This window comes from Nicotiana sylvestris, chromosome 10, assembly GCF_000393655.2.
Source record: "Nicotiana sylvestris chromosome 10, ASM39365v2, whole genome shotgun sequence".
Lineage (NCBI taxonomy): Eukaryota > Viridiplantae > Streptophyta > Magnoliopsida > Solanales > Solanaceae > Nicotiana > Nicotiana sylvestris.
The window spans coordinates 50,950,958-51,023,046 of NC_091066.1; the positions used below are offsets into that span (position 1 = coordinate 50,950,958).

The 72,089-nt window shown below is 39.3% G+C and overlaps 2 protein-coding genes across 2 annotated transcripts; one reads left to right on the forward strand and one right to left on the reverse strand.

Moving 5' to 3' along the window:
* Positions 1 to 13,298: 13,298 nt before the first annotated feature.
* On the reverse strand, positions 13,299 to 17,706 carry LOC104230277 (low affinity sulfate transporter 3-like). The gene is made up of 12 exons (XM_009783045.2): positions 17,316 to 17,706; positions 17,034 to 17,082; positions 16,740 to 16,947; positions 16,310 to 16,487; positions 16,156 to 16,221; positions 15,840 to 16,070; positions 15,620 to 15,746; positions 15,242 to 15,528; positions 14,356 to 14,552; positions 14,183 to 14,265; positions 14,003 to 14,079; positions 13,299 to 13,636 (listed from the first exon to the last, which is right to left on the reverse strand). Exons 1-12 carry the CDS (start codon positions 17,646 to 17,648, stop codon positions 13,478 to 13,480), a joined length of 1,995 nt encoding a protein of 664 aa, XP_009781347.1. The 5' UTR covers positions 17,649 to 17,706; the 3' UTR covers positions 13,299 to 13,477.
* A 15,192-nt stretch (positions 17,707 to 32,898) lies between these two features.
* On the forward strand, positions 32,899 to 34,312 carry LOC138879322 (uncharacterized). Its single transcript, XM_070158928.1, has 4 exons — positions 32,899 to 32,952; positions 33,529 to 33,699; positions 33,770 to 33,895; positions 33,950 to 34,312. Exons 1-4 carry the CDS (start codon positions 32,899 to 32,901, stop codon positions 34,310 to 34,312), a joined length of 714 nt encoding a protein of 237 aa, XP_070015029.1.
* Positions 34,313 to 72,089: the final 37,777 nt, after the last annotated feature.

The following is a 72,089-nucleotide window of genomic DNA, read 5'->3' on the forward strand; positions in this document are numbered from 1 at the left end:
GTATTTTAAAATTATAAAATTGAAATTAGAAAGTAAGTGGCTACAAAAAATTATTTAATAAGAGTATAAGACCAATAGGCAATATAAGGAACAAACTCCGAAGGCTTTCATTTATATTTTTAATACTTCAAATTAATTTGCAAGTTCTTTTTTGATTTTTTTATTTTTGAACTTGCAAATTAAATATTTACAATAATTATAAAAAATAAGAAATAGTACATCACATGTTTTGCATCATTTCTGTAAGTTCTTCCATGTCAACATGAGGTTTTTGGTTTCTGGCATTGATTGACTCGGAACCATAAACCATTATATCTCCAATTTCTTGGTCCTCCTCTTCGTCTACCTCGTCAAGCCCTTGATTTCGTTGTTATGATCTTATCCAATCTCTGAAGCATACTAGAATTTCCAAAGCGTTGCTGCCCAATAAATGACGGGTATCTCCTAGCTACTGCCTTGCTTGGCTAAATGCGCTCTCTGATGCGACTGTTGAAATCGGCACATTTAGCACGTCTCGAGCCATGGCCGAAAGAACAGGAAATTGATTTGAGTTGCTCCTCCACCAACCTAGCGGTAGAAAATCCTTTGTGAGAGGCTCTGGTGACTTTTACAAGTAGAATTGTAGTTCATCAATATTTCTGCTACTGGTTTGTTGATGCTCTCCTATTGTAGACCAAATCAGATAATCTTGAACACAATCATCATCATCCATAGTTGTTCTAGATGTTGAAGGATTAGTTGAAGGAATATTTGCATCTGCAACCGAAGAAGCATCAACAATATTAGCATAATAATTATATAAAATTTGTAAATGTGTGTGTAGCTCAGAAATATAAGTGTCAATATCAGGAGTTTCAGTTGGTACAATATCTATATAAGTATATAAAGCTCTAATTAATTGGCGTCACTTTATCATTTTGACAGTAGGGTTCAAAATAGCACCAATTAGGTAAATATAGGGAATTGGGTAGAAATACTTTTTAAACTTATCTAGCATAGATTCAACAACAGTAGCATATCCTTCTTTCTGCTTCAAATTATGTAGTAAAAGAGAAATTTCAACAATATGAAGCAAACCATTTGAAATGGTAGGATAATAAGCTCCAGAAAACTCAAGTGTAGCCACATAAATTTTTTGTAAAAATTGTACAACATCATGAATGACTTCCCAAGTTCTAGATGTTAACAAACCGGTTAGGACCGGTACAATGAGAATTAGCAACTTCAGTTATAGGCATTCTATATTTATAACAACATCTTAAGAACAAATAAGTATAATTCTACCTAGTAACTATTTCTTCAGGCATGAGTCTTGGTTTTAGTCCATAGTGTGCACATTTTTCCTTAAATACATTTAATCTAGCACTTCTATTATTTCCTTGAATTACACCAACAACTCTCCTAACTAAAGTAATTTCATCTCTAAATAATTCAAGGCCACTCTTCACAATCAAGTTATAAATATGACATGCACATCTAACATGAAATATTTCAGGAAGTGGTGGGTGTAGATGCAATTTTAATATTGTAATAGCAACATTGTTGTTAGAAGCATTATCAAATAACATACACAAAACTTTTTCTGCAAGATTAAAAAATATAGCAACTTCATGTATAGTATTACTTATAAATGCACCAGTATGACTTTGATCTTCATCATATTTAAAAGCAATAATATTGTTTTGCATACAAAAATTATCATCTATCCAATGGCATATAATAGTCAAATAATCATTTCTATTCACAGCACGACCAATATCAGAAGTAAGAGAAACTTTACAAGGAAGACTTGTGAACAATTAACGTATATATGTCTGATATTATCCAAAAAGCCTAAAGATATCAGCTCTACAAGTACTTCTAGGAATACCTTTAAACATAGGGTTATAAATTCTTTGAATATAAGTAACAAGATACGGTGAAGAAGCAAAACTAAAAGGTAAACAACCTAAAACAATCATTTTAGCTAATTCTTCCCGATCTTTCTTAATATCGTATTTCCCAAATAACCCCTAGTACTTGGGTTAAGTTTTTGTTGCCCAAATGACTCATCTACTCCCCAATTAAGAGGGTTTTTCTCTTCCATATGCCTACGAAGTTGACCCGTTCCCCCTCCTTTACCGGGCTCATGTTTATAACTTTCACTACAAATTTTACATTTTACATAATTTTTTTGATCTTCTAGTCTTTCAAAAATCATCCAACACTTACTTCTTAATCGTCGATTCTTCTTAATAGGGAGAGGAGGCCTACTTATTGCACCCCTAACATTTTGAGTTTGACTAGCATTACCAGGTGTAGGTGGTGGTGTTTCAAGACTATCGGGTGATTGAATATCATCTTAATCATAATCTACACCAAAATGTTCTTGCATTCGCTCATAATCTACATTTAAATTTTCAGATGAACTTTCAGAAATATATATAAAGCTACTAGAAGAACCAACACCACCTCTTGTTCTTTTTAAAGTTTTCTTACTACCACCTCTACTAGTGCACACTTTTTTGGCCGCTCTAAGTAAATCCATTATATAAATTAAAGTAAGGAATTAAATTAATAATTCTAAATAATAAAATAAGTGTACACCAAATAAGAGAAAGAGATGGAACGAGTATACTGGAATTCCGGATGCCGCACTAATTTTGAATTTTTGATATCAAAATTCAAAAATCAAACTTCAATTGATAGACCGAAACTTGATAGTTGATACTTTATACTTGAGTACTTGATACCACACTTCACTTGAATACTTGATATTTGATAATAATAATTTTGTAATGACTAAACTAAATAATTGATGAAACTTGAAATAATAAATAATTGAGAATTTGAGATTTGAGAATTTAAGAACTATAATATCAAGAAAGAATTGAGACTTGAGAGAGAATTAGAGTAGTAAGAGAGTGAATTGTGAGAAAAAAATGAAGAAGAAGGGGGGCTATTTATAGATTTTAAAAGGTTAAAAATATAATTTTTCAATTATTAAGGGTGGGAGGGCTATATTTTTAATGGCGGAGGGGGGGGGGCAAAATGGCCATTTTTGCAAAATCTGGCCGTTCCCCAACGGTCATTTCTCAATTTGACCGTTAGGAACGGTCCAATAAATTTTAAAAAAAATTCCAACGGTAATCGAGTTGCAGCCCGTGTTCAACCCGTTAAGCAATGTCGGATTAAAGCGGGTTAGGTGCACCGTTAAGCTGACCGTGTACGTCCAAAACCTGGTCCCCCTACCAACCCATCCCAGCCCGCCTTAATTGCTACAGTACCGGGCTGAAGTGGGTCAGCCCGTCCCGATTAACAGGTATAGTTGGAACAAATGAGAATATTGCGAGAAATTAGAAAATGGATTTAAAATAATCCGGAAAAGAAAATGGATCGGACAGGACTGGATCAGGTAGCGGGTCATGGGTTATTCTGGATTGAATTTTTGTTAATTAATTAAATTTATTAATTAAATAATTGAAAGAAATTTTATGCAAAAATATTAATCAATCAATCTTTGACCAAATCCGAAGCCAAAACCGAGCCAAGCGAGCGACGACGGCGACGACGCGAGGCTTGCCTTCTTCTTAACTCTTTAAGAGCTAGAAGAAGAGCAATTGTATATATACCCATCAGAAGTCTTTTCTTCCTCCAATATGGGACAATGTCCCTTTGCCAAGGAGAGAAACTCAAATATTTCATTTTCCCTCCATTTCTCATTCACGCTCTTTAAGCTACACCAAGCTTAAAATTAAGCTACGCCAAGCTTAAAGCCCAACAATCCCCAACATGAATGGGGAATGGATATAAAATAGAGGAATGCACAGGCGTGTGTGTGTTTGTTTCATGCAAGAATTAATTGCATCTGGATAAGTAAGCTTTCCTTTGAACTTTCCGTAGTGAACTTATATCGGATATACTCGGTCAATCGGTAGATTTGATATCTTTGAACCGTCGGGCTTTGTTGTATACCTAGACAACATATGTCACACAATCAATCCTTAACCATTTATGGTTCTCGTGGTTGTGTTCGTTTCAGCCATAAACACCGCCTGGTTTCATGAGTGCTTAGAGAATGGGCCTTTACTTTCATTTCCCTTGAAGCGGCTTAACTTCACACTCACATAGGTGATTCCTAAACGTGTAATCCTAAGGATACACTATCTGGTTATATCCTGCCTGACTTAGCAAATCATTAAAAAAATTTAAGCTTTATTGACTCATCAAAAAGCCTTAATGCTTTACCTCAATTTTGAACATTGTCTTCATCACAAGAATGGGTTGAGTTATTTGATAATGTTGAATCATCATTCATACATTTGTTTGATTTCTTTGAACCTAGCTCTTGGGATCTCCAGTCTACTAGGTAGAGTTACCGCCATGATGACTTATCCTAGGCCTTAAACCTATTCCTTTTGATGATCTTTTAACTGCCTCTCTAGATAGGCCTTTTGTAAGTGGATCCGACACGTTATCTCTTGACTTTACTTAGTCAATCGTGATAACACCACTAGAGAGTAGTTGTCTAACAATATTGTGTCTCCGTCGTATATGACAAAATTTTCTGTTATACATAACGCTCCCAGCCTTGCCTATTGTCGCTTGACTATCACAATGTATACAAATAGGGTCCAAAGGTTTGGGCCAAAATGGAATATTTTCCAATAAATTCCAGAGCCATTCAGCTTCTTCACCGGCCTTATCTAAAGCTATGAATTCCGATTCCATTGTAGAACATGTGATGCACGTTTGTTTGGATGATTTCCAAGACACTGTTCCCCCCCAATTGCGAAAACATATCCACTCGTGAATTTAACTTCAGATGATCTGGTGATCCAATTTGCATCACTATATCCCTCGATCATGGAGGGATATTTGTTATAATGCAAAGTATAATTTTGGGTATGTTTTAGATACTCCAAAACTCGTTTCATTACCATCTAATGTATTTGATTGGGATTACTTGTAAACTGAATCAATTTGCTAATAGCACATGCTATATTTGGTCGTGTACAATTCATGATATACATCAAACTTCCCAATACTCTTGCATAGTCCAGTTGTGAGTCACTTTCACCTTCATTCTTTTGAAGTGCATAACTCACGTCAATTGGAGTCTTGGCAATTTTGAAATCAAAATACTTGAACTTGTCGAGTACCTTTTCAATATAGCGAGACTATGATAATACTAGACCTTGTGGAGCCTTGTGAATTCTGATTCCTAAGATCACATCAGCAACTCCTAAGTCTTTCATGTCGAATTTGCTAGCCAACATGCGCTTTGTAGCATTTATGTCTACCATACTTTTGCTCATTATCAACATGTCATCAACATATAAACACACAATGACTTCATGACCTGGAGTATTTTTAATGTAAACACATTTGTCACACTCGTTGATTTTAAATCCACTTGCCAACATTGTTTGGTCAAATTTGGCATGCCATTGTTTGGGTGCTTGTTTAAGTCCATAACGCGACTTAACAAGGTTGCACACTTTCTTTTCTTTACCGGGAACCACAAAACCCTCAGGTTGTTCCATGTAAATCTCTTCCTCCAATTCTCCATTTAAGAAAGCTATTTTAACATCCATTTGATGGATTTCAAGACCATACACGACCGCTAGTGTCACTAACACCCTAATAGATGTTATCTTGGTTATTGGCGAGTAAGTGTCAAAGTAATCAAGGCCTTCCTTTTGTCTATAACCTTTGACAACAAGTCTTGCCTTATATTTGTCAATAGTGCCATCAGTTTTATTTTTTCGTTTAAAGATCCATTTCGAACTTAAAGGCTTATTACCCGGAGGAAGATCAATCATCTCCCATGTATGGTTATCCAAAATTGATTGAATCTCACTATTGACTGCCTCTTTCCAAAATGCTGAATCAGAAGACGGCATAGATGCTTTAAAAGTTTGAGTCTCATTTTCAAGCAAGAATGTCACAAAATCTAGTCCAAAGGAAGTAGATGTTCTTTGACATTTGCTACGCCTTGGATCTTCTACACTTGGAGTATTTTCTTTTGGTTCTTCCCGAGGTTATTTAGGTCTTTCACTTAATGACTCGCATTTAGTTTTATACGGATTGATGCTTTTAAAGAATTCAGCATTATCTGATTCCATTACCGTATTAACATGAATCTAGGGATTATTGAATTTATGGACTAAAAATAGACATGCTTTACTATTTGTAGCATATCCAATAAAAAAGCAATCTACAGTTTTTGGTCCGATTTTAACCTTTTTAGGTAAAAGAACTTGTACCTTTGCTAGATACCCACACTTTGAAATATTTCAAGTTGGATTTTCTTCCTTTTCATTTTTCTTATGGAATAGATTGCGTTTTGCTGTGGGGTACTCTGTTGTGTATTCGGTTAGCTGTAAGGATAGCTTCCCCCACAAACTCTGCGGTAATCTGAAACTTATTAATAAAGAATTCATCATTTCCTTTAATGTTCGATTTTTTCCTTTCTGTAATTCCATTGGATTGAGGTGTATAAGGTGCAGTAGTTTGATGGATAATTCCATATTCCGAACATATTTCTGCAAACGGAGATTCATATTCTCCACCCCTATCACTTCTAATCATTTTGATCTTTTTATTCAATTGATTCTCCACTTCATTCTTGTATTGCTTAAATGCTTCAATTGCTTCATCCTTACTATTAAGCAAATAAACATAACAATATCAAGTGCAATCGTCAATAAAAGTAATAAAATACTTTTTCACACCTCGAGATAGTGTCGACTTCATATAGCAAATGTCAGTATGACTTTAGTCTAAAGGATTTGAATTCCTTTCAACAGACTTATAAGGATGTTTTACAAACTTAGATTCAACACATATTTGATATTTTGATTTATTACACTCGAATTTAGGCAATACTTCTAAATTAATTAACTTCCATAGAGTTTTATAATTGACATGTCCTAAATGAATATGCCATAAATTATTTGACTCCAATAAATAATAAGAAGCTGAAATTTTATTCATATTGTCAACAACCATTACATTGAGTTTGAAAAGGCCCTCCGTGAGGTAGCCTTTTCCAACATACTTTCATTCTTGCTTACAACAACTTTATCAGAAACAAATACATATTTGAATCCATTCTTCACAAGTAAAGAAGTAGAAACTAAATTTTTCCTAATTGTAGGAACATGAAGAACGTTGTTGAGTGTTAACACCTTGTCGGAAGTCATCTTCAGGAATATCTTCCCATAACCTTCAATCTTGGTTGTTGCATTATTTCCCATGGAAATCTCTTCTTCTGGACCAGTAGTAGAGTAAGTCGCAAATGCTTCTTTGACAGCAAAAATATGTTGAGTGGCCCCAGAGTCAATCCACCACTCTTTTGGATTTCCAACTAGGTTGCATTCTGAAAGCATTGCACAAAAATCATTAATGTCATCATTCTTCTCTACTATGTTGTCATGTCCCTTCTTCTTATCCTTTTTCGGGAGACGACAATCAGGGGCTTTGTGACCAAATCTTCCACAATTGTAGCAGATGCCCTTGAATTTCTTTTTGTTCTGCTCCTTAGTTTGTCTAGAATACCTCTTCCTCTTCTTACTTTTTGGAGCAGTCTCCTCAACGATATTAGCTCCCATGATCGTTGAATTTTCAGGAGACTTCTTCTCGGCTGTTTTGGTTGTCTTCCTCAATCTTGAGACGAATCACTAGATCTTCCAACTTCATTTCTTTATGCTTGCGCTTAAGATAGTTCTTGAAATCTCTCTACGAAGGAGGCAATTTTTCAATCATTGCAGCCACTTGAAATGCTTCATTCATGACCATACCTTCAGAAATAAGGTCGTGAAAATTAAGTTGAAGCTCCTGAATTTGGGTTCCAACAGTTTTGTTGTTTATCATTTTATAGCCTAGAAACTTGTCAACCACGAACTTCTTCAAGCATGCATCTTCAGTCTTGTACTTCTTCTCAAGTGCATCCCATAATTCTTTTGAAATATTCATCGCACTGTACACATTGTACAAGTTATCCTCTAAAGCGCTTAAGATATAACCTTTGTAAAGAAAATTTGTTTGTTTCCATGCCTCAACAATCATGAAATTCTCGTTGTTCGGCATGTCTGCAGCAGGCACTGGAGGCTCTTCAATAGTGAATTTCTACATACCAAGTGTGGTAAGCCAGAAGAACACCCTTTGCTGCCATCTGCTGAAGTTGGCTCCAAAAATTTCTCCAGTTTCTCGGCCGATGGAATAATAGTGCGGCTTGACGGGGCTATCGTCATTGCAGCAACAATCACAGAAGGATTTTCGTCATTAATTGCCATTTCTCACTGTTAACAATAGAATAGTTCAATTAATGGCAAAACCAGAATAGTAAACAATAATGTAATTAACAACAGTACGTATAATAAATAAAAACTGAAGTTTTTATATATTGTTTCACAGAAAACGATGAAGATTTTATGTTCTTCAAATCGTTTTCTCAATTTCAATACTGTGACGATGTTTTTATATCTTCAAATCAGAATAGTAAAATTTAGAAGGAGTAGAAAACCATACAGGTTTTAATCTCCACAAATAGAATACAGAATATAATAAATTAATTTCCTTAAGAAACACTAGTTTAACGAAATAAATTCTGAAAAACAGTATAGAAATAAATCGAGCCCGCTGAATGCACAATGTGTCCTTAAGGAAATTATTCCCCTCAAGTACCCGAGGTGTTAGAATATTATCCTCCCAAGATAGAACGATTTAACTCACCAACGTATTGGTACCAAAAACTCTGGTGAACAGCGAACCACTCAATGGTCGTAAAACACACTGAAAAATATTGTGCAGAAGAAGAAGAAGATAATCAGAAAATTTAGTAAGTAAAATTTTTGGGATTAAAGGCATATTTATAGACCATTTGGCACTGTTTCTGAAAAGGTTTGCAACCTTTTAAAACAACCATAGCTGTTGGAACATGTGGGAATATTGCAGAAAAACTAGAAAATGAATTTAAAATAATCCGAAAAAGAAAGCGTACCGTACTGGACCGAACCGGGTCGCGGGTCATGGGTTATTCCGGATTGAATTTTCGTTAATTAATTAAATGATTGAAAGGAATTTTATCCAAAAAGATTAATCAATCAATTGTTGACCAAATCCTAGCCGAGCGAGCGAGCGACGACGGCGTGAGGCTTGCCTTCTTCTTAACTCTTTAAGAGCTTGAAGAAGAGAAATTGTATATATACCCATCAAAAGTGTTTTCTTCCTCCAATATGGGACAATTTCCCTTTGCCAAGGAGGAAAACTCAAATAATTTATTTTTCCTCTTTTTTCCATTCACCCTCTTTAAGCTACACTAATGTATATGGTCAAAATCAGGTATGCCCGATTTCACGGGCTCGAGGGGTCACTTCAAGCCCGAGTTTAGGATGGATCGAGTTCAAGACCGATGGACTAAGTTTGGGCCTGACGACAGAATACGAGGCTCTAAGATCTAAGTGTTCGAGGAACGTCGAAGCCTAGTGTGACCGACCCCGAGATACTGCCGTTATGGGTTTGTAACAAAATGAGCAAAATTCTTGCCACGTCCCCAAGATCATGGCGTAAATTCCGGAATAGGTTTGTACGAGTTAGTACTAATCCGCACTAGGCGGTTAAACAACTGTCCCAATAAGATTCTTTACTGTAAATAGAAATGTACCTTATTTATGATTCCCCTATTATATAGAGGGGACCCCAATCATTTGTAACAATCATCAATCATTGACAAAGAATATACTTTCTTACTTTCTTGCTCATATTTTATCAGAATTGTTCTTTGACTTTGTTGTTCTTATTTTATTGTTCTTGACCTACCTCGAGGCCACCTTAGCTCGAGGTCGAGACTAGCTTGTACAATGGTTTACTTTCTTCTTTCATTTATACATTGATTTTTTGGTTATTAATTTGTATTGACCTAAATCACATATCTTTAAAATCATAAACAAGTTTAATTGTTACTCGTATTTTTGAGATAAACTGTTTGGCGCCCACCGTAGAGCTAAATATAATAGTGATTATATCGGTACTGATTCTAATAACACGCATTATTTTCACACTTGTTCTTGTCAGGAATTTTTTTCTCAGGTTAAAACATGTCAAACTCGCAAAACGCACCCGTACACATCAATTAGGGTCTTGGATTTCATGGGGAAAACAACAATGTAGGGGTCAGTGTACCACTGATTAACCCTGGGGAAGTGCCAAATGTGGAATCAGTCGATGTTAGTTCTCACATTGCTTTGAATACGGATTTAGGCGCAGACCCCAGAGAAAGTATACGCAGGGAAGCCCGATTTGGTGGCCAAGGAACACAGGGTATAGGAGATGGAGGAGTTAGCCTCAAAGTAATATTCGAGATGCTACAAGTTCAACATGTTGTGGTTTGCCTGCCTTGTCCCTTTTGGCAATTTCCTTTTCTCGAGATAGATTTTTGGCTCGGCCGTTGAGGAATTCCCGGAGATTGCCATTGTCGAGTAACCGGGCCACTTTCTCCCGGAGTTGATGGCAATCTTCGGTCCTTTGTCCGTGCGTGTTGTGAAATTCGCATACTAAATTGTAGTTTCTTTGCGAAAGATTTGATTGTACAGGTCTGGGCCATCTGGCGTCTCTGATTTTGCTGATGGCGAACACGATGTTCGATACATCGACATTGAAGTTGTATTCTGATAAGCGAGGCGCCTCTGTTGGCCCCGAGTTCCTATCAAATCCTGCTCTATTGATGAGTCCCCGAGGATTTTGTCCTCGGTCTATCCTTCGATGGTTGTGAGGCGGGTTGCGACTCAGAGCGTTCCTCCTGTCTTTGGTGTATGACTGATACCTTTCTTTGTTTGGCTTTGGTTCCTTCGTCGGAGGCTTGCTTGGGTATAATGAGCCCGAGGGAGCTCCCGGCTGGTCGTCTTCGGCCCTGATCTTCAACTGGTATCGGTTGTGGATGTCCGACCAGGTCACAGCAGGATACTCGATCAAATTCTGTTTTAACTATTTTAAAGCCACCGAGCTTCGTTCATTCAAACCTTGAGTGAAAGCATGCACTGCCCAGTCGTCAGAGACTGGTGGTAGCTCCATCCGTTCCATTTGGAAGAGAGATACGAGCTCTCGCACTATTTCGTTCTCTCTCTACTTGATTTTGAACACATCGGATTTCCTCATTGCTACTTTGATGGCACCAACATGTGCTTTTATGAAGGAGTCTGCTAGCATGAAAAATGAATCTATGGAGTTGGGAGCTAGGTTGTGATACCACATCATGGCCCCCTTCGAGAGTGTTTCCCCTAACTTCTTTAGTAAGACAGACTCGATCTTGTCATCCTTTATATCGTTGCCCTTCACTGCCCAAGTGTAGGCAGTAACGTGTTCATTAGGGTCTGAGGTCTCGTTGTACTTTGGGAGTTCTGGCATTCTGAACTTCTTTGGAATGGGGTTTCGGGGCCGCTTCCTCTGGGAACGGCCTTTGTATGAACTTCTTCGAATCCACGCCTTTCAGGACCGAGTGTGTGCCCAAAATTTGGTCGACCTTGGAGTTGTAGGTCTCGACCTTCTTATCGTTGGCTTCTATCATTTTCTCGCCCGATTTGATCCTTTTGGTGAATTCCTCGAGCATTTTTACGATGACAGGGTCGGATATCGACCCGTTGTTGCTCGATCTCTCCGGTACCTGTTCGGCTGGGAGAGCTGTCCCCGGCGCTACCGTGCTATGAGTCTTCTGGTGACTTTGCAGCTGAGCAATAGCTAGTCGTTGTGCCTGCAACATTTCAAAAATAACATGAAGGCTAACCTCACGTTCTTCCCTAGTTGGGGTTTTCTGAGCTTCTCGTGGATCTCCTTGACACATGCTCATGTCGGTATGCGAGCTTATATCGACCCGTTGGGCGTCGCGGAAGACCGCGTCCACGGGGGTTGGTTCTGGTGCATTCCCAGGGTTTTGGTGTAGCACACCAACACCCGGAATATCCACATCATTCTCTCTGTGGTCCTCGAGATTGTTGTTTTCGCCTCCATTCACTGAGTTAGACATATTGACCTGAAATTGAAGATCTTGGACAAGAAAAAGCATGAAAGATAACTTGCGTTATAGGACGAAACAAGCAAGAAAATAATCACTATTATTTTTAGCCCCACGGTTGGCGCCAAACTGTTTACCGTGAAAATGGTAATAACAATTAAATTTGTTGATGGGACTCTAAAAATACGTGATCTATTTTTATGCTAGTTTGTTAAGCAGTTGATGCTATGTATGTGAGACTTAGAAATGAAATGAGAGTTAAGGATAGGGCAATAATCTAACCGTTGGGCCAATTATCGGGGCCTCGAGCCTGTCGATTCGGGGCCTCGAGGCCGATTCCGGAGCTCGGCAGGGAGCTGTCGAGGGGGGTTAGAATACGGCTAATAGTTATAATAAAATTAACAGAGGCTCTTTATGGACAATGATAAGCAATAAATGATGAACAAATATGAAGATAATAAATGAAAGTAATAATATCAAGAGAATATGTTAGAGAACAAATAGAATGCTCTTGTATATTGCGTGTGGAGTTATTGAAGCAACAATGGTTACAAAGTGGCAAATACCCCCTTTATATAGGAGGAGAATCCCAACATAGTACAAAATACATTAATGACAAAGAAGTGGAGATGGAATAGCTAGAAGACATCCTGATTAAGGGCTAGGGTAGTCCTGTTAGTCCTAGCCACGTGCCTTGGGAACTCCCCATTTCTACCGCAGCTGAGGCCAACGTTGTTTCAAGATCGGGCATCGACGAACCTCGAGGGAAGAGGCTCGATCATAACCTTGTAGCCTCGAGACTTCGAGATGGTTTTCCGAAATGCCTCAAGAGATCGGGCTCTCCGATTTCACCGTATACAAAAGGGGTAAATGAATTATGTGCCAAAATAGAGTAAAAATTGGGTGTGAAAACTGACGTGGGTAAATTTTGCTATGATTAGATGGAATCTTGCAAATGGCAAGAAATGATTGGTTCTCTTTTCCCATTTTGAATTTCTTTCTTTTCTCTTTTTTTTCTTCTTTTTATTAAAGATAATTTAAAATCAAACCACTACACTAATATTTTAGACTAGAAAAGATAAGAAATAAGGAAAAATTATAAAATTACTAGTTTCATCACAATTAGAAAAAAACAACTTATTTTCTGTGATTTTTTCTGTTCTTTTGAAAAAATTAAAACTAAAACTAGTACTAAAATGTGAATCTTTTTGTGGGTTTCAATTTCATCAAATAAAACCAATTATAAATGAAGTAAAGGCTAAATATCAAGATTAAAAACAAAAAGAAATAATAAAATGCTAAAAGCTGTAAAAATTCTAGCTTGATAAAAAAATTAGGAGCTCACAGCTGGAATGATATGATCTTCCAAGATTGTATTTTATCAACTTTACAAATATCACGAAATGCACAAGGCTCCATATCTTTGCTCTTAATGCTTTGTAATTTGTATGCACATGAAACATGAAAATTGAAAAACATAAAATTTCAACAATTGATAGAGCTAGGATCAGCTATTTTGAGACTCAAGCAGGCATCTATAGCATCTCCAATAGTAAGGAAAATCCATCCTTTTCCTAGTTTCTCGAAACATTTTGCTGTCTTCATTTTGTTAATGACTCTTAACCTTGGGTTACCTATTGCTAACTGCAAAAAAGAAAGGAAAGAAAAACATCATGACCCTTAGTATAAACGGGTAATTGCACGTAATAAGTAGAATTAATAAACCTAAATTAATAAGGCACGTAACCTGTTACAAGATGTGGATTTAGGATTTGAATTTTATTGGTTCACAATAGTAATTCTACCACTTCCATTTCATTCACTAGGTTCAAAATCTATTATTTGTACATATTTAATGGTTTTTAAAAAATATATATACATAGTCTAAGCCACTTCCATAACTTGTTAATTGGATATGTCCCTGTCTTTTACAACTTGTTAAATTATAATGATAGTATAAGAATTTTTCTTTGTTTCAGTGTATATAAGATAAATCCTTGGTTGCCTTACTTGTATGGTTCGTGAAACCAGTTCTCTGTGCAGCTCTTCTAACACCGCTATTCCTGATGTATCCAAATTCATTACATCTGCGCGCAAACCAGTGAGTTCAAGATATTCTTAGTAGTTACAACAACTGAGGTAAAAAATAGAAAACAAGTATTTGGAAATTCTACTTGTGATGAAACTTACTGGACACATCTAGAACTAAAAAATGAACATTATCCTTAGTGTTTTCCTCACTATCATTTGCTTCTGTCACCAATTTCAGCATCCTGGAAATAAAAGAAGGTGAACCAGTAATTAGGCTTGAATTTTATTTCTTTCCTATTTCCTTAATTTCCACCTCCAATAATTATCTATACCTTTCTCTTATGGAAGTAGCATTTGCAAAACAAAGTGAACCAGAGTTGATTCGGATGATCAAGATGCCTGAAGTTGTAGTAGCTCCTGGATATTGAGTAATATCGCAGAAGGTGTCTGTCGTCCCAGGAAGTCTTCCTTGTACTTCTGTACTTGCTCGAATGGTATCGAGTATTATTCTAGCAAATGAGATGCTAACCTGCAATAGTATCAAATACTGTAGACAGTACTAACAAATACTACTTTCAATGAAGTGTTTGTGCTTTAATTTTCTAAGGATAATGTTTTTACTCTTTCAGTTTCTAGTTTACTTGTCTAGTTGATTCATAAAAGATACTCCATTTCATCTCAATATGAATTCGGATTCTTACATAACTGTGGATATGAAAACTGGAAAAAATATTAGTCTCTCCTAAATCAAGAAACCTTATTTAGTCAAAACTTCCCATGGTTCAAATGATATTTGGGCAAAGATAGATTTTTGCTTCTGACCTACATAGTATGAGATAAGTAGTACATGAATCTGACTACCTCATGCACAAAGCATATGCAATGTTGTAATCTTTAGTTACAAGTTGCAAAGAAAAAGACAGATGACCAGAGAGTTGACATGAGTCTTCTATTTTAAAAGGACAAGAGCCAATGATAGAGCCAAAATTCCATTATAGCACGGAACCCACAAATGACTCACAGGCTTGGCATTTCATGTGGTTTTATGTAATTATGTGAGTCACAAGATGTTTGCTTGAGGGGACAAGCTAAGTACATAATTTTTCTTTAATGCAAGTTGTATTCTTCTATGCTTATGAGTGAATGCATTCTTGTTTATAGTTTGACATGCTAAAAGCCTTGTGATACATTAAACTCAAGAGATAATATTTGAATTACCGCGACTAGAAGACCTATTTCCACAGATACAAAGAGGACTCCAAAGAAGGCACCAATGCAAACAAGGAAGTCCATCTTGTCCACTTTCCAGATATGATAAGCTTCATTTATGTCGATCAATCCAGGAAGCGCCGATAAGATAACCGATGCAAGGATAGCTAGTGGAGTGTAGTATAAAAGTTTGGTTAGCAATTCCAGGGATATGAAAACTGTGATAGCCATAACTATGTTTGAAACCACAGTTTCACATCCTGCACTGAAATTCACAGCTGTCCTTGAAAATGAACCTGTAACAATTATTAGCATAACTTATTACTATATCAGAATTTGTATGACAATATTCAAGATTTTGAACATAAAAAAGAATTGAGAGTTCACCAGTTGCTGTATAGCAAGAAGATAATGACCCCACAATGTTCATGAAACCCATGGCTACCATTTCTTTGTTCCCATCAAGATGATAGCCTTTCATTGAAGCGAAAGATCGGCCGACAGCAATGGCTTCCTGAGGAAAATTAAGAGCATTCCACTTTAAGAATCCTCCCAATTTAGTGACTTTTAGTAAACCAAAAGAGATAACAATGAGTATGATACTGACAGTTAGCGCCACGAGAGCGCATATTAGTCCAATTTTCGCCACTTCTCCAAGGTGTGCACCATTGAACTGTAATTGATGAACTGAACTTGGATTCAAACCCCCTTTAAAGTGTTTAACAATTTTGACTCCATGTCGATCGGCCTTCGTTAAATAAACCATTAAGGTGGATAATATCACTGATAACAAAGGAGCAATAGCCGGTAGCCAGAATAGTTTCTTATTCCTTTTTCCCTGCAGTATTTCAGGTGGTCAATAAATTAATGAATGAAGCAGGAAAAATCACCAAAATGAAAAATGAGTACACCTTATTACTTACAATAAATCTGGTTGCTAGAATGAAGATGAGGAATGAACAGCCAAGAACAAAATTAAGAGGAGACAACTGAAACAAGTCCAATAGAAATAACTTAGTAAGCACAGAAAAAGATGAGAAAACAGAAAAAGATTTCCCATTAGAAAAAAGTGCTTACTGTCTCGTTATGAAATGATGTGAAAACAGCTTTAAGTACAGACACCACATCAGTTTTTGTAGTAAAATGATTAATTCCTATGAGACCCTTTAATTGTTGAAGACCAATTACAATAGCTGCACCTCCCATAAATCCCACAATTGCAGCATGTGAAAGAAAATCCACAAGAAAACCCAATCTGCACATTACATCAAGATTAACACAAATAATCCAAAAGGAGAATCTAAAAGGGACAGAGCTAGTGGCGAAGCCAGTATTTTTATCAAGGGTGTCAAAATATAAAAATTAGATACATCGAAAAGTCAAAGGGAGTCAATGTATAGTAAATACACATAAAAAAAATTATCTAGCAATATAATGTAATTTTCCGGAAAAGGTTGAATATGGCTCTGCCACTAGACAGAGCCACTTGTAAAAGAAAACTACTAACCTTAATAGGCCAAATGCAGCTTGGAATGTACCAGCAAAGAAAGTGACAGTAAAAACAAGGCTTGTATAAGCAATAGGATCAACTGCAGGATCTACAATTTCGGTTATCATTGCAGAAAGCAGTAGGGATACAACAGCAACAGGACCAATAGCAAGCTCTCGCGAACTCCCCATAACAGCATATATCAATGGTGGAACAACACTAGTGTCTAAAATAATGAACATGAAAAGATATAAGCTAAAGAAACAAATCAAAAAGAGATGAATAAAAGTTAAAATTGGATTTGGAACTTACATAAGCCATATTGAGGAGCAAGGTTTGCAAGATTAGCATATCCTATACTCTGCAATAAGTTTTCTTTTTTAAATTCAACATTTCAAAAAGTCTTAGCAACATATATTCGTGTTAAATTGTGTGACCGTCTCATCTAAAAGTTTAAGTTGTTAGAAAGATGATCGCACAATTCAACATGGTATCAGAGCAAGTAAGGCTCACACGTGAGTGGACGTACTGAAAATATAATTAAGTAATTAAAAGTGTGTTCAATAATTGAAACCTAATATTTATTTGGTATACCTGAGGAATACAGAGACTGGCAAGAGTTAAGCCAGCCAATAAGTCATGCTTGAACATATTAGCTTTATAATTCCTTCCCCAACCAAGGATTGGAAACAAGCCTTGCAAGAATGAAAGGACAGCTCCACCTCCATATTGCTTTGAGTTTGAAGAAAAATTGTTCTTTTTTTGTGGCAAAACAGTTTCAGTAACTGAGTTGATGAGTTCATTGCAAAAACTTGGCGGGGCTGGAGAATTCAGCAGCCACTGAGTTCTCTGATTTCTTCCACTAACATCATCAGCATCAAGCTGCTGCAGCTCAATGCTGAAGCTCTCATTGGGCAATGAACACATTTTCTTTTTCTTGTTTTTTCAGGTTTAATTTTGAACTAAATGTTTTCGTATATCAAAAGTATGAACCATGTGCTCAATATTTATACATGTTCCAAACAAAGAGCCACGTGAGCCTTTGTACTGAAGAAGGCATTTACGTTATCACGTTAGTGCAAATAATTGCAATTAGTTTAACATTAATACTAGTAATTATTATCAGAATTATAATTCGTGGTATAAATGAAATGGTCTGTGATTAAATAATAGCAATTATGTGACAATAGCTTATTGTAATTATTATTAGTGCAAATAACAGCTATTTATTTCATTGTAGAGGCGGTATATACATATAATATATACTTAGGGGCGGACGTATAGCCTTCAGGCTATGGGTTCAATTGAACCCGTAACTTTCGACACAAAGTATAGGTCTATGTAAAAACTTGTTAAATCTTAACAAGTATTAGATTTGAACCCATAATTTTAATGGTACGATGAGTTCAATGCTAAAATTCTTAAAAGCTTAGCCCATTAAATTTAGGGAGAATTGCACATAAGTACAACTCATACGCACACATTACAACTGAGTAACCCAGTTATAATTTTGCAAATCTATAGCCCAAAGACAATAGGCCCAAATCCGAAAAATCCAGCATTTTTTGACGCAACCAGCAATTCTTGCAGTTAATGCTATTCAACATTCCTATTGTTGAGGAGAGTTTTTGTATTTATCTTCTACCAAAATCAGTGTTTTACTATTAACTTTATGAGACAATTAATAAAAATATATTTAAATACAAAAAGAGAAAGAAAGAAAAGAATTGGTAGCTTTTTTCCCCTTGGCCGAGGTAGAGAATTTGCTGGGTTTCAATTAAATAGTTATTAAATATATAGTATATGAATATAAAAGTAGAAGGATTCGATTAAATAATTAGCAAAATATACATTCAAATATAAAAGAACAAATAAAAATAAATTTGACAGCTTTTTGCCTTGTCAACGGTATAACAAATGGTAATTCCTTCTCATACACACAACATTGCTAGATTTTAATTTTTCTATTTTTTTTCCTTTAATGGTGCCACTAATAAAGTTTAACCCAAAATAGAGAATAAGTTAAAAACAATAAAGTAGGTTGTCCAGCTCGAGAAAAGGTAAGAAAACATAAAAAAATTGAATTTCGCATTTCTACATTCTTATACACTGGTATACACATAATTATACACACTTATACATATTTATACGACAATATATATACTTATATTTATAATGTTTAAACAATGTATTTACGTTGTACAATTATGCATAAACAACAATTGTAATACGTTTATAGAGAAAATATCTTTTAGAAGATAATGTATCGACTTGGTATAATAGTGTATAAGAGATGTTTACATACCCATATACATTATTATACAATATTATACAAATGAATCCTATCAATGGAGCTTCATGGGTTTTCTTATTCTTTCTTGAGCCTTTACTGAAATTTGACTTAATTCTAGCTCAAATATGCTCTAAATCACTTCAAATTTAAGCTTTGAATTCCTCTTGATGTTTCCAATCAATTAGAACAACGCCCAATCATGTTTTCAAGCAAACCCAATAACACCCATTTCAAAATTAATCTCAAATCTTAGATCTGAGTAGGCTTTCAAACCCAAAATCTCAAATATGGTTCAAACTTAAAGCTTTAGCCTTCAATGGAGTTTATTTTAACCAATCAAATTTTAGATTTGAGAAACTTGAGCTCCAATAATGGAGGTTTTATGATTATATACACTTGAACGAAGAGAATACTAAACCTAGTAGCAAGGATGAGAAGAATTCGTAACTTAACAACTTTAAACTTGTTCAAAGATCAGCTTCACTCTTGGAGTTGAAGTGCGCTTATATGATAAGGCAGAATACGCATAAAAGAGAGATATCAAGAAGCTTAGGTGTGTAATGGACTGTGGAGGAATTGAGTATTTAATAATGGGCTAAATGATGAAAAGATTCTTTTAGGTTATGTACAACCCGGGCCAAACAACATAAGAACTTCAAACCTGGGCCATTTTCAGTTAGGTTGTTGGGCCAAGTGACATGTGACATAATTCTTTCTTAAATGTAAATTCTGGATCCGCCGCTATATATAGTAATATTAACTTTAGTAAGGACTTCTATGCCATATAATGGCCGTAGACCTCCGAAAAAAGCGTGTCCTTGATTGACCTTTAAAGAAATCTCAAGAGAAATAAAAGATTTCGTTGATTCAATTAAATAATGTACTATACTGCGAGAAAAGTAATAAAAGTTATTTAATCATTAGGACTACTTAGATACATCAGATATCTCAACTCATTTTCTATCATCTTCCGTTAATAAATTCAGTTAATTCGCATATGAGCCTGCCTTTTAAGTTCATATTTTTTTGTTCTTTCTCTTTCCTCCCTTGTTCTAAAAGGGGAAATAAGAGGAAAGTGGGGAAGAAGATTCATCGCCAATAATATTGGATCTCTAATCTTCTTCAACCATTATCATGACAATCATCAGAACTTTCCCTTATATTTAAAAAACGAAAAGAAAGAGAGAATGTCAACTATTCCTGAAAAAAGAAAAGGTTAATCTTTATCCATAAACCTACTAAAGCTGTGAACCACAGAAAGTTAAATCGGCACTAAGCATTTAATTTTATGAACGGTTTGATATGCTGTACATTAATCCTCGTATTGTCAATTTTATTGATTTATCCTGAAATAATTTATTTTGGGATTATTATTCTATTATTTGTCAGATATAAGTTATTCTAGTACTATTTCTAATTCTGAAATAACTTATCCTATGATTAGTAACCAAACAAAGGAGTAAGACGGTACTAAATTTTTATCCCAGAATTATTTTTGCTATCCGTCGTACCAAACAATCCCTAAGTTAGTCACGTGTTAAAATAATCAATCAGAACAGCTACCATAAGTTGACTTCATTTTAATACATCAATCATGCAGGCAGTCAGTCCATACCTCAGCAAAACTTAGCCGCACCCCTATTATTATTTCGATAAAAAAAAAATATTCACGTTATTAAACTCTATCCATTATATTTAGTTTTACAATATTTTCTCTTAATTTTTCTTTGAGTAGTTGAGCATCCGAATCTTTATAATTAACCCCACATATCAATCCTACCCTAACTCCTAAGCAATCCATGAGCCCGTGACTCCTTCAATCCTATTTTCAATTGAATGTAAGTTTGAACGGAACAGTACTATGAAAAGTCAGGAAAATAATTTTATTTAACACTTACAATTAACTATCTGTTAAAAGATGCCTTTTTCCTGAGTTTTGTCCAAATCGAATGTCGTACTTCGTTTTTTAGTTTACAGCAAAGTAATTTTTTTAAATATATATTAATACTGAAGGAAACCTTGTGAAGGCACGGGATATAAGGTGCAGGTTGTCGATTTTGGACACATTCTCTCACTTCGATTCGAGTGCTGAGGGGTCATTTAATTGGAGGTACAAGATAAAATAAGTCAATCATAAATTTCTGTAGAAAATAAATACTATAGAGTGTTTGGTTGGAGGGATTAACAAAAATAGTTAATCCACGCAGTGTTTGGTGAACTATATTAGAAAAGATAATTATCTCCATTCTCCACATAACTAACACATCATCATTTGATTACCGTATTGAATATGTTTGTAGTAAGTTTGTGTCAATAATTTGTACATTATTTTATTCAAGATGAAACATGAAATAAGAGTATTGTTTACCCGTAAAACGGTATAGTTAAATTTGTATGTGGTTTATAGAAAAGCGAATCGATTGATCCCATATAATTAATAAATTAAATAAAATGCAAGATTTAGCGTTAAAATCGAAATAAAGCAACGAATAGCTTTGGTCCCGGGAGCGGAGCTTCCGAAGACAGTAACACAAGTATTAGTAGGCGAGAAATAAAGGATTATTGAGCTTTTGAATATTATATAATATAAGTTTGTCAGAAAATTTGTGTTCTTACAATGGCGGTTGAAATCACTATTTATAGTTGTACCTAGGGAACAAGATCCTATGATCAAACCCCTCTTAAATGACAATTATGGGGGCCATTGAAGAATGTGTAACGACAGGCTGTGAATGTCATAATTCTCTATAATTGTGTATTTAATGTTGCAGAATATTCTTCATTGAATGCTACCGGGTGGCAGATACTCATTTATCTTTATTAGCAATATTCCCTTCGGGGGCTTTCCAGTGTTAACTGAAGCTGTTGCCCCCGGTCTTGGTTTCCATCTGTCTCATTTTCCGTCTATCTCTAGTTCCGCGTGTCGCTCTACTATACGAGTATTTAATATGAACCGATTTTTACCCTATACAGATAGTGCCCCTGCTTTTCGGTGGCACATCCTTGTGCCATCGGGAAGTTGGTGAAGGTACCTTTCTCGGAGGAAAATTTTCTGATCTCATCTGAAAAGTTTCTAACGCTTCATTAGACGCACGTCTCCGCATTTAATGTCCCAAATACGTGTCACTCCACGATTTAGCAGTACTTTCGCCGGTTCTCAAGGTAATCATGACCACGATTTTAGCCGCCCATTCCTTTACTTATACGCCTCATCCTTCTTCTTTTACATTTCATAATTTTTCAAAACTCTCTCAACTTCTTTGCATCCAACTTTTCCCAGCTTTCACTCCTCTTTAATCTTCTCCTTCAAAGAACTCCTACTTTCATCTGCTAATCATGGCTTCCTCTTTCAAGAACTCCAGCTCTTCAAAAAATAAAGAAAACACCGATGTTGCTGCTCCTTCTACAGTGAGAACCATTATCCCCAGAAAGCTCAGTACAACCAAGGATTTTGAGGAGACATTTCCTTTAACTAACTCCTGCACATGGGCTGTTGGTGCGTACCCTTCTTCCATCCGTCCTTCAGTATTCCTGCTGTGAAGTAATGACGTCCAAATCCACCACTAAAAAGTAAATGGACAGAGTCGCATGCAATATAATTGACCCAACTATGAGTTGGGGTCGAATCCCACAGAGAACAATATGTAGGCTATTAGGCGTGTAAGAGAATTATCACTTATTATGCTAAGCCAAATACTTATAAAGGTTTTGAGAAAATGTTTATATCTAAATGCGAATATAAAAACTAACCTAGAAAGCAAGTAAAATGATCAATGGCTACAAGCATGGATGCATTGTGAATTACACTCAAGTAATGATCTAATGTATTTGACGATTTTACAAATATGAGCGAGTTTATGTTAATTAGCCTCGGGTAATAATTCTATATTAGCTTCTTCCAAAGACTAACAAGACTTCCTAATGGAATTATCTCTAAAACAATTAAAAGATTAAGCACACCCGATTATGGCTACAAGTAGCTAGTTCAATCATATCCCCAAGTAGAATCTATAAAGTGAGGATTAAAGTCTCAAGTTCTTGTTAATTAATCTTTTTCAACACCAAATTATCTTTCCCAAAATTAATTCAAAGTTAATGGGCGAGTTCTAGGGTTAGCTAATCCCTTTGGAAACATTAAAGAACAAGAATAATTAAAGAAACAATAACTTACTTCATAATAAATAAAAATTGTTCAATACAAACGCACAACAAGATATTTAATCCACACTTTAAATATGAATATTCTCATAAACAAGATTCAAGTGTTGAAAAAAATGCTATACACTTAGATATACAATACAAAGCAAGGAAATAAAGAAATGAACATAAATGGGTAAGAAATTCTCAACTAAAAGCTTCAAATCTTCAAAACCCAAGTGTGTATGCAAGAACCCTATCTCCAAAACTTGCCTTCTCTAGTCTAGGAACAGAAAAATAAGCCAAAGATATTTTACAAATGAGCTAGTTCGTGTATTAAAGGGTTTGGGGCCAAAAAATATGAAATGACAGAAGTGCCCAGAACTGAAGCACGATATTCGCAATTGCGAACCCAAGGATTACTATTGCAAATCACATTTGCGATCCTTATGTTCGCAATTGCGAACTTGACACTGTGCACTGGTTTTCGCATTTGCGATTGAGATCTTTGCATTTGCGAAGGTTGACTGTCTAGTTTGACTTCGCATTTGCGATTCTTCTGTCGCAATTGTGACCTCTGCTGTCTTCGCATTTGCCACATTGATGTCGCAATTGCAACATCTGAGGCCATTTTCCAGATTTCTTCTTTTCAAAGTCTTTTTGACTCGTTTTCACTTGGTTTCTTCATGATCACTTCTAAATCAGAGAGAACCTATAAAATAGAAGTATATAACATTAAACACATGATTTTATCACTCAAACATAGCAAAAATCTAGGCTTAAAGACAAGAGAAGTTGGTAAAATACCAACTTATCATGAAGGAAGATTGTGGCTGCCATTATTTGAACATCATCACTCCCGATCTGGTGGAACGAGTAAGTTTCCCCAAGAAGGGTTTTATTATATGTATCCCTTCACTTTGCGCCCATTCTCATTGAGCGGCGGACTTAACTCTGTAATCTTGGAGTTTTGCTTCCACTATCAAGTCTTCTTGACACAGGTGGGCCCTTCTGTGTGGTGGACGGTAGCCTATCTTCGGCCGCTATGCCATGAGACGGGGGAAGAGCTCTCTCTAGCTCGACTGATGAACCTTTATTCCCCCAAGAGTTTCCGTTGGGGAATGATAAACTTTAGCAAATGTGGTCACCATGCTTTGCTCACCAGCATGGATGATGACAATGACCGTGAATATATGGAGTGGTTCATTTTAATTGCTACCAAAGATATCATCCCGGCCACAACTCCATCTTTTCCCGAGTCATGAAATTGTACACGTAAGTTCAATGTCCGTTTTTTTCCTGATTAAAGGTTGTTCCATGCTTTTACTGATCTTTCTCTTTTCCTTATTCAACAACTCAGAGGACACCACTAAGGGATGAAGGCTTGGACCAGTAGGTCCAGAATATTTTAGAAATCCTACACCTGAGACCCGTTGGTGGAAAGAACTGGCCCTTAAATACGGATGGAAGGCCAAAATTCATGGTAAGTTGATTCTCGAACTTATCTTGTTTTTATAACATATATAAGAGAACTGGCTAACTTTTCTTTTGTTGAATTCAGTTCTTCCACAAGGCTCTGTTACCGTCCGTGAGGAGGATGTTTTGGCTGATCCCGCCAATACGACGAGGTTGATGCACGAGGCCTTCACCTGAACGGGTGTCTTCGGATGTACTTCTGGTGCAGGTGGTTCCTCTCGGAGTCCCTATCTAGAGAACAAGCAACAAAAAAGGCGATATTCCTCTACGGTTGAGGGTAAAAATAAAAGGGTGAAGAACACTGTGCCCGAGCTTGCCGCATCCACTTTAGTGATCGATGATGATGGGGGAGCCAGTGATGAAGGGGCTTCCCTATAGAGGAGACGACAATCTTCATCAGCTCAATAGAAAGCTCAATTTGCTGAGCTAATAGCACTAACTGACGCCCGAGCGCTCTGGGGAGAGTATGATATGGTAGAATATTCCAACTCTCGCTTTTGAGCCCGAGTCACTGCTCCCGATACAGTGAGGCTGGGTACTGGGAATCTTCCGTCTTTGGTTGATGAGCAACCAATAACTAGCACTGCTTTTGCCGCAACTTCTTCTCAACCCACAACACCATCAACTTCATCTCCTTCTTCACCAATCATGTCTTCTCCACCAGTAACTGCTGCATCATCTCCACCGGCCGCAAACACCCAAGAGAAGGATGTCCCTATTCTCCAGTTCCCAGTCCATGGAAATTTAGGGCATAATTATTCTCCCCCTCCGAATCCTCAGAAGAGGAGGAGCATTTCCCTCTCGGTCTCTACCGGGTGCCATCTGCTGTCCCGACCAGTGGAACTTGCTAATTATCTTAAGCATCTGGCTTCAGATAAATATTAGAATAAAATACATTCTCTATCGGGAGAGTGTATGATAAACAATTCCATGCACAACACAACAAAGATACGATGTTTGTTCCCTTTAGTGTTTCTTCTAGCTTTGTCATGACAGGATTTTTGATTTGAATTTTGCTTTGCGGGCTAACTTTATTGCATACGAGGGCCTTCAAAAGTTGATCCTTGATAAATAGAAACTCACATCCGAGCGGGATCAACTGTTGGTCGAGCGGGATGAAATTGCTGCTCGCCTTCTGGCACTAGAAGCACAAGCTGCCAAGGCCGTTGAGTTGGAGGCTTAGTTGTAGCAAAGTGAGAAAGAGGTGGTGACCCTCAGCCAAGTGGCCGCGCTATTAAGGGTACAATTTCAAGAGGCCAAGGCAAAGTGGTCCGAGGTCCAAAACATTGTTATTACTGCTGCGGACCGCGAGGCTGCCTCTACTGAAAGATTAAATAATTTGGAGGCAGCCTTGAACTCCAAAGTTGAAGATGTTGCTGCTACTGAAGAGAAGCATGACCGGGAGTCATAAATAATTCATAGAGCAATAAAGTTTATAACTCCACTTTTCGTGACCTTGACGTTAGCCTTCAGGCTGCTAAATCCAAGCGGAATAACCTTTCGATCGAGGTTGCCTAGCTTAAGGAAGAACTTTAGTGCCGAGCAACTTTCCTTATTGTTGAAAAAATATATTCTATGTATAACATGAGGAGAAAAACCTTGGAAGAGGCTAAAGCGGGAGTCATTAACTTTGATGCCGAGATCGCCAAGGCCCATGAGCTGGAGTCAACTGCCCGACGGGGTCTCCCGGTCCAACCTGATGCGATTGACTCTTCTGGTTCCGATTTTGAGTTCTCGGGAACTGAGGAAGAACTTGAATGGGAGGATGATGAAGGTTAAGCTCTCGAGCCTGCGACAGATCCACCTACTATTCCTGGGGGCGCAGATGCTTCTCCTCCCCCGAGTTCTGGGGATGCAATAGTTTAGCTTTTTTGCTTTCTTTCCTTTTTGTTTTTAACTTCATACTTTTGTACTTGTGTTGCTTGGCATTATTTTTATATAAAAGTGCCTTTTCATCTAAGTATTGCGCAAAATTTTTCTCTTTGCGTCTAGTTATGCAAGGTTTCAGGTGTGTTTTTTCCCCGATAGTATTTGGATCCCGGGCATGAATTCTTTCGGAACTAATCCTTTATTGTGAGGCTTTTATAAGAGAGGGCCCTCTTATGTTTACGATGCTCTTGAAGAGAGAATCTCATGTTCATTCCAACACTAGCATTTCAAGTACTCGATTAACTTTCAAATGATAAAATTAATTCATCGTTCGGACAAGAAACAAGATAAAAATAAAAGGATTTTACTTTATTCCTTTTGTTGCACCCTATTTTTCACTAGTCAAGACAGGATTCAACTTGTGGTTTCTCTATTGTTGATGAAAGAGAGTCACCACCTAATATTTAAAGGCATACTAGGGTACCTATTTAATTACTAAGTTGTGTTCATTATAGGTCTGCGAACCAATACGATTATAGGAAAGGGTTTTTGTTCTTTTAAGAGGAAGGTTTTAAGCACTCCTTAAAATCTACCTGAGGTAGCTCCATACGACTTAGACTAATTTTAAGGAATCAATTATTTATACTATGCTTAATTATTACTAAGACATGGTTTACTATATACCAAAGGGAATGTATATGTGTAAGACTTAACAAGAGTGTGGGATTATAAAAGAGTTATTGAAGGTTAAGCGAGTTTTGAAAGTGGTCTATATTTTAAGGCTTGTAATTATTAAGTTGAGAAAGTGATTACCTTGAAGAACAAATGCTTGTACAATTTTAGAAGATGTACACAAGAAAAAGCGATTCTATATGTACCTCGATTTTTCTTAAAATTCCGAAGAAGGGGAGTCTTTGAAAATTAATTTGGGTGATCGTTTCGTTATTGCTTTTCATGAAAATCTGGTTTCATTCCTTGTTAGAAAAAACCAATGATTCAATTTTAATTTCTCTTTGCAACTTGGTTGTTGTTTGATTATGGGCCTGAGCTTCACAAAATCTTCAAGAAAGGTGAGTATACAAGATGAGCAAATGATAATTTACAGGGGCGAAGATTAATTACCAATTAATTCCTCTTAATTGTTACATTAGTTAGACTTTGCCTATATTTCTTGTAGTATAAAGTACGAAGATAAAGCACATGATCTAATATATGAGTGTTGAATACATGATAATGAAATACAATAAGCCAACAAAGGTAGTAAGCAAAAGTAATGAAAGTAGTAAGCCAAGCTATGGAAATAATGAGCAGTAACGAAAGAAGTAAGGGAGAGAAGACTGGACTCTGATGATTGGGCCTTAATAAGGTAGACCCAACAATTGAGAGGCGCGACTATAGCGATTGGACTCTTCATGAAATGCAGCAAGACTGGTTTGGGTCTGAGTTCCTTAGGAACTCAGCAGGCCCAAATGTATACATGCCCAAAAAGGATAAAAGAAGGTAAGTATTCCCACATTCTCAACATATTCAAATATACATGATAAGTATATAGACAGATAATTGAAACAACGAATAATCAATTATGTGGGAAATTATATTAATGTGGTGGTTTTACTTAGCACATAACTCACATTGAAAACCTTTCGTTGTCATTAAACATTAAACCCCCAAAGAACTAAATGTGTCAATGAATTAAGGGCTAAGGAGAAAATTCCACTCAAGGTCGATGCTTCCTTTGAATCCATACCCCACTTGTGGGATTACACTGGGTCGTTGTTGTTATTGTCGATGCTTCCTTTGAATCCCCCGATACTTCAAAGTTCCCAAGACTCAAGGCCCAGGGCAATGCTTGTGCCGGGAGGGCAGCCCAACCTAGAGTCGAACTCCACTCCCAAATACCCTTAAACACTAACAACATATTTTCCTTACAGGTTTAAATGCCAACGAGGCCCTTTCAATGTAAACTAAATGCTATAGCATAGCCTACCACAAAATATATACTTTCCCTCATAACATAAGAATATATAGTATATACTGGATTACCAAACAAACATATTTCACATGAATTCTAAAGATATGATTCTGAAACACATATATGTGAGCATTATAAGCATATTACAAAGGTATAAACTTAGGGCAGAGTAATATTCCAAGAAAGGAAAAGCTATACAACAACAACTCAGTATATACATAAGTTTCTTGAGTGTGGCAAACCTAGTGTGAGCTGATTGGTTTTTCTTTCAGCACATCCATAGGTTGATATTACTATCTTAACACTTTTAAAGTGAGCCAACAATGAAAATTCAGGCAACATAGTCATGACTTAATCATTTACAAAGGTTGTCAAAGACATCTAGGACATGATCAAGCCTTTCAATAGGTATGCAAGTTTATAGATTGTAACATGGAATCCCTAAGGTTTTCTACAGAATCATGCTCCTAATAGTGTTTGTTTATCGCGAAAATGATAATAACAATTAGATTTGATTTTGTGGTTTTAAAAATACGTGATCTATTTTTATGCTAATTGTTAGGCAATGGATGCTAAGTAAAAGACTTGAAAACAAGGTAATAGCTTGAAAACAATGTGATAACCAAACCAAATGGCTAATAATCACGACCTTGAGCTTGCGTATTCGGGGCCTCGAGGTCGAGTCGGATGTCCTGTTGAGGATAGTCGATGGAGGATTAATAGTTATGATGGCCTTGATAGAAGCCTTTTATGACCAATAATGAGCAATAAATGAATAACAATAAATAGAACACTATAAGTATAAGCAATAAATATAGGTAGTGAAATCAAGAGAATATGTTGAGTTAGAGAGCAGAGAGAATGTTGTTGTGTATTCAATATTGTGTATCAGATCCTTTACAAAATAACAAGGGTCCCCTTTATATATGAGGGAGAATCCCAATATAGTACAAATGCATTAATTACAAAGATACATGGTTGGTACAACTATTTAATGCCACGGTATGGGCTTGAACTAGCCAAATAGAGTAGGTCAGCTTTAGTCTTATGCCTTGGGAGCTTCCCACTTTTTCACCATAACTATCGATCTACACAGCCCCAAGGTTGGGCGTCGATAACCCCTCGGGTGTTAATCTTGACCATAATCTCGAGCCTATGGAAACGTTCTTATGAAGCGTCGTAATGACCGAAAATTGGACCCTTCGATTTTACCGCATACAAATAGTCCCCGCATTTCATATAGTGAAACGATAAGAAATGACTTTGATATCCATCTCTTCGAACTTCCCGCGATGATGTCATACTTATGATGTAAGCCTTTGTGATAACTGAGGCGTCCCGTCAGTTCATCTTTCCAGAATTATTCAATGCACTGTCGGTTTATATTCTCCAAAGTGATAATATCGCCTCCGGTCCATTTCCCAAAAACGCAATGATTGCGTATGTCAGTACGTCTTTCAAAGACATCGATTGTGCAATCAGTTACGCTGCCGCCCTTTCTATAAATGGAAGCCTTCTTGAACCCAAACTTCATTCAAACGTTCTTCAATAGCCTTTTACACCCTTTCTTCTCTTCATCCTTATCCATTGTTATTTCCCATATTTGAGTCCCATGGTCTTAAGGTCTCATGGCAGTGTTCTCATCAGTTATGCTATGGCCTTTTCCCAGAGCTTTTCCCTACCGAGTGGGATTGTACTGATTTGTTATTGTTGTTGTTGTCCTGAAGCAATGAGAGAGAAATCTCAAATTATCTTCGCATTAAAGGATATGCGGACTACGAACTTCTACTCATATCCCCTAATTACCCGGTGCGGCGCCTTGCTCCTTTTGCTTTTCATGGAGTGAGGTGGTGCCATCTACTACTTGTTGCATCCCACACCGGTGCAACGTCTCAAGAAGTGGATTCACAATAGTAGTGCTGGCGAGACCCATACTCGCTAGAGTTTTCACCCAACCATTTCTTCATCTTTTTCTGCTTCTTCTTCATCTTTTTCTTCTTCTTCCTCATCATTTTCTGCTTCTTCTTCAATGTTGAAGATACCCTTTGAAAGACCAAGATGAGTCCCCCGAAGAAATGGTTCTCGAAGATACTGCCCCCGAAGATGTACACCCGAGAGCAGATTAGGATTGTAGCTGTTATATATGTTTTTTTGCTTCTTTGTTTCTGTGTAAGGACCCCTCATGGGCTTTTGTAAACATATGTAAGGACCCCTCGTGGGCTTTTGTAATAATGATTTATTAGTGCAAAGATGTTTCTTCGATTTGTCTCTGATTTATGTTGGATTCCTTTTTATTTGCATTTGTGAAGAATCTGAGCATGTGACACTCCCGATTGGACCGAATACCGGACTCGAGTGTAGGTATTCCCTAGGTTCTTGATTGGTCAATATGATTTTCCCTGAAAGCCTTTTCCATCTGTCGGACCAAGTCCAGGTCAACCCGGACAAACTTAGACTACCGAAGCTGGAGATTTTTAATCGAGTGAGAATAGGGCCTCGATTTTTAGAACAAACTTAGCTCCATTTAGACCTTGTTGGTAGTCTTCGAGGGAGAATTTTCACAAACGCCTGAGAATAAAGATAGCCCTAGGATTTTCATAGACAATCCCCGAGTGAGATTTAGCCCAAGTTCCGGTGGCCTAAAAAACATGGTTTGAACTTAGAGTGAAGGTAACCCTAAGGCTTCATCAGTAATTCTTGAGTGTGAACTGGCTCGAGCTCAGGTAGCTCGAGGGCCAAGGGATCAGGTGAATGACCCCGCAGTCGTAATAGTAGAAATCCTCAAGGCAGGATACCGCCTCGAGGTGGGCTTACATATGAGTAGCTCTTTAGAGCTTATCTTACGTTTTGACAGGGATCCTTGAGATCGAGTACCATCTCGAGACTCATAGTGATATTAATGGCTCCTTAGAGCCTATCTTCTTTTTGATGGAGGTCCTCGAGATTGGGTACCATCTCGAGGCTCGTATTGATATTGATGGCTCCTTAGAGCCTTTCTTCTTTTTTGACGGAGGTCCTCGAGATCGGGTATTATCTCGAGGCTTGTAATGATATTGATGGCTCCTTAGAGCCTTTCTTCTTTTCTGACGGAGGTCCTCGAGATCGGGTACCATCTCGAGAATTGTAATGATATTGATGGCTCCTTAGAGCCTTTCTTCTTTTTTGATGGAGGTCCTCGAGATCGGGTACCATCTAGAGGCTTGTGGTGATATTGATGGCTCCTTAGAGCCTTTCTTCTTTTTTGACGGAGGTCCTCGAGATCGGGTACCATCTCGAGGCTAGGTTGATGCGGGGGTCTTTGATCCTAAAACATCGTATGGAAGCGTAAATTATATGACATAGTTATGAAACGATCGAGGAGATCCCGCCGGTACATCTTCTCAAAGCAATAAAGGTTTAGTCAGTATTTTTTAATTGGTCTTTGAGGCAGACAAACAATTACCGCTTTCTCTATATATATAGGTTTGTCTTCCTTCCTTTGAGGATTACGCTATCTTGAGTAGCTATCCCCTTTCACAGAGTTCTTCTTTCCTGTGTTAGGTCTTTCACTATTTTAACTTTGAAGCCCTCACTCAAATTCCCGCTCCAATTCTCTGATTTTACCACAATTATGCCTGGATGCCAGGATCCGTTCAGCAAGGAGGAGGAAGTTCCGCCTCTGGTTCCCGCCTAGTTGGTGGTATGCCGCTGGTGCCAGGCGAGCCAACCTCGGGATATTTTGTTTCGAGGGGGGGATTTTTCATCAGAGAAACCTCCCAACATTCGAGGTCATTGGGAGTATGCCTCGAAGTTTATTTCTTTAATAGGAAAGGGGCACCTTGAGTCAGTGAGGAAAGATTGTGGATGGGGAAAAAAGGTAGTACTGCAGGTACCTTCCTCGGAGGAGAGCATTACGGATCACTCTGAGGGGTTTTGAACGTATACACGTACCCTTTTACGCTGGGTCCCCTTGATAAGGTTGTGTTCGACTTCTATTGAAAGTATCGGGCTACCTTGGCACAGGTTCATTCGTCGTTTTGGAGGATAGTACTGATGATGCAATTCTTTGCAGAGGAAGCAGGGCTCGAGTTCACCCTTAGCCATCTTATCAGGCTGTATCAGCCTTTTTACCACCGAGGCCTGCTGACCCTACGATGCCGATCCACCAGGCCCTTCGTTGTCGATGATGAAGAATATGGGGATCGGGGATGGATAAGCCAATTCGTCCGAGTACGGACTGTTGACATTATCCCCGTGGAGTTTCTGTCGTTTCCCGAGGAATGGAATTTTACACGTTAGTGGTACACTTTTGCTTTTGTTGTTTTGTTTATGGTGGACGTGGGCTCCGTAAATGCGCCTTTCTTTCCCTTTCTGCAGCAATTACATGGATGCCATATGAGGTCCCCGACCTGATGGATTGGGCTTAGAAGTTGGCGACCATTCGACTTATGATGGGCATAGGTGGCAATACTTCTCTAAGGGTAGGTGGGAAGCAAAACACCACGGTAACTGCTATGTGATTTTCTCTTTTTTTGAAAGACACTTTCTTTTTATGCTTACTAACCTCGTCATCGTAGGCATTGAGGAGTTCTTCGAGGCGAGATCGTGCACTCTCGGAGAAGGATCGTCAGCTTCGGGACCGAGGAATGATAATATCAAGCAAAAGGGGCCTTCGCAGGGCGACGATACTTATAGCAAGACGAGTCCAAGCCGGGGCCTCAGAGAGGATGTATTAGCTGAGCCTACAGTGCCCGAGATCTCTTGTTTTAGAAAAACGGTACCTCCTCCACTGCCATCATCTTTTCTCATTGAAGGTACCTCGAGGAGCGAGGGTTCTCTGCCGCCGACTTCTTCTCCCATCGAAATCACTTTGAGGGATGTTCGAAGCCAGGAGCTGCATATATCGGGTGACCGTATACCAATAGAGAGTGGTTCCGAGGGGTTGATGGAGCCGGGCTAGTGGATGTGTGCTTGACTTTTAAAGAAGCTCAACGGCTCTACTCTGTGGTGAGTCTTAGCCGATCGTATTGGTTTTATAGTTTTTGCAATTTTCATTCTCTTATCAAGCTTCTCTTCCATAGGATTTTAACAAGCTCAAGTCTGAGCTGCTTCGCTATGAGGCCATGCTGCGAAAAACTATGGATGGGGAGAAATCCCTCAGGCTTCTTTACGATGAAAGGGAAGACGAGTTGGCACACTTGCGGTATGAGGCGAGTCGAAGTATGAACTACGAAAGCTACCTCGAGGAGCAGGTAATTTTTGTTCCAAGGGGGTGCATGCTTCTTCTTCTATCTTTTGAGGCTAATGTTTTGTATACTTTAGTTGCAGAAAAAGACGGAGGACCTGGAATGCCTTTGGGTTGAAGTTGGTCAAGCCAAGCGTGAGTGCAATGAGCTAGAGGCTCAGATGGATGCCCATATTGCGGCCGAGAAGAATGCTTTGGCTAAGGTTTCTGCCCTCGAGATATAACTTCGGAATGCCGGTGAAAGCAGCTTGGTTCAGACAAGCAAGATTGCAAATCTCGAGTCTGATCTTTTGAAGCTAAAGGCCGAGGTCGTGAACGCCAAAGCTAAGGCTGAAGAGATTCGGGCTAAGTCTGAAAAGATAGTGGTTGTCTACTTAAAAGGCCCTGTTGATGCTCGAGTTAAATTGAGCGATGATTTCGATCGGGAGAGCAAAAGCAATGAGTATGCCCGATGTAAATCTTGGAGGGAAACCCTTGAAGATATTTATGCTAGGGACTTTGATCTCTCGGAGGAGATAGCGCAGTCTAGGGCGGATGAATACGACGCCAAGTTCCTTTTGTCTAATGCCGAGGATAATGAGGAAAAGGCCGATGGGCCACAGTCCCCGAGGGGGACGTAGTTTAGACCCTTTCTTCTTGATTCTTTATATAGTGTTCTTGGAGAACTTTTGCAAATGTAACCTTTGCATAGTTTCATACGTGCTTATATAAAGAAACTTTTTGATTTTCTCCTTCCATGGATTTCTATTTGCTTGTGTATGTCTTTCTTTGTTTTTGAGTTTTGACGTTTTATCAACGATTAGCCAGGCAAATTGGCCTTTGAGAAAAAACCTTTAGGTTTATAGTTCGGCCTTGGGGCACGTGAGGTTAGCTCGCAGGCTCTTACGTATTTGCCTTCAAGCATATTTATTTAACTATTTCGGGATAAGTCTCCGAGTCGGGCTTTGACTCGAGCTTATTGTCCCTTAAGTTTTTAAGCTAGCTCTTAACCTCTTACGCGTAGGGTCGGTACGACCTCTTAACATGGGCTTGCGATAGTGGTTCTTACGTGTAGGGTCAGTACGACCTCTTAATATGGGTTGGTGACAGTGGCTCTTATGCGTAGGGTCAGTTCGACCTCTTAATATGGGCTGGTGATAGTGGCTCTTACGTGTAGGGATGGTACGACCTCTTTAGACTTTGTTTTCCTTCATCAAAGATTTTGAAAATTTGTGTTTGCCCGACTCTTTGATGGCTTGCTGATAGCCTCGATTGTGAGCCGTTATGTAGTGACGAACGAGCACCTAGAGAGGTTTTTCTCGATGGCTGAATGTTTCGAAGCCTATAGTTTGGAGCTGACATGGTTGAAGCTCTTTTACCTATGTCGAGGGTAGCCAATTTAACCGGTTCTTTTCAAAGTACTTTTTAAGTATTTGAAGGCATGTGATTTTATAACAACAGTTGGGCGTCCTCGAGTCGCGTTAGTTTGACTAGTACATCCTTGTGACCGTAGTCATTATATTTGGTCAGAGCCTTTCACTGCCCGAGTGAAATACTTTTGGCATCTATATTGAGGGTATGCCTTTTTAGGGGTCTTACAAGTTCGAATATATAGCGTTAACTTTAAGGTCGGGATAATGCCCTTTTGTAAGGTCTTATAATTTTTACATACCTTTGAGGTCTTACAATTTTGGTTACTTAGTACAAGCATGGTTCATGCCTTGCTTGAGGTCTTACAATTTTGGTGTTGCCTTATAGAGGTCTTACGGGGTCGAGGTTGCCCGTACGGGGTCTTATGGCCTCGGTAGTCCCCGGGACATTGAAAGTTTTGTTGGCCCTGGAGCCAATTTTGTAGACTTGATGTTGCCTCATTGAGGGCTTACGAGTTCGAAGCTTCCGACCTGGGGGTTATACGGTTTTGAGTTTTTTATGCCAGTCCCCGAGTGTTCGGGGGCGTTCTTGGCTTCTGGAGCCATTTTTGTAACCTTGATATTGCCTCATTGAGGGCTTACAAGTTTGAAGCTTCCAACCCGAAGGTCACACGACTTTGAGTTATTGATGTCTGTCCCCGAGTGTTTGGGACGTTTTTGGCTCTAGAGCCATTTTTGTAAAAAATACCAGACTCCTTTGAAATGCTTTAATGGAGGGGAAAGTCTTCTTTGATTTACTTGGTAGAAGTATACACGTTTTTGCTGCCACGGGCTCAGTTATTCTATACGGACACGGTTCATTCGACCGTTTGTCCCGGTACATCATTTACCTATCGAGACCCTATTTAGCACATCTTGGCTTCTCCGAGGAGGTGACCTTCCGTGGGGATGCCCCTAGTATTCGAGGTTGATTGAAGAGAAGCCTTGAATACTTGTTGAGTCTTCCTTAGGTAGCATATGGATGTTGCCTCGTTAAAAACCTTGCCGGTAAAACCCTTTTTAGGATAAAAACTCTGTCGAAGGAAAAGAGTGCAATATGTGCTTTGAAACCTTAAGGTCTTTGAGCTGGATAGCACTTCAATTGTCCTGGTCGGACACCTACATGAAGGTTAGTGTAAGATGTAAACAAAAAAAAGGAATGGCCATACCTTAGTGGCGACAGTGCTTTGAGCCTCGATATGCTCCCAACGTTCGCTTAGGGGACATGGTACGGTCCTTTATTTGTTTTATTCGGGTGTAGCCAAGGATGTGCCTCGTGAGTGCTATTTTGCTATTTGCTTATCCTTTGGATCCTTTGATGTCGAAGGCATTGATGCTGGTGCCACATCGGGCACCGCGAACATCTCCTTGGATGCATGTTGATCCCTATATACGGTTTTTATTCCATCTTTTGTAGGAAATTTCATCATTTGATACAGGGTTGACTGTACCGCTCTCATGCAGTGTATCCATGGCCTCCCGAGCAAGGCGTTATACCTCATGTCTCATTCGATGACATGAAACTTGGCATTTTGCGTTGTTCCAGCCACGTTGACGGGGAGGGTGATCTCTTCTTTGGTTGTTTCGCTTGCCATATTGAATCTATTGAGGACTCAAGAGGCGGGCACGATTTGGTCGAGCAGTCCGAGCTGCTCCACGACCCTTGACCTGATAATTTTGGTCAAGCTACCTAGATCCACAAGTACACGTTTAATTTGAAATGTATTCACAAGGAAGAAATTACCAATGCGTCGTTATGAGGCTGAGACAGGGTCTCGATGTCCTCATCGCTGAACGTGAGAGCGTCCTCGGGTATATAACCCCAAGTCCGCCTTTCTCCGGTAATGGATATTTTTGTTCTTCTGATAGTGGGTTCCTATGGGACGTCGATTCCTCCCATGATCATGTGGATGACATGTTGCGGCTCATCTGTTTCATTCTTCCTGTTCGCCTCTCTTTCCCGAAACTGATTTTTGGCTTGGTCGCTAAGGAACTCTCAGAGGTGTCCTTTGCTGAATAGTCGGGATACTTCTTCCTGGAGTTGTATACAGTCTTCAGTCTTGTGACCGTGTATGCCGTGGAATTCGCACACTAAGTTGTGGTTCCTTTGTGAGGGATCCGATTGTACGGGCCTTGGCCACCTAGCATATCTGATTTTGCCAATGGTAGATACGATACATGACACGTCAACATTTAAGTTGTATTCCGATAGGCATGGTGCCTCCATCGGTCCTGTGTGCCTATTGAATTTGACTCTACCACAAGTCCCATGGGGTTCTGACCTCGGTCTATTGTTCGATCATTTTCGGGTTATGTTACGCCTCGGGGCATTTTTCCTGTCTTCGATGTATGACTGGTACCTTTCTCTGTTTGGATTTGGCTTCTTTGCTAGAAGTCTACTTAGGTATACCAAGCCCGAGGGGGATCCTAGTTGGTCATCCTCGACCCTGATCTTCAATTGATATCGATTGTGAACATCCGACCAAGTCACGACGGGGTACTCAACCAAATTCTGCTTCAGCTATTTCGAAGCCACCGAGCTTCATTCGTTCAAACTTTGAGTGAAGGCCTGCACTAACCAGTCGTTAGAGACTGGTAGTAGATCCATTCATTCTATTTAAAAGCGAGATACGAACTCTCGCAACATCTCGTTCTCCTTTTGCTTGATTTTGAAGACGTCGGATTTCTTTGTTGATACCTTGATGGCACCAACATGTGCCTTTATGAAGGAATCTGCCAGCATGGCGAACGAATCTATCGAGTTTGGGGCTAGGTTATGATACCACATCATTGCCCCTTTTGAAAGCGTCTCTTCAAACTTTTTCAGTAGGACGGATTCGATCTCGTCATCCTTTAGGTCGTTGCCCTTTACCGCACAAGTGTAAGCAGTGATGTGCTCATTGGGGTCCAAGGTTACATTGTAATTTGGAAGGTATGGCATTCTAAACTTCTTTGGAATGGGTTTTGGAGCCACTTCCTGTGAGAATAGCTTCTGTACGAACTTCTTCGAATCCACACCTTTTAGGATCGGGGGTGCCCCCTGAATTTGGTCAACCCTAGAATTATAGTTCTCTACCTTCTTGTCATTGGCTTCTATCTTCTTCTCGCCCGACTCGATCCTCTTCATGAGGTCCTCGAGCATCTTTATGATGGCGGGGTTGGCTACCGACCCGTTGTTGCTTGATCTTTTTGGTACCTGCTCGACTTGGGGAGCCATTTTTGGCGCCACCGTACTGGGATTTTTTTGGTGGCTTTGTAGCTGAGCAATTGCCAACTATTGTGCCTGTAACATTTCAAAAATAACGTGAAGGCTAACCTCTCATTCCTCCTCAACTGGGGTTTTTTGAGCTTCTTGTTGGTCTCCTTGGCGTACGCTCCTATTAATGTGGGAGCTTATATCGATGTGTTGGGCGTCGTGTGAGACCACATCTGCGGGGATTGGCTCCGGCACATCTTCAGGGTTTAGTGGTGGTGCGCCAACACTTGGGACAACTACACCATTCTCTCCATGGTCCTCAAGACCGTTGTTTTCATATGCATTTATTGAGTTAGACATTTTGACCTGAAATCAAAGACTCTTGGACAAGAAAAAGCGTGAAAGATAACTTGTGTTATGTAGTAAACCAGCAAGAAAACAATCACTATTATTTTTAGCCCCACGGTGGGTGTCAAACTGTTTACTGCGAAAATGGTAATAACAATTAGATTTGATTTTGTGGTTCTAAAAATACGTGATCTATGTTTATGCTAGTTGTTAGGAAATGAATGCTAAGTAAAAGACTTGGAAACAAGGTAATAGCTTGAAAACAATGTGATAACCAAACCGAATGGCTAATAATCGGGGCCTCAAACTTGCGTATTCGGGGCCTCGAGGTCGAGTCGGATGTCCTGTCGAGGATAGTCGATAGAGGATTAATAGTTATGACGGCCTTGGTGGAAGCCTTTTATGACCAATAATGAGCAATAAATGAAGAACAATAAATAGAATGCTATGAGTATAAGCAATAAATATAGGTAGTGAAATCAAAAGAATATGTTGAGTTAGAGAGCAGAGAGAATGTACTTGTGTATTCAATATTGTGTATCAGATCCTTTACAAAATGACAAGGGTCCCCTTTATATATGAGGGGGAATCCCAACATTGTAAATTTGGATTTATTACAAAGATACATGGTTGGTACAACTATTTAATGCCACGGTACGGGCTTGAACTAGCCAAATAGACTAGGTTAGCTTTAGTCTCTTGCCTTGGGAGCTTCCCACTTTTTCACCATAACTATTGATCTACACAACCCCGAGGTCAGGTGTCGATAACCCCTCGGGTGTTAATCTCGACCATAATCTCGAGCCTATGGAAACGTGCTTATGAAGTGTCGTAATGACCGAAAATTGGACCCTCCGATTTTACCGCATATAGTGTTAGCTTCAAATAAACCATTAAGTTTAGATAGTATCAACAAGGATCTTTATGAGACTTAGGGATTATATTTGATTTTAAAATTGTCAGGAAAGCAAGGACTAGGGTAGTTCTAGACAAGATATAAAATCAGGAGCTGAGCAAGAGCATGCAGTATTCAGTTAACTGCTTAAACATTTCAGTTAGTAATGGTCCTATGTAAACAGTAGAAACTTTAAAGATTTTGTAGGATTATATTAAGCATGACACAAGGGGAAACTGTTACAGATAAGGGAAAGAATCATCAGGACAGGTTTAACTCAAACTTAAGTCTGGGTTGGTACATGAATACATAGATGATCATGCTTATGTTTTTACAAGTTGTCACTTGGTTAGAGCAGAGTAACTAGATCTCTTTTTAAGGGAAAACAATATTAAAAGATACAGTACATGTCAATTTTCAGAGATCAGTGATAAACTTAAGGGATCAGAGACAAGAGATATGATATCAAGTAAGCATGCAGCTAAGGATGTTGACTAATCAAGAAAACAATTAAGTTCAACCTAACAAGTTATCAGTCTTTATAACAAAGAAAAGAAAATAGGATCATGATTGTATTATGAGGAAAGATAATTTAGTCTTGACATATGTGTACAACAGGACTACTGGGAGAAAGAAGAGAGGTTTAGTTCAGACAAGATTTGGTAAACAGAAGCAACAACAACTAGACAGAATAAGAGACTATAGTGATATCTCAGAAATAACTTAACAAACACAAGTAGAGAAGAAGACGTATAAGCACTTAGAGTTTGTGCTTAAGGTGAACAGATAGAAAATATAAACTAAAACACCTTAAGATTCTTCTTAGCCATGGTTATCAAATGGTAAACTCAACTCACAAACTACAGATATGCAATAGATAAGGATAAAGGTTACTACAGATCAATGAAAAGCTATGAACACATAATAACTTAAACGTATAAACCGTTGGAAACTCAGAACAAAGATAAAAAAAGAATCAATTAACGGTATAATCAATCATTAATTAAAGACTCATAGCAAGACAACTAATCACAATAGATATTAAACTGACAGAACATAAACATTAACATACTGAAAATCATAAAACAATTGAAATACTCTGAACCTAACTAGCATACTTGTAACATTTGAAGAAAACAAACAAAAAAGAAGAATGAGAGATGTGCTGGCCTTTTTGAGAGTAGCAGACCAAATGAGAGCTCTTTTCAGTTGCTTAAGACCCCAATCAACTCAAGTTTAGACTAGCGATAGTACTCAGCAAAGAAAGGAAACAGTAAGAAACCTAATTTTTAGATGATTGAAGCGTTTGTGTTTGTGTGTGTGTTTCTCTTCAGTGTTAGGTGGTTGGTTTGTGATGTTAGGTGAGAACATTATAGCCCTATTTATAGTGCCATTTAAGGCTCTAGAGTTTCAACAAAATTCAAATTAGATAGTGGAAGATGATGATGTGAGCAATATGAGCGAAATCAGAGAAGAGTAGAGGGGAAAACAACGAAAATTTTTACCTGAGAAGGGAGGTCGATCGTTGAAGGCAGAGGACCATCAGTTAAACTCTATTGTCAAAAGGTCACTAAGTTTGACCTCTGGACATTGAATCTTCATGATGACCTCTAAGAAGGAACTCCATGCATGCTCCGATTTGACAAAACACAAAGGAAAATCAGAGATTTGATATTGCGTCTTTGGGTATAGGGTTTCGGGATTTAGATGTGTGAATTTTATGATTGAAAAAAGGAATTTGCAGTAGGATTCACGGACTTCAGGAGGCAAAAGGCAATTTCAAGCTCCGATTTGAAAGAACATGGCAGAACCCAGGTGATTTGAACTTTCAATCTTTGAGTCTAGGGTTAAGCTTTGGGGATTTTGAATTTGTGCGGATTTCAAATTTGTGTGATGCAATGGGAATGAAATCGGTGAGATTTGTCGTCGAGGAAGACAGAAAAAATGAATTCATGGTTGATTTGTTGACCTTGCATGGATTCGTGTGCAAGGTTTTGTGATTGATAGAGGCTGGAAGGACGAGAGAAAGAGAAAAGGAAGGGGGGTGGGGTCAATAGAGAATGATTAGGGTTTTTGGGGCTGGGATAGTCCGTCTCAAGGGATAAAATGGGTGTGATAATTCAGACTTTAACAATTTAAAATGACAAAATGCATGGACTGTTGGATCTCTTAGGCTTTGGCGGTTGAGATGAATCTGAAGATGTGTTTTAAATTAAAGAATCTGTTGATCAAATACATGGACATCCCAAGTTGAATGTGCTTCTTGTGTGAGTGATAAAGATGGGTGATGTGGTGCGAGTAGATTGGTTCAGAGAGGTTGTCTTGGATCACCAAGGTGGCAAATGAGATGAGTGTTTGGTTTGGATAATTTTGGATTAGGCTTTGTATTTGGGCTAAAATAATTTAACTAATAGCAACTTTGTAATTAGTTAAGGAATTGCAATCGTAGCGTTTTAGTCTTTATCCCTTTTGAGATTAATTTAAATAAACTTAAATATTTCAATAAATATAGTAAGAATTATAATTGTTAAATACTACTAATTATTATAATTAATTAATTGTTTGTAAAAATACTTTATTAGGACATTAATTTTGAATTATTGAAATAGTAAACTAATTAACTAGAAATCTTAAGAATAATTTATTGTATTAATTATGGAACCCTCGTATAGAAATTATTTTTAATAACCTATAATAGTAAATATATTTCTAACTACATAATGTCAATATTACGTAATTAATTTTGAAAATAATGCTTGATTAATTTAAAAAATAGATATTCATTACTCGAATATACTTTAAAATCATTTATTTCAAAATATTAAATATAAATAAATTAATTTAAAAGGGAGGGTCAAAATTGGCCGTCAGTACCTTCCATTTTCAAAAGTACATAAGCATTCGTTGTGCAAAAAAAAATTCCACTACTTGAGGCTAATTTGTACAACTTGTTTATACGGGGCTGGTTGCGTTGTCCCTAGTCTCGATGATACAACTTTGTTCCCGGGTTTTGTAGTCCCTGTTTATGTTGCAGTCATATTGATGTTTTCTCATAACGTTCCCCCCTAGTGTTCGAATGCGAATTTGAACACTGGAAGACTTGATCCTTTGAAGATCCCACTAGTGAATCGTTGGATAATCTTTGGTCTGATAGCAAGCTTCACTTCCCGTTAGGAACTTTGCTATAGAGCCAAAGACTATCTAACCACCCCAGTGGCCTGCACCCGTGAGCGGTCGGGTAACCTTTGGCCTTATAGCAAACTTTATTTCCTAGTACGAACTTTGCTACCGAGCAAAAGATTATCTAATCGTCCCATAGTGGTTCATTGCTTCAATGCCTTGTCATTTAAAGGTCATATTTCTACTGATGGTGCTTTCTCCGTAGTATGCTTTACGCTGCTTCCTCGTTAAAAACCTTTCCAGAAAAACCCAAATGGAACAAAAACAGGACGAAGGGAAAAAGAGTACATCACATACTTTCAGTATAGGCGTGCTCATTAACAATAGTATCATTTGAGGTGTGCCACATTCCAATTGCTCAACAATTTTACTCCGTCTTGATTTTACAATTCGTATGATCCTTTCTCAGTTACAACTGAAACCTAGTAGGGGCTTTCCCATGCCGGATCAAACTTTCCTGCATTGAGCTCTCAGGTATTTTGAGTCAGTTTCCTTAAAACCAAGTCTCCCACTTTGAAATAATGGAGAATGGTGCTTGATTGTAATATCCTTCCATTCTTTATTTTTGGACTGCCATCCTTATATGCGCCAAGTCCCTGCGTTTGTCGAGCAGCTTCAATCTGACCAATAATGCTTTATTGTTTGCTTCTTCGTCCGCCAGGAAGTATCTCATGGTAAGTTGTCCCACTTCCATCGGGATCGGGGCTTCTGCTCCGTATACGAGAGAGAAAGGCGTTTCTCCCGTGCTTGATTTGGCCGTTTTCCGATACGACCATTGCATTCCTGGTAACTCTTCATGCCACTTGCCTGTGGCCGTTTGCAATTCCTTTTTAAGATTCTGAATAATTACTTTGTTAGTTGATTCCGCCTGACAGTTTGCACTCGGGTGGTGTGGTGATAATGTGATTCTTTTGATTTTCAGGTCTTCAAGGAATTTTGTTAGCTTTGCGCCTATAAATTGTGGCCTGTTGTCGTAGGCTATCTCTTTTGGTATCCCTAACCTACAAATTATGTTCTCCCATAGGAAATCGACCATTTCGCGCTCACCGATTTTCTGGTAAGGACCTGCTTGAATCCACTTAGAAAAGTAGTCAGTTAAAATCAAAAGAAATCTTACCTTATCAGGAGTTGGCGACATTGGACCGACTATGTCCATCCCCCATTTCATGAATGTCCAGGGTGAGAAAATCGAGTGCAATAGCTCTTCCAGTTGATGCACCAACAGTGCGTGGCATTTACACTTATCACATTTCTAAACATAAGCTTTAGCATCTTGTTTCATCTGGGGCCAGTGGTATCTTGCCCTAATTAGCTTTAATACCAATGAGTCTGCACCCGAGTGATTTCCACAGATTCTTTCGTGAACTTCTCTCATGACGTAATTAGCTTCGGAGGCTCCTAAACATCGGCCCAATGGGCCTTGAAAAAATTTTCTATACAATTGACCTTCTCTGAAGCAGTATCGGGCTTCTTTAGTGCACAGTGCCCGGGATGCCTTGGGATTTTCGGGTAGTTTTCCGTGCTCGAGATAGTTAATGATCTCATTCCTCTAGGCCTAGACCAAATTGGTCGCGTTTACTTCATAATAGACTTCCACATCCAATACGGAATGCATGAGCTGCACAAACATACTAGAGTCTGATCCCTTCATTTCCATGGATAAGACCAGACTAGCTAGTGCATCTGCTTCTATGTTTTCTTCTTTTGGGATGTGGGTGATTGATCATTCCCTGAACTATGCTAGCAGAGTCTGAACTTTCACTACATATTGTTGCATGTGTTCCTCTTTGGCATCGAAGATCCCGTAGACCTGATTTACTACCAGTTGAGAATCACATTTGATCTCTATGACCTTAGAGTCCAGTCCATGGGCCAACTCAAGTGCTGCAATCAAGGCCTCATACTCTACTTCATTGTTAGTCAATGGAATAGTTCTTATGGCCTGCCTTAGGGTTTCTCCCGAAGGCGTGATTAATACTACCCCGAGCCCGGACTCTTTTACGTTGGAAGCTCCATACGTGAACAAGGTCCAAACTCCTGATGTCGATTCCGACACCATCACCACTTCTTTGGTGGACAAAGGCAGCAATCCCGGACTGAAATCAACCACAAAGTCGACCAAAACTTGTGACTTGATCGCAGTCCTACGTTTAGACTCTATGTCAAATTCACTCATTTCGACTACCCATTTGGCCAGTCGACCTGAAAGTTCAGGTTTGTAAAGGAAATTTCGTAGGGGAAAGGTTGTCACTATGGCTATCGTGTGGCACTGAAAATAAGGCCTAAGCTTTCGAGGCAACTATGAGAGTTAAGGCTAATTTTTTAAGATATGGATAGCGAGTTTTTGCTCTTGTTAAAATTTTACTAATATAATAAATAGGAGATTGAGTACCTTCATCTTCACGGACTAAAACAGCACTTATCGCTACCTCCGATACTGCTAAGTAAATCAACAACTCTTCGCCTTCCTCCTATCTTGATAGTAATGGAGGGCTCGATAAATAGCTATTTCAGATCTGTTAGAGCCTATTGGCATTCCGGAATCCATTCGAAGTTCTTCTTCTTCTTCTTCAGAAGTGATAAGAAGTGATGACACTTTTCTAAAGAACGAGAAATGAACCTGCTCAAAACAGCCAGCCTTTCTGTTAACCTATGAACCTCTATCACATTCGACAACTGGTGGGGAATGTCTTTGATGGCTTTAATTTATCGGAATTGACTTCGATCCCCCTTTGTGACACTAGGAACCCTAAGAACTTACCAGAGCTGATTCTCAATACACATTTTTCGGGGTTAAGCTTTATGTTGTGCTTCCTTAGGATATCAAAGGTTTCTTGGAGGTATTTCATATGATCACCTGCGTTCAAAGACTTAACCAACTTATCATCTATGTAAACTTTCATTATTTTCCCTATTTTTTTTCAAACCTTTTGTTCACGAGCCTCTGATAAGTGGCTTCGGCTTTCTTAAGCCCGAAAGGCATCATATTATAGCAATATGTGCCAAAGTTCGTTTTGAACAAAGTTTTTTCCTAATCCTCCAGGTTCATTTTGATTTGATTGTACCCGGAGCAAACATCAAGGAAACTCATCAACTTATGCTCGGCCGTTGCATCAATCATTTGATCAATTTTTGGCAATGTGAACGAGTCTTTGCGGCATGCCTTATTTAGATCCTTATAATATACACATATGCAAAATTTATTATTCTTTTTTGGAAATACTACTATATTAGCTAGCCAGTCAGGATGTTTTTCCTCTCGTATTGAACTGATACCAAGCAACCGAGTTACCTCTTCTTTGATAAAATTGTTTCTGACCTCGAAAATAGGGCGTTTCTTCTGCCTTACTAGATGGATATTAGGATCTAGTCTTAATTTATGCACGGCCACCTCTGGTGGAATACCTATCATATCCTCATGTGACCACGCAAAATAGTCAAGGTTAAATTTAAGAAATTTTATATAAATACTGACATGAGTTCGGGGTTTTATCCTCTTCCCAAGTGAAACTTCCTCTCCAAGAATATCTCAAACAATGCGACTTGCTCAAGTTCTTTTGCTATGGACTTGGTTGCGTCCGTTTCTTCTGGTAGTTGGAAATATCTTGGTACCTGATAGGAGTCCGACGACTCCTCACCCCTGTTGCCTTCATTTGGATCGAGATCAGGCATCGATTCCTGTTATTGCTATGTCACTTGTTCCTTCCCTTTGCTACTGAAAACTGAGATCGCATTCATCTCCCTTGTCGCCAGTTGACCTCCTCTTATTTGTTTAATTCCCTCCGAAATTGGGAATTTTAGAAGTTGATGGTATGTCGACGGCATAGCCTTCATCTCGTCTAGCCATGGTCTTCCAAGAATAATATTGTAGCCCATATCGCCATCTACTACTTCAAAAAGTGTCGTCTTCATTACCTTTTTGACATTTGTGGGCAGCAGAATCTCCCCTCGGCTTGTCACGCTTCCTAAATTGAACTCGACAAGGAGCTTTGTGGCTAGAATGATACTTCCAGTCAACTTGGCTTGTTCCAACACTCTCCATTGGATAATTCTCTAAACTTCCCGGGCCAACTAAAATAAGTATAATTTTAAAATCTAAAATATTAAGAGAAATTACCAGGGTATCGTTGTGCAGTAGTAAAAATCCATCCACATCCTCCTCCGCAAAGGTGATGTCGTCCTCAGTGATTTCTTGGAGTCTCTTGCTATGGGTTACCACTACCTTTGTCTTTTTCACTACCGAAAATGCTACACCATTAATCTTATCTCCCCTCGAAAATCGTGTTGATTGTTAGATGAGGGGGATCTTCTCTTGCTTTTGAGGGTTCCGTGTTATCATGGTTGCAACCATAGTTACTTAGCCCGATCACTTAATAATTCTCTGAGATGGTCGTTTTTCAGCAATGTCACCACTTTCTCGTGCAAATAACGGCATTCCCCTGCCCGATGCTCGTTAGTCCTATGATACTAACACCATAGATTGTGATCCCTCTGGCTGGGGTCGAATCTCATCGGCCTTGGGAACCGAGCTTCTTTAATATTTCTCATTGTCAATATCAATTCCGCCACGCTGACATTAAAATCGTATTCGGACAGCCTGGGGTAGGTGGAATCCCGGGAGACCGATAACTCTTTGCCCTGCAACGATCTGTTATTCTAGCCGTAATTATCTTTTCTATCAGTAGCGAATCTATCTACCGAACGAAAACCTCTGCCACGTCCTTTGGCTATTTCGTAGGGCAAAAATCGACCTCTAGAAGATCGTAGATTTGGATCAAGATCATCCTTCAACATCTCCTTATTCCTTTCTCTATCCTGACCCTTGGTAGATGCCGGGAAACTAAGCTAGTCATCCTCTATTCTTATGGTTGACTCGTAGCGGTTGTGGACATCCGCCCATGTTGTTGATTGGAACTCGAGTAGACTTTCTTTCAATTTTCGGGAAGCATCAAAACTCCTCTGATTCAGCCCTTTAGTAAATGCCTCAGCTGTCATTCGCTTAGCACGGTCAGTAGCAATATCCTTTTCTTATGAAATATGGTCACGAACTCCCACAACAATTCAGACTCTCCTTGCGCAATTCTGAATATGTCGACCTTTCAAACGTGTACCTTCCTGGCCCCAGCATGAGCCTTGATAAAAGAATCTGCGAGCATTTCGAAGGAATCTATCGAATGCTTATCGACGCCCCCTTTTTCTCTAATCGTGGGGTCAAAAATCGGGTATACGACATTGGGAGGACAACTCTATTCCCTTTCGAGAATTGGGTTTAGAAGTTGAAGAGTCACCACCTAATGATTATAGTGCATTAGGACACTTTTAGAAGAGCTTGAGTTGGAAAACCAGATATTAGGGTAAGGGCTAGAAATTATCCCGAGGGAAAGGTGTTAGGCACCCCTCAGGATCCACAAGTGTGGTTCCCGGCCATGCTATAATTGTGACTTTAAGAAGACAAGTAGAAAAAATAAAGCAAAGGGCTTCACATAGTTTTGCAAACAAGTTTAAGAGTTGAAGAAGTAGAGAGTATAGAAAATTAGTTTTAAAAGAAAGCTTAAGGATTAACAAGTAAAGGGGAAAGGGGTCCTAGGTTTGTGATTAATATGGATCACTTCAATGCAATACCCAGCAATCACTCCTCAAAAGAGGGGTCGCACGTGATATTAGCGCACCGGTCATCATCTCCATATTCTACCCTTCCCACCCCGTAAAGGTTATTTAAACGTGTGATTGGGTCACGAAAGCTTATTACGTGTTGTACCCGTCCCATCCTATAAGTCCTAGAGGGTATTTAGGACCACTATTCCTACGAGGTAAGGACTAGGCTGAACCCTTAGGTTTAAAAGACAAAATGCTAGGCGACATACATAACAAGTAGGACTACACATAAAGGAATCATACAAAGGCGAATAAGTGGCTCACAAATCCCTCCACAAGTAAACATGTAATTAACACGTCTCAAACACATTTAAGGTCTTAAAGATAAGAGTTTAAAAAAAAAAACAGGAATGCCGGAAAAAGATAAGCTTTAGTGAAAGCAGAAGGTTTAATAAAAAAAAAACCCTGAATGGCCCGATGAATGTTTGACTTGCAGAAATACAACTAAGAGGGCAACAGTTGAGTAAGTAAAAGGTAAGGGAATTGTTAAAACACCGTTTGAATAAAGTAGAGATTTGAAATACAACAGTTTGAAATAACACGTTCCTGGACAGAAAGATAACCTAGTAGCTCGAAAGCTTAATAGGGCGAGACTCAGAAAATTAGCGAGAGTGTATAAATGTGAAACTGGTTTCCAGATAGAGAGATTTTCAAATAAAGAGTGAACTTTAGAAAGGCAAACGAGAAACAGAGTTCAGAAAGTTAAAAGAGGTTGAGTAGTCTGAAACTAATAAAACAAAATCAATCAATTTTTATTAGGCCTAAAGCTTGCCTAGGCGTCGTATGTATTGCCTACTTGAAAAGGTGAACGTGCATATTAATTTCAATTTTTTAAAGAGAAGACGCAGTTTAGCCCAAACTTAAATTAAACAACTGGCGAGGTGTTCAGCAATTGCAACTCAGATGAAATAAAATCCTAAGCAACATGATGTCTAATGCACATAAAACTCTTAAAACATGATCTCTAAATGCAGTAGTAATTTTTTTATAACATTTGTTTGTTGGTTACTAATCGTGATTACGAAATGAGTATAATAACGATCTGAAAGTAAAGAGCCTAGAGCAGGATTTCTATATGTAAGATGCATGTCCTATACATGGTTTCTATTGCACAAATAGGTAAGTAAAGAAGTATAGACATATTTTCTACCCATTACTTAAACTAAAATGCGTAATCCCACCCAACTTCACTATAGCCCCAATCAGTTATTTACAAGTTATTACAAACCATGATAGCTGAATCACATAAGTAAAGAAAAATAAGAAGTTACTCTATAGGGAGCCTTTAACCAGGCCCAACCTTCCAACCTCACTTCTTTCAAGTTTCACAACCTTTGCCATGGTTTGGGTGCGACAAAGCTCCCTAAGGGCCCATTGAGATCCTTGGCCAATACCAACACCCAAACACTACCAAAATGTTGAACAAGTGTAGTGTGGGATTACCAGCCTTATGCATCAAAGTTCAATGAGTACTCAAGGGTACCCAAGACAATGCTTACACGAAGGGGGTAGAACCTAAACTCTAGGATTAGTGAGAGTGCGTGACATAGTTTTTAAAGAAATTGAGTTGATAAACAGTTTAAAAAAAATGATCCATGTAGAACCAGTTTTGAAAGAAAACAATGTGACAATGTTGACAATCTCAGAGCCAAAATACCACATATAGTTCAGGGAAGTAAACACAAATAGGGAAAAAGGGAAGTGGGGACAAGTAGTTCACATGTAAGAGCATAGACATCAGAGAAAACACTTCAGCCTTCAACAGTCATACTCCCTCCCAAAGAGATTCAGGATTATTTAATAGCTCGGAAGGGTTATGAATACAGACTGATAACGTATTGGGGTTAGGGGGAGGGGGTAAGGAAGAAATGTATTAACAAGTAAAGGAAACATAGACAGGCTGAACTACAAGAAAGATGATCACATCAATGAATTAGCAAAAAAAAACATGCTAATTGCAATGAAGACAGCAGAACCATAAGTACAAGCATGAAAGAAATAAGATAAAGTGCAGTATGTATAAAAACATATTGTTTTGGAAGCTGTAAATCAAATAGAGGGCATACCAGTCGAGGATGAGATAATATAGAGCAGTAGTGTGTAGAGAAGTAGAGCAGTGGTATAGTAGAGCAGTCCCAAAATCACTCAGTCTTGGCTTTCAGCCGACTGAGTAATCAGTAGTCAACAGGGGAAGTAAGAGAGGATGTGTAGAGAAACAAGAGAGAACAGTGAGTATGCTTATGTGTAAGAGAGAGTTCAAAACACTGAATGTCCTCTTATGCCAAAGAGAGGGTAGACTATTTATAGTTTTTGAAAACAAGTGGAAAAATAAGGTAACACGTATAGACAGATCATAGTTATGGAAATAATGCCTATTAGAATCAATTAAAGCCTCGGACTCCCTTCAATTAGGGAGTCATAGCTCAAACGGGTACAAATTGTATCAAATAAGAAAATTATTATTTGCAAGACTGGTATTTCCATAATAGGAGTAGTAAGAGTATGATGCATATGATAAGGACTGAATACAGAATATTTCAAGTAAGGAAAGTATAAGGACAACATATTGTGCATACAAATTAGTTCAGAGAATCACGGATGAAATTGAAAGTCACAAGGAATCAGTACTAAGTAAGGAGGGCATTTCACGAATAAGGAAGTGATTCAAAAAATCAGTGTAAAACTTCTAAGGAAAACATATACCAATCAGGGATTCAAAGAGATGCACAAAATCAGCATAATATTTGGTAAACGATGAACAATTAGACCTATAAAACACAATAGGAATGAAAATCAGAGAACCCTAAGCAAGAAACCACAGAAACAGTAGAAGGTTGGAACCCTAACAACAAAAATTAAAGCATAGAACTCGGAGAACAACCCAGAAGATCACACAAACCAGCAAATAATACAAACACAAACATATAGTACTCAAAATCAGAAAGATAAAGTGATTTCGAAGAGGGGTTCAGAAACCCTAGTTCGAAAAAGGGAACGAAAACGTTTAAAACTTGAACAATCGTAAAGATCGAGTAGAGAGTAGTGTAAAACACAAAAGAGTAAGTTAAAAATCGTTAAAAAGATAGAGATTTAAAAGGTCTAGGTAGAAATTAGGGTTTCGTAAAACCAGTGAGAGGTAAGAGACCTGGTTGTAAAACTCGTCAATAATGGTGTTCGTAGCACCATCGGACCAAAACCCATCGGGAAAAGGCCGGAGACAAACCAGACAAAGCTTTCGGTGACCATCTTGTATGGTGGAGGCTTCTGGGGTCTCGAAGATAGAGGGAATCAACAAGACAAGGTTTCACGGCGGCTGGTGGTCGAGAGAGGTGAGGCTGGAGATGGTCGGAGAGGCGGTGAATTCATCGGAGAAGAAGAGAGAACCAGAAGGTTCTAGAGAGAAGGGAGAGTGAGAGACAATAGAGAGAGATAGAGAATCTCGTGGAAATGAAGGGTCTAGGGGGGGTGGTAATTGGATTTAATTAAGGCAAGCAAATATGGGCCGTTGATCTCATTTGATCAATGGCTCAGATTAAATTGGAGCTGGGCCGGGTTGCAAAAATATAGATCGGTCCAATTGGGGTTAGGGCTGGGTAAATTGAGGGCTAAAATTGAAATCTGAATGGGCTACAATTGCAATGGGATGAGGCTAAATGTCAAATAGCCAATTTTCCCTTTTTATTTATAAAAAATAGTAAAATGATTTTTTTAAAACAAACTAAAAGCCCTGAGCTAATTAATAATATATAAACATTAATCTAAAAATACTAGAAATGATTTTATGCTTGCAAAACGCTATTACTCGTAATATAGGCTATAATTGCAATTTTATGCAATTTAGTTTAAAAATATCAAATAGATTTGTAAAAGTATGCAAAAATCACCTTAATTATATTTTGGTGTAAATATGAAGAAATAAATAAATTATTCACCAAAATGATAATTTTGGGAATAATTATTGAATTTTGCACTACTAAAATAGACAATAAATTGGTTTTGAAAGTCTTTAGAAATTTGGGAAAAATACCAAAATACTTGGGCATGCTTATTTACGCACATATATGTTATTTTGAAAGTATTTTGAGTGTAAAAAAAATAATACTTAGGGAACAATTGGGTATCAACAGCTGCCCCTCTTTACCCGAGAAGGATGAAAGAGTTGTCGGGTAAAGATACGATGACCAATTTTGCCCGAAAAGAAGCGATTTGAAAAGTATTTTTTGCCCGAGCTCTGGTTCCTGAGCTGCCTCCACATCCCTGGCCTTACAAGAATCAGGCCACGTGTAGTTCAGGATCTATTGACGGGATATGCCGATGGAGATTTTGAAAAGAACGGACATGATGTTTGGTTGAGAAAAGTGGTTGAAGTCTGATAGGCTGTGGGAACTGGAGCGGGATCGCTCCTGCTGAGGCGGCTGTTGATAGCCGGTGTACCTGCAAATGAATAATACCAACATACACTGTGCATAAATTTAAACGTGATGCAAGTTCCCATCGGACCATGAATGTTGTCTTTGGACGGTTAGGATGACGTCCTCAGATCATGACGTCCTGGGCCATAAATCGTATAATAAAGGATTCGTAGGCTATGAAATGATGTTCTCGGGCTATGAGAATGATGCCTCCGAACCATGATGCCTTTGAATAATGATATGCAAAAGGTAAAATAGGGGTCCTCAGGCCATGACATGGCGTTCTGTGGCTATGCAAATGGTACCTCCGAACAATGACGCCTTTGGACAATTTGGCGATCTTTCAGCCCATGAAATACAGAAGGTGGCGATCTTTCAGCCCATGAAATACAGAAGGTGGCGATCTTTCAGCCCATGAAATGTAGGATTTGGCGATATTTCAGCCGATGCGAGGCGTAAAAGCTGGCGATATTTCAGCCATGTGAGAGAGATAATGTGGTGATCTTTCAACCGATGCAAGAAAATAAAGTGGCGATATTTCAGCCATACAGGATGGAGACAGAGCTTAGTCTCGGAAGGCAGAAAGGTAGCCTTGTGTAATGCAGGAAATGCAGATGGAGGTAGAGCTTAACCTCGGAAGGCAGAAAGGTAGCCTTATGCAAAATGCAGATGGAGACAGAGCTTAGTCTCAAAAGGCAGAAAAGTAGCCTTATGCAGATGATGATGGAGGTAGAGCTTAACATCGGAAGGCAGAAAAGTAGCCTTATGTAGTGCAGGAAATGCTGATGGAGACAGAGCTTAGTCTCGGAAGGCAGAAAGGTAGCCTTATGCAATGCAGAAAAATGCAGATGGAGACAGAGCTTGGTCTCGAAAGGCAGAAAGGGTAGCCTTATGCAAAATGCAGATGGAGACAGAGCTTAGTCTCGAAAGGCAGAAAGGTAGCCTTATGCAACACAGGAAATGCAGATGGAGGTAGGGCTTAACCTCGGAAGGCAGAAAGGTAGCCTTATGCAAAATGCAGATGGAGACAGAGCTTAGTCTCGAAAGGCAGAAAGGTAGACCTTATACAAAATGCATATGGAGACAGAGCTTAGTCTCGAAAGGCAGAAAGGTAGCCTTATGCAACGCAGGAAATGCAGATGGAGGTAGAGCTTAACCTCAGAAGGCAGAAAGGTAGCCTTATGTAGTGCAATAATGTAAAAGGATAATTAGTAGTAAAATCTCTTAGCTGATAGCCGATTACGACAATATGACTGCTGGGGAGATTGTGTACGGATAGCAATTGCGGGCAAGTGATAATTCTGAGAAGTTTCATTCTTGGGAAAGTATGCGTACATAAATATATCTGACGATATTGCAAGTCGAGTGCCTCCATCCAAAGAAAATCGTGAGTTCTGTGAGGGGAAAGGTTAGTTCGTCTTCCCCGGGCTCTTGATGTTGTGTGTCATTGGGGTAGCGTCGCTAAACAACAGTAATTCAGATAATAGTTATGTATGCTTTAGCAAATATATAATCGAAAATAGTTTTCTTTAGATAAACCAATGACTTCGATGTGGTTCAAGTCATTGCAACCTCTTTCACTCCAGAATTTTGAGGGTCCTCCTCAAAATTCTACCCCAGTTTGCTAAGCGGACATTTCTGACGACTGTGCTGAATGACTAAAAAAAAATCATCTTCGGAATTTTGAGGGTCCTCCTCAAAATTCTGCCCCAGTTCACTGGGCTGGCGCTTCTGGAGATGCATGGACTAAAATCAACTTTGGAATTTTGAGGGTCCTCCTCAAAATTCTGCCCCAGTTCCAATAGTGGGGAAAAATGGGATTTTTATTAAATTATGACCGAACGCATAGGGCTGCCTACGTATCCCCTTTTAAACGGGAATCAGGTCAGGCGTAGTTCAAATTACATCATTAAGGAAATCATAAGCGGTTACACATAATATCGTTTCACTGCATCTGAATTGATTAGCTTCGGCCAGACTTCTCCATCCATCTCTGCAAGAATAATGGCTCCTCCAGTTAGAACCCGGTGAACCATGTACGGACCTTGCCAATTAGGAGAGAACTTCCCCTTCGCTTCATCTTGATGTGGGAATATTTTCTTCAACACTAGCTGCCCTTGTATAAACTTTCTTGGCTTAACCCTTTTGTTGAAGGCTCTGGACATTCTGTTCTGATACAACTGACCGTGGCAAACTGCATTCATTCTTTTCCCATCTATAAGGGCTAACTGCTCGTAGCGACCTCTTACCCATTCTGCATCATCCAACTCCACTTCTTGTATGATCCTTAAGGAGGGAATTTCTACCTCGGCGGGGATGACCGCCTCTGTACCATAAACCAGCATGTAGGGAGTTGCTCTGGTCGATGTGCGGACTGTAGTGCGGTATCCCAATAAGGCGAATGATAACTTCTCATGCCATTGTTTGTGCCTTTCAACCATCTTCCTTAGTATCTTCTTGATATTCTTGTTGGCTGCTTCCACAATTCCATTCATCTGAGGCCTGTAGGCTGTAGAGTTCTTGTGTTTGATCTTGAAAATTTCACACATCACTTTCATCAAGTCGCTGTTGAGATTGGAACCATTATCAGTGATGATTGATTCCGAAACTCCGAACCGACAAATAATGCAGTCGCGCATGAAACCCGCCACAACCTTCTTAGTGACCACCTTGTATGATGCTACTTCGACCCATTTGGTAAAATAATCGATTGCCACTAAGATGAACCTGTGCCCATTTGATGCGGCAGGCTCGATAGGTCCGATAACATCCATTCCCCAAGCGGAGAATGGCCACAGTGAGTTTGTTGTAGTAAGCTCGCTTGGAGGTGCCTTTATCATATCTGCATGTATCTGATAGCGATGGCATTTGCGAACATACTGGATACAGTCTGTTTCCATAGTCATCCAAAAATATCCTGCTCGGAGTATCTTTTTCGCTAAGACAAAACCATTCATGTGCGGCCCGCAGGTCCCTGCATGCACTTCGTCCAATAGCCTGGATGCTTCTTTTGCTTCGACACACCTTAGTAAACCCAAATCGGGAGTCCTCCTATACATGATTCCTCCACTGTGAAAGAAGTTGCTGGATAGCCTACGAAGTGTGCGCTTCTGAGTAGCATTGGCAAGTCCTGGATATTCCCCTGTTGTCAAGTACTCCTTGATGTCGTGGAACCATGGTTTTCCATCCGCTTCTTCCACAACATGGGCACAATAAGCTGGCTGATCATGAATCTTTACAGGGATGGGATCAATGAAATTTGTATCTGGATGCTGGATCATAGACGATAAAGTAGCTAATGCATCAACAAACTCGTTTTGGACTCTGGGGACGTGCTGAAATTCTGTCTTTGTGAACCTTTTCCTCAACTCCTGTATATGATGCAAGTAGGGAAGTATCTTAGAGTTCTTGGTTGCCCACTCTCCTCGAACCTGATGTATGAGCAAGTCTGAATCCCCGATCACTAGCAACTCCTGAACGTTCATGTCAATGGCCATTTTGAGCCCCAAGATGCAGGCTTCATATTCAGCCATATTATTGGTGCAAGGAAACCTGAGCTTGGCAGATACCGGGTAGTGCTGGCCAGTTTCTGATACTAGGACTGCTCCTATGCCAACTCCTTTGAAATTTGCAGCTCCGTCGAAAAACAGCCTCCAACCATAATAGGATTCTGCAATATCTTCTCCTATGAAAGATACCTCTCCATCGGGAAAATACGTTTTAAGGGCTCGTATTCTCCGTCTACGGGATTCTCGGCGAGTTGGTCTGCCAAGGCTTGCCCTTTGAATGCTTTTTGGGTCACGTAAACAATGTCGAATTCACTTAGCAGGATTTGCCACTTATCGAGCATGCCAGTGGGCATGGGTTTCTGGAAGATATACTTTAGAGAGTCCATTCTGGATATGAGATAAGTAGTGTAAGCACAGAAGTAATGCCTCAACTTCTGCGCGACCCAAGTCAGAGCACAACAAGTGCGTTCTAAAAGAGAATACTGAGCCTCGTACGGTGTGAACTTCTTACTGAGATAGTAGATGGCTTGCTCCTTTCTCCCTGTTTCATCATTTTGTCCCAGAACACAACTGAATGCTCCATCCAATACCGCAAGGTAAAGCAATAGGGGTCTTCCTAGCTCAGGCGGAACCAAGACCGGCGGCGTTGATAGGTATTTCATTAATTCTATCAAAAGCTTTCTGACAATCATCAGTCCACTTGGTAGCAACATCTTTTTTCAACATTTTGAAGATAGGTTCACAAATGACAGTGGACTAAGCTATGAACCGGCTGATATAGTTGAGTCTCCCTAGGAAACTTATCACGTCCTTTTTGTTCTTTGGCGGCGATAATTCTTGGATAGCTTTGACCTTTGATGGATCCAATTCTATTCCTAGATGACTCACGATAAAGCCCAATAATTTTCCAGCAGGAACCTCGAATGCACACTTGGCGGGATTCAGTTTCAGATTGCACCTCCTCAGTCTGTTGAAGAACTTTCTTAGATCTTCCATGTGATCCCTGGATTTCTTGGATTTAATGATGACATCATCCACATATACCTCGATCTCCTTGTGTATCATGTCATGAAAGATGGTAGTCATGGCTATCATGTAGGTGGTATCAGCGTTCTTCAAACCGAATGGCATCATTTTGTAACAGTACATTCCCCACGGCGTGATGAAAGCCGTTTTCTCTACATCTTCCTCATCCATCCATATCTAATGATACCCAGTGAAACAATCAACAAAAGACTGCAACTCGTGCTTGGCGCAGTTGTCGATAAGAATGTGTATGTTGGGCAAGGGGAAGTCGTCTTTGGGACTGGCCCGATTAAGATCCCGGTAGTCAACACAAACTCTAAGTTTCCCATCCTTTTTTGGTACTGACACGATGTTGGCTAACCATGTCGGATACTCTATTACCCTGAGAACCTTGGCTTTGACTTGCTTGGTAACCTCTTCTTTGATTTTCAAACTCATGTCGGGTTTGAATTTCCTGAGCTTCTACTTTACTGGCGGGCATATTGGATCTGTTGGCAGTTTGTGAGCTACAATGGATGTGCTGAAACCAGTCATATCATCATATGACCAGGCAAATATGTCTTCATATTCCTTTAGGAACTCTGTGTACTCTTTCTTTACTGATGGTGACAGGTGAACACTGATGCGCGTTTCTTTGATATTCTCTGCATCTCCTAGATTAACGACCTCAGTTTCATACAAGTTAGACTTAGGCCTATTTTCAAAATTCTCAACTCCTCTAACGACCTCTTCTGGCATATCATCCTCTTCTGAGTCCGTATCCATTTGTTGCGTTGTCTCGTTGCAAGTCACAATCGTTGGTTCATCGTCAAGGCAAGTAATAGTAATGTTGTGTAATATAAAGTGAATGATAGAAAAATAATAAGAGCGAGATATATAATAAACTGAAATGCTTCGATTAAATTCGCAATTGTTTTGAGTATAAGAGCTTTTTTAAGAATTAAAGACAATGCGGAAATAAAATCAGCTAGTAAAAAAGTAAAATGTGATGCATGGTGCTTTTATTTAACCTTGCTACCCCGAAGCTTTCCGGGTCCTGGTGGTTTTGATTGACCAATTGCTGAGGCGCTCTCCTTGGTTCACAACTTGTATTGAAGGGCCTTCCTCCCCTTCCTCCTCGAAGATAACACAGCAGTCCATATCGTCATCCTCTAGGAACAGATTCCTCACGGCTGCCAATGCTTCCTCTTCCTCTGACCCATCGATAGTATCTGCCGGCTGGAAAGTCTGCTCCAGGTGAGGTATCGAATGCTCCAGTGGGTAGTAGGGACCGCGCCATAGTGGAGACCAGTGATTGAACTCCTCCCAAGTGTACTCATACCCCAAACCAAATGTAGTGCCATGTTTCTTCAGCTTGATGGGTTTGGCGATTCCCTGGAGGTTTTTGCCGAGTCCCTTTCTAGGTTCGTATCCACACCAATTCAGGATACTTTCAATCTTGTTATCCCACCATTTATCTTTGTCTACAGCGTTGACTCTTTCAATGTGGTGGTATGTTTCTCCGCCTATTCTCCTTCTGCCTCCAATCATCGGGATGGTCTGGCGACTATATATGGGGTTGCTACCATCGCCATGAATAATCACCTCTTGGTGATTCCATTCGAACTTCACTGCCTGATGCAGGGTCGATGCCACAGCTCCAGTGGCGTGGATCCATGGTCGTCCCAACAACAAATTGTAGGATGCTGGGACATCTATCACTTGAAAGTCAACGTCAAACAAGGTTGGCCCCATTTGCAAGCATAGGTTGATCTCTCCAATAGTAGACCTTTGGGACCTTTCGAAGGCTTTGACATTGATGGCCCCATCTTTGATCTCGTGCAGTCTCTTTCCTAATGTTCTGAGAGTTATCATTAGATAGATGTTGAGGCTGGAGCCTCCATCGATCAAGACTCTAGTGATGAAGTAATCCTCGCATTGTACGGTGATGTGTAGGGCCATGTTGTGACTCAGTCCTTCTGGCGGCATCTCATCTTTGTGGAAGGTGATTTTGTGGCTTTCCAGTATTTGTCCTACCATATTTGCCATTTTGCCCCCAGTTATGTTGCTGGGCTTATAAGCTTCGCTCAATATCTTCATCAAGGCATTTTTGTGTGCGTCAGAGCCCTGTAGAAGAGCTAGGATGGAGATCTGTGCTGGTGTTTTGTTCAACTACTCAACGACCGAATACTCCTTAGCTTGTATTTTCCTCCACAGATCATCGGGACCAGTTTCAGTAGTTCGTCCCGAGGCTTGCTTACTGGACTCAGCTAGGTGCTCTAGAGTGTAAACCCTGCTTGTTCTGGTCATACCCTGCGCATCAATTTCTTCTCCCGTCTTGGTCTTTCCTTTCCTCCTTGCCTCAGCTGTGTAATCCCATGGTATGGCATTTGAGCGGAACGGTGTTATGTCTGACTTTGCTACAGAAATGGGTACCCTCGGTGGTAACACAACAACTTCAAAGGGTATAGGTGCCTTTGGAACCCCAAACTAAACCTCAATTGGCCCAACCACCTTCGCAGAAGAAGGTGCTTCAAATTCGAGAGGTATAGACATGTTTACTTCATCGCCCCTGGAGGGCTGGTTCTGCACAACAATCGGGTTAAGTGTGACTGCTGGTTTCTTTGGCTCATCATCCTCAACAATGAGTCCTATCGATCCCTTGGGGTCCCAGTCATCTTCAATCTCGATCATGTGAATGTCCCCACCTCTGTGATCGGGCAGAGGGTTGTTGCGAACATTAGGAGCATGCTCCTTTGCTACGATAACCTTATTGTCGATCAGAGATTGAATCTTGTCCTTCAACGAGCGACATTCGTTAATGGTATGACCTTTCATGCCGAAATGGCACGCACAGGTCTTATTAGGGTTGACCCACTGGGAAGGATTTTCTGGAGTTATGGTAGGGATAGGGGAGACGTAACCAACAACTTTAAGTTTCTCATACAGCTGGTCAATTGACTCAGTTGTATATTGTCTGGGAGGTATGCGGTCAAAATTTGGTCTAGGTCTAGGGAAATTTTGGCGAGTGGGAGGTGATTGGTAGTGAGAGGGTTGTGCATTATAAACATGGTAAACGGGTGCAGGTTGAGAGCATCTGGGTGAAGTGGGTTGATATGCGGGAGGTGGAGATGATTGGTAAACGGGTGGTGGATTTTGGTAAGAGGGTGCGGGTGCTTGGTAATTCGGGATAGGCTGATATGTAAGTGGAGGTGACTAGTAAGTGCAGTATTTTAGTAGTGATTTGGCTCCCCGTGCGACCATCACGACATTGACATCCTTCTTCTTGGCCATGCCACCAGACTGTAAAGCCTTGTTAGTGGCTTGCAATGCTACAAGATTAGTAACCATACCATTCTTAATGCCTTCCTCAATTCTTTCTCCCAGCTTGATGATATCGGAGAATTTCTGGCCCTCGATCAGCATCAACCTCTCATAATAATGTGGGTCCTGAGCCTGGATGAAGAATCTGTTCATTTATTCCTCTTCTAAGGCCGGCCTGACCTTAGCAGCCTCTGATCTCCAACGAGTAGCATACTCGTGGAATGTCTCAGTAGGCTTCTTCTTTAGATTCTGGATGTAGGATACATCCGGTGCATTCTCTGTATTGAATCGGAACCTATCTATGAAATCCTATGCCATACCTACCCAGCTTGTCCATTTATTGGGGTCCTTACTGATGTACCAGGATAAAGCATCCCCCTTCAGGCTTCTCATGAAGAGTTTCATACGGATTTTCTCATTCCTTCCGACTCCGACCAGCTTATCACAATATGTCCTTAAATGGACTCTGGGATCTCCCGTGCCATCGAACATTTCGAACTTGGGAGGTTTGTATCCCTCCAGAAGTTCAACATCTAGCTGAATGCAGAGGTCTTCATAATTCAGCCCCTCTATGCCTCTGTTTCCTTCCATGCCCTGGACTCGGCTGGTCAACTTCTTGAGTTCTGCTGCCAAGTTTCTGATAAGAGTGTCCTTGTCATCAGACTCAAGTGCACTTGAGATTGGTTGAGTGTAGTGGGGTATGGTATCTACGTAGATGGGAGTGTTGTGGGGGTGGTCGTTTATGGTGTTCAGTGGTTCAAGAATGAGTAGTGGAGTGTGGCATGTGTTGCAGTGTTGAGCATGAGTGGGTTGCATCTATGGTTGTGGGGTGTTCTGTGGAGGTGTGGGGTTTTGAGCATTTGGAAAGTTGACATCAAGAGCGGTGAGAGTGAATGATAAATTTGCCAAGTCCCGCACTTGATCCAGTTCTTCTTGGAACTTCAACAGTTTCTACTCAAGTTGGGCAGCAGTTTCCTTAGCAACCGAGGTACCCTGAGGAATCTCAATTCTTTCAATTTCCTTTCTGGCGCTTGAATCTCCCATTCTACCTTTGTTCTTGTTCCGGATAGGACTCGGAGGAGGAGGAGGTAGAGGGCCCTTGGATCTCGTACTATATGATGATGGTGCCAGAATGCACGAACTAACCTTTGGGGAGGGGAATAAAAATAAAGAAAAACAAAAAGTAACAAGTTAGTGCGGGTGAAGAAAATGTTGCAATATTTAAACACATTGTGCAAGAATATAAATCACGTCCTAATTTGGGTGCCTCGTTATGCCCGAGGTAGGCCTAGCGACAAATTAATTTGGAGAACTTATAATGCTAAATGCCTCATTTTATTGATAAAAATAAGACGAATCCAAAACAATGCTAAATAATAGAAAATAAAATGTCACTAGTGGTCATTGGCCTTATTAAATCATTAAAAGCAAAATAAAGGACTCCTAACTACTTGGTCCCAGAAGGACCTTCCCTAGATTCAGTATCTTTATCCCCCTCGAACAGCTTCACCAGCTCGCGCAGTCCTAGCAGCAGATAAGCTTGGGCCAAATGTCCGCCTACATTCCCTTCAGCGTTTCGACAATCTTCAATCCTCTTGAGGAACTTTCCTTCTAGCTCCACTAGACCCCGCTCCAAATACCCTAGTCACTTGTTGGCACTGACAGCCATATCCTTCCATTCTTCGATCAACTTTTGATGGGTTTCTTGTATTTCCCGATGCTCACTTTCACACTCTCGAATTCTCTTACGCAGTTGATTGTACTTAGCCAGTGCTTCAGCTTTCTCGTCGATTATTCTGTGTCTGTGAATGAACCCGGGCTGACCCATACCATTGTGATTATCTTCCAACCAACCCGAATAGTGCGGCACGCAACCAGCGTGATACCTGTCTAGCTCAATAGATTCTTTCCCCAAAACGAGCTTGCAATGCCACTTGTGTTGAGCTTGGCATTTGTGAGGGCTATCATCATCCTGGAAATCATCCCTAAAGTGACTCATTTTGTCGACCCTTGGTATGATTTTCTTTCTTCCCGCCTGCCTCATGGCTCGGAGGGGAACGTAGGTATAAGTTCCTCTTAGACCAATAAGTATGAGAAATGGTGTGTCTCGGGATCGAACAATGAATTCTTCCATAGGGAACCATTCGACCATCCACTGTACCTGGTCTTCTTTTAGATTCTAGAATAGCTCCACCCATCTTCCAGCGTCCTCTAGATGAGCGAACATATTAGGCATATAATTCATATGCCTTGGCTGGTGGAAGACAATGTGATCATCCCAGTCTCTGCGTAAGATCTCCTGTCGGTATTCTCCTTTTTGGAGGTGCTCCATGAGCCAGAGCTGAAGTAATAAATTGCATCCCTCAAAATGACTGGCCTTTCGCTGACAGATGTCCAGGGCCCAGTATATCTCAGCAACAATCATGGGCACTATACTGAAAGGCTGTCCGCCAATTCCTTCCATCAGAGTCTTGGTTACCATGGCCAGTCTGGTATGGATCCTAGCCTTCTTCATATGGAACACTATCATCCCCAGGAAACGAAATATGAATACGAAGACCCTTCTGTGAATATGCCCCAGTGAGGTGAGGGCAAATTCATCTGAGTAGGTGCGGTATGACTTGCTATGGCCGTACCTCTCGTACAGATAGTCGAATGGGATGTAGGAGTCTTTCAAACAGGTCAAGTCTGGGTTCTTCTTCAGTCCCATCATCTTAAGGAAACCCCTACCCTTGCGATTCTCTGGCATAAGCAAACCCGAAGTCTCCTAAGGAATACCAGCTAAGCCTCTTATTTCTTCGAGCAAAGGAGTCATTTCAAGGTCCCCGAAGCGGAACACAGACCTGTCACTATCCCAGAACAGAGTTGCAGCCTCTATGATTTTGTTGTAAGGCTGGATTTCTAGAAGAGAAGGTAGATTCCCTAAGTATTTTCGGACGAGTGTCTGATCACTGGAGTGGAGATCCTCCCACCAATTTAGCAGCCTTGGATTAATGTTGGTTACCATGCCAAATCTCGGGACTTCGTGCCTTATTTTCTGCAAAACAGAGTGTTAGACCCTTACCCCGCCAGACTCGACTATTTAAACCAATAATTAGCATAAAAACATTTAGTTCTCCAAATAAATGCAAAGAACATGTAGGTGTCCGTTTGTATTAGAGTAAAATTAGAATTATAAATCAAAACCTTTTGTCTGGAAGTGCAATTTAGTTGTTCCATTTTCTTTCATCAAGTGTATATCCCTAACACCCATAGTAACTCTCTGTGGAAATTGATCCCGACTCTTGGTGGGTACTATTCTTCCAACGACCATTTTCACTCATTATTGAGCACGGATTGGGGGTGGATCAACTTTTGGCGCTATTTCGGGGGAGTTAAAATGGTTTTAGCGATATATTTGGGTTTGTTTTTGGAATATTTTCTTTTCCTTCCGTGTAACTGACTTGTGTGAGAAATTTTAGGTACAACCATAGAGAATAATAAGCTAAAAAATTTGCCTTTGGGGGAATTTGACGGCGAGGAGGAGCAAGTAGAGGAGTTACCTCATGAGCCACAAGCCAATCAGAGAACCGGGTACCTCATTACAATGTGCCCAGTCCACCCCCACCTCCACCAAGAACGACTCCACACAAGATATTGCTCAATGAAGGTTATGCTAGTGCAATAGTCCCTCCCTGTATTAGAGCATGCAATTTCCAAATAACCAATATAATGCTCACTTTTCTTGAGCAACGGGGTTTCTTTACCGGTGCTCCAACACAAAATGCTTACATAAATTTGACAGGCTTTTTAGATACATGTTGGGGGAGCAAGCAAACTAATGTCTCCGAGGATGCATTGAGGCTAAGGCTTTTTCCCTTCTCTCTACGGAGGGAAGCTTTATATTGGTTGAAATGATTGAAGAACCATTCAATTCACACTTGGGATGAGTTGGCGGAAAAGTTCATTGCTAAGTTGTTCTCTCCCGGGCACATGGATACACTTCGAGATGAGATCTTGGCATTTAAGCAAGAGCCGAATAAACCATTACACGAGATATGGGAGCTATCACATCCCTTTTTCCCTTCGTGGGATCGAGTTTATGACATTTTGGTTGGGACAACTCTTTCCTTTTGGGAAAGGAGGTTTGCAGTTTTGAAGAGTCGCCACCTAACGATTTAAGGTATGTTAGATCACCTATAGGGTTCATTTATAACTACCTTTGGTAACCAGAGACAGGGTAAGGGCTTGAAATTATCCTAAGGGGAAGGTGTTAGGCACCCCTCACGATCCACTAGTGTGGTTCCCGGCCAAACAGTTTTTGTGAATTTGTACAATTAGAAAATAAATATGTATGACTCAAATAGTAGGAGATTTAAGTTTAAATACACAGGTGTAAGAAAACAACTAATGAAGAAGCTAAATTTTGAAAAGAATTACAATCTAAGCATATTCGAATGTAAAGAAGGGTGTCCTAGGTTTATTTATAATATGGATCACATCAATGCAATACCCAGTATGACACTCCTTAAAGAGGGGCTACAAGTGGTATTAGCGCACCGGTCATCATATCCATATCTACGCTTTCCCGCCCCGTGAAGGTAATTAAAGCGAGGGTTGGTCTCGACCCCTATTGCATGCTGTTACCCGTCCCTTCCTATCAGTCATGGAGGAATTTAAGACTCATATCCTATAAAAAGGGGGAGGTTCTAGGCACACCCTTAGGTTTAAAGGCAAAATACTAGGCGACAAATAAGAATATATAAGACTGCATTTATGGGGGAAAACACTGGAAACAGATAGAAGGCTAAGATATACCTCCACAAGTAATGCACATAAACAACATGACTCATACACAATTAAGGTGTAAATTCAAATCCTATGCATGGTATCTAAGTGACAACAGTAGAATCAGATTTATTACATGACTCAGAAAAGAAGTCTGAATCAGGCTTGCCTATTGATTTTAATAATTGACAATTAAGCAGCATACACAAAGAAGCATGTTTCCAGTTTTGACAAATTTAGCACCTAAGGCTTGCCTAGGTGTAAAACAGTGTTCCAGTTATCAGAGTTAATTAGAGGAGACTATTTGAATGGCATTACTAAACATTTTGTTCTAAATGTTCAGAATTCCGGAATTATTACCGGCTAGGTTAATCTATTTTTATCCATAATTAAACTAGAGATGCCTAAGCGGATATGAATGCAATTCTAAAGGCATGATATCTAATGTACAAATATGCAGAGTGATGTATGCAGGACCTGAGTAGGATTTTTCTAAATGCATAAGTATCACGTATTTTCAGAATATGCAGAAGATATGGAAATTATCTGTTTATTAGCATTGTTTTTATCCTAAGGCAGGATCTCTAAGTGTACATGGCAGCGCGTAACATAATGGTAAAGTGCTAGTTATTAGCAGATTTTAACACATAATTTTGCAAGGATGCACATGATGATGCACATGATGAAACAATAAACATGGGACCTAAGAGCATGATTTCTAATGCATGTATAAGTTCTAAGCATGGTTTCTATTGTGCAATTAGAAATATGAACCTAATAACATGTTTTCTACCCTTAACAACTATAGCATGCATATTTACCCCATCTCTTTTCACTAGCCAAACCCAATACTTGTTTACAACAGGTTATTACAGACCAACATTGAAATGAATCACATAAGTAGAAATGAAAAATAAGAAGTTACACTATATAGAGCTTGATTAGGACTTCCTCCCTGAGTTATGTAATAAATCACCTCATGTTCCACGATTGTTCCATAGTCTTTCTCATATCCGGGTGTGTCAGAGTTCCCTAAGGACCTCAAGGGATCCCGGGCAGTGCTCACACCCTGATTTCATAGCCAAGACAGAGTAAGTGTAGTATGGAAAGGCCAGCTTTTATGTGTCCAAGTTCAGGGGGAGCTCAAGGGTCCCAAGGCAAGACTCACACAAAAGGGGCAGAACCTAGTGGTCTAAGAGTACATGTGAGAGTGCTTGATATAGATTTAAAAGAGTTGAGTTGGAAAATTTTTTGACAAAGATTAGTTTGAAATAAGTTTTGGAAAAGCAATAGAAGAGTTTGCCTTAGTGAAAACTAGTTTGGAGAAAACAAGAAACAGGACAATCAGCAACTCAAGACCAAATCAACATACATGGTTCGAACACATGCAGGGAAAGGAGGAATTGGGGACAAGTAGTTCATATGCGAAAGCATATTTACGCACAGAATAACACTAGAGAAGTACTATAGAACTTAAATAGTCATAGCAATAGTCTATCACAACGTGTTCATGCCAGGAGCTTAACAATATTAGATCAAGGGGTGCTAAACAGAGTTACTCATTAGTTTTAGGGGGAAGGGTTCAGTATCACATAGTGACTGGGTGTTATAAACACATGCTTACAATGTATTAGGGGTTAGGGGGTTAGGCAGAATAGTAGTAGAAAAATGTAAGAAGGCAGTAGACATGCTGAATTACAGGGAAAGGGTCTATTACACAGTGTTAGTCATGCTACTTAGTGTTAATCAAGTACATTAGGAGTCTATGATGCTAACATGAGCATGCTAGTTGAGGTAAATAAACCAGAACTCAAGTAAACATGCTGACCCAGTATCATACAAGACAAGTGAGACCCAGACATGCTGATTACACATTTGAACAAGAGAGGGCAAAACTTAAGCATACTGAATAAAGCAGTAAACAAGAAGGGCAATTAAATACATGAGCCATTAAATTAGTGCAGAAGGAGACATGGATTAACAGATAGGGAGCACATAAAGTTGAATTTCAGAATTGAACTAGGAACATACCAGTTAAGGAAGCAAAAATGCAAAAAGTAAGGCAAGTAGAGTTCCATAGTCTAGCCTTGGCTTTCAGCCGGCTAGACAAGCAGTTAACACAAGTAGCAGAGAGAGAATAGAGAATTTTTATGTGTATGTGTGTTTTTTGAACTAATTGTTCGTGTCCTAAGGCAGTAGAAGAGAGTCATTTATATAGTAGTTTGAAAACTGGTTAAAATAGGAAAGAATCAATTCTTCAGTAATTATAGAACTTAGTATAAAAATTGGTTCAAATCCCCCTTTGATTAAGGGAGTAAGTGTAAATGGTAAAGAGTAAGTAAGGAAAGAAATCATACACGTCTGGAGTATAACAAATAAGGAAAGATTTCAAAATAGTACCAGTATAGAACAAGTAATTGGCTAGGTTCAGAAAGTTTTCAAATTAAGGAAACAATCAGTAAGAATTAAGTAGCAATGCAGACAAGGCAAGAGAAAGTTAATTAAGGCAAGCAACTAATCAAATTAAGTAGAAAGGTAGAAGTCGTGGGGTCCAAAGGAAAATGTTCAAATCACACCAAGTAATAAGGAATTCAGAATCAATTAAACAGAAAATCATGCAGAAGAGTCAACATGTTTAACATATAAATAGAGCAAGACAGTCACAAGAAATCACAAGAACTCAAAAGAAACATGAGAATCAGTAAGTCATACACAGAAAACAAATGAAGAACCCTAAAAATTAGGGGTTTTAACGTAGGCTAGTTAGGGTCAAGGAAGAACTCAACGAGATTAGTCAAAGCACATAGACGCAGGGAATTAAGAACTTAAAACCAGAAAGCATTTCGAAGAAAAAATAAATTTTTAGAAACCCTAGTTTAGGAAGATGACAAGCCACTCAAAAATCAAGAGATTTTCAATAAAAAACAAGTAAAGATAAGTTCGATCTTTCTTAGATCTGTACAGATCTAAGAAGTTTAAGAGACGAAATTAGGGTTTTCAATAGAATAACTCGAATAGAGGAGAAAGCATAAACAAACATTTTAACCATAGAGACTCACAGATTAATACAAAAAATTAGAAGAAAGAAGTGTTTTGAAAAAGTGTTTAAGAACCCTAGTTTGAAGATGAAGAGTTACTTTAGAAAAAAATCAAAAAAACCTTTAAGGAAAACAACAAAAGCTAATAGTATACACAGATCTAAGACAGATCTAAAAGAAATCAGAAACTCTTAAGAGTTAGGGTTTCAGAGAACCCAGAGAAGATGAGAAAATCTTAAAGTGTTACCGATTTTAGCCGAATAATTCACAGATCTCACTCGAAAACCCTAAGGTGGCCGAAAAATGGCATGAACAGCCATGGTTAGGAGTTTAATGCTTCCAGGTTCACCTGAGGACCTTAGGGTAGTGTCAAATCGGCGTGGGGTGAAGCAGGGGCCAGGAGATGATGAGAGGCCATGGTTTCTGGCGAGGGAGGTGGCTGGAGAAGGTGGACAAGGTCCATCGGAGGGGAGGGGAGAAGGTTCTAGAGAAAGGGAGATAGAGAGACCGGTTGAGAGAGAATGAGAGGGGGAAACGAGAGATTGGGGTAGTCATTAGGGTTTAATATGGTATGAGGGGATATGGACCGTTGATTGGATTTGATCAACGGTCCAGATTGGACCATGGATTGGGTCGGGTATGGTTTGGGTTTGGGCTTGGGTCTGATGGGTTATTTAATTGGGTTGGGGGTCCGGTTGGGTTTAGGCTAGACTTTAAATAGGGAGTCGCTAATTGTTAAATACCCATCAAAATTAGATAAATAATTAATAAAAATGAAATTAAAGCTAAATAGGTGAAATTAAGGTAATTAACTAATATTAAAAATGTAAAATGGTTGATTATTGAATTAAAATAGCATAAAGTGTACAATTAGGCTATAAATTGCAAAATTGTTGTAATTATAGCCAAACAATCCCAAATTGGCTAATATGTGAAATAATTAAATCCTAATAGGATTAAAAAATATATATTGAGTTAAGAAAAACTTTGAAATTGCTTGTAATATAATTTATAAATAATTATTGGATATAAAGTACTAAATAAATTAGAAAGTAACTTGATAATAATATGGAAAATTATGGAAAAATACCAATTATTATAAAAAGTAATTTTGAAGGTATTTATGCAAATTTAAAAAATAGTTTGAGGAAAAATTGGGTATCAACAGGAGCGCTATAGAACATTGATTAAGGAATGTCCCAACAACGATATGCCAGAAAACATGATTCAACAAACATTCTATCGTGGGATTAAAACAACCAATCAATGTGTAGTGAATCAACTAGCCGGTAGGAACTTTATGACTACGCCTTATGCAGAGGCGTGTAAAATCTTGGATTAGATAGCAGAAACGTTATCGGCTTGGCAATCCCAGGCCAATGTTCCACAAGGTGATCCGAATATGATCCACATTCAAAGCGAATTGCAAGACCATGGGCAAGCCATTGACGAATAGACAACTACCATGACTCAACTAACAAAAGGCTTAACTAAACCAAGTGCAAGCTCCTAAGCAAGTCAATGCTATGGAGGGAGTGAGCATGATGGTGAATAAAAGGAGGACCAAAGGTCCACAAGTGCAAACTTGAGTGGAGAACTATGTGCAAGATGATGTTAGTTTTGAGCAAGATGACTCCTATAATGAACAAGAAGAGGAAGTGAAATATGTGAATAATTTTCAAGGGCAAATAAACAACATCCTAGGCTCAATCCAACAACAATGGCGACCATAAAACAATCATGGCAATTGAAACTCAAACAATCAAGGGAACTGGTATAACAACAATCAATGAAATTGGAGTGGAAAAAAATAAGGAAATTGGGGAGGCAACAGTCAAGGTGGTTAGAGTAACAATCAAGTCAATTGGGGGTCGGGTTTTCAAAGGCCCCCATTGTACCAACAACCGAGCTACCCACCTCTTTATTCTTCTCATGGTTCAAGTTCTTCAAACAATAAAATGGGACGTATTCAAAGTATGTTCAAGCAAATGATGGAAAAGAATGCCGATTCGGATGCCCAACTTGCCTCACACAACACATTAATCCGCAAACTAGAAGTTCAAATGGGGAAAATCTCTCAAGCTATAAATTCTTCTACTAAAAAGGCACTACCAAGTGACACGGTGGTAAACCCAAAGGGTGAAAACAATATGGGGCATGCCATGGTGGTTATCACAAGAAGTGGAAAAGGCGGGAATGCACCCACCTCAAGTGGAAGGCGACTTGTTGATGATGATCAAGTGATGCAAGAAGAAGAGATCCCAAACAATGTTGTTCACCTAATGATGAAGATCAGATTGATATTCATGATAGTGTGGAAGAGATTCAAGAGGAGGTGAACCCGTCTAGGGAAAACATTATTGACATACCAGAGTCGCTAGTGCAAAAGGATAAGGCACCATTGCCTAAGCCTCCACCTCCATACCTTCAAAGACTTGCCAAGATAAATAGTGAGAATAAATTTAAGAAGTTCATTCAAATGATGAAGATTTTTTCAATTAATGTTCCATTGGTCGAAGATTTGGAACAAATGTCCGGTTATGCGAAGTTTATGAAGGATCTTGTCACAAAGAAGCGGTCAATGAATTTTGAGACCATCAAAGTCGCTCATTAACTGAGTGCAATTGTGCATTCAATGGCTCATAAGTTGGAGAATCCCGGTGCTTTCACGTTTTCTTGTACAATTGGAAGTGCCGAGTTTGTTAAAACTCTTTGTGATCTTGGGGCAAGTATCAATTTGATGCCTTATTCGATTTTCAAGACTTTGCAAATTGGAAAACCAAGACCCATCTATTGCAAATGGTTGATCGTACCATGAAAAGGTCGCTGGGTGTGATTGAAGATGTTTTGGCCTGGGTTGAAAAATTCATTCTTCCGGCAAATTTTGTGATTCTAGATTTTGACATTGATTATAAAGTGCCAATTATTTTTGGGAGACCTTTCCTTGATATGGGAAAGGTGCTTTGTGATGTTGAAGCTGGAGAACTTACTTTCCTGGTTGGTGATGAAAAAGTGGTATTCCATGTGTGTAAGTCCATGCAACGACCTAATAGCAATGAGGTGTGTTCTTTTATGGACTTGGTGACTGATGTTATTATTGATGAAACAAGTGCTACAATCAATGTTGGTGATATGTTGGAGGCCATCTTGCTCAACTTTGATGATGACGGGATGGATGGCTTCATGGAATGTGCGAACTCTTTGCAAGGAATGGGGTCATACAACTATGCACCCCGAAAATTTTCCTTGGATCTTGAAAATAGGGAAACTCCTCCTACAAAGCCTTATATTGAATAGCCTCCAATCTTGGATTGAATCCATTACCTCCACGTCTTCGTTATGAATTTCTTGGTCCTTGTTCTACTTTACTAGTTATTCTTTCCTCTTGTTTGACTAATGTGCAGGTAGATTCCACATTGGAGGGGATACAAAAGAGGAAAAAGGCTATTGGGTGGACCTTGACGGATATTCGGGGGATACGTCCCGCCTTTTGCATGCATAAGATTAAGTTAGAGGATGGTGCAAAACCATCTATTGAACATCAAAGGAGTCTCAATGAGGCTATGCAAGAAGTTGTCAAGAAAGAGATTATCAAGTGGTTGGATGCCGGGGTTGTCTACCCCGTCTCCGATAATTCATGGACTTCTTCGGTTCAATGCGTCCCAAAGAAGGGGGAATGA

What these genes read in the sequence shown, in the direction of transcription:
- LOC104230277 (XM_009783045.2), bottom strand. Translation starts at nt 17,648, where the DNA reads ATGTGTTCATTGCCCAATGAGAGCTTCAGCATTGAGCTGCAGCAGCTT. An exon ending in CCAGTCTCTGTATTCCTCAG is followed by an intron (nt 17,083 to 17,315) that starts GTATACCAAATA and finishes AACTTATTGCAG; the next exon opens with AGTATAGGATATGCTAATCT. An exon ending in GCTGCATTTGGCCTATTAAG is followed by an intron (nt 16,488 to 16,739) that starts GTTAGTAGTTTT and finishes TGTAATGTGCAG; the next exon opens with ATTGGGTTTTCTTGTGGATT.
- LOC138879322 (XM_070158928.1), top strand. Translation starts at nt 32,899, where the DNA reads ATGGGCATAGGTGGCAATACTTCTCTAAGGGTAGGTGGGAAGCAAAAC. An exon ending in GTGGGAAGCAAAACACCACG is followed by an intron (nt 32,953 to 33,528) that starts GTAACTGCTATG and finishes TCTCTTCCATAG; the next exon opens with GATTTTAACAAGCTCAAGTC. An exon ending in AGAAGAATGCTTTGGCTAAG is followed by an intron (nt 33,896 to 33,949) that starts GTTTCTGCCCTC and finishes AGCTTGGTTCAG; the next exon opens with ACAAGCAAGATTGCAAATCT.